This window comes from Triticum aestivum, chromosome 7D (assembly GCF_018294505.1).
Source record: "Triticum aestivum cultivar Chinese Spring chromosome 7D, IWGSC CS RefSeq v2.1, whole genome shotgun sequence".
NCBI lineage: Eukaryota > Viridiplantae > Streptophyta > Magnoliopsida > Poales > Poaceae > Triticum > Triticum aestivum.
Genome location: NC_057814.1, coordinates 589,660,443 through 589,732,531, shown reverse-complemented (window position 1 = coordinate 589,732,531; position 72,089 = coordinate 589,660,443).

Genomic DNA, 72,089 nt, shown 5'->3' with positions numbered 1-72,089 from the left:
ACATATTCAAGTTTCATACAACCAACTCTCACTGAATATATTACAAAAAATTCCCACAGCAATGTGTCGGTTATTTTTTTTAGCGAGCAATGCCATATTGTGCCGGCCCGCAGTGCATACCAGCTTAGGGAAACCTTCTAGAAGGGTGTAGTCGGTTCAGGTCCGGCTATTTCCTTTCTTTTCTTCTTCTACTGTTTCTGACCTAGTTTCTTCATTTTCTTTTTCTTTATTTAAGTGTTTAGGAATTTTTCTAAAATAATTTGGACTTCAAACAAAATTTGTCTGTTCAAAACAGTGTTTGGGAAATTACAGGACTTTTTGTTGTCTTCAAAGATTGCTTGCAATTTTAAAAAATGCTATTGTTTTAAAATTTTATTCAGAAGTTAAAAAATGTTCATATTTTTAAAATTACAAAAAGATCAGAATTTAATATAATGTTTCTGTTTGCAAAATTTGTTCTTAAATTAAAAAATGATCAAAATTAAAAAAACATTTTCAAGATGTGTTCACAAATTATAAAAAATGTTTGAGAATCCTTTTATAATGTTGCGGTCTCAAAAGTATTTGAAACTTCGAGCAAATGTCCATATTTTTCAAAAATTGTTCGGATGTTATTAAGCGTTCACTTTTATTAAAATAATTTTTTCCAGATCGCTAGAGTATATCGCCTAGCTACTATTTCGGGGTTGGTATAGTGCAATATTTTACTACTGTGCATTGCTGCCTAGAATAAGTCGGCCCAGTAGACAGCGCGCGTCACATAGGAACGACCGGTGGATAGCCTGGTTTGACCCTTTTGAGAATACAATTGTTTGGTTCTAGAAGAATATTAAATTCGCAATCTTTTTCCGAATGCATTAAATAAAAATCATGAACAATTTTTAAATGATAATTGTTTTTGATTCTCCTGAACAATTTAACGAATCAACAACATATTTACAATAGCTGGAAAGTTTTTGAATTCTTGAACATTTGTTGAATTTGTGAACAAATTTTCAAATTCACAAAAAAATGAATTCATGGAAAAATCACAAAAGATTTCTTCAGTTTGCAAGTTCGATTTTCTTGAAAAAATCAAATCACAAATATTTAAAAATTAAAAAACATTTTGAATTCATGGATATTTTGTAAAAGTGAAAATATTTAATAATACATGAAAGAAACCATTTACGAGCATTCATGGACATTTTTTATTTTTCATGTAACAAATACTTTTTGACTTACATGAACATTTTTTAAATCACTAAGATTTGTCAAATTCATGATCATTTTTTTAAGTCACATATAATTTTCGATTTCTCAAAGATTTTAAGGTTGAGAACAGTTTTTGAATTTGCAAACAATTTTTAAAGACCATTATTGTATAAATCTATCAAAAATTGAGGTGTTTTTTCTTCTAGCCCGACAGATGCTCGTAATTGGAGCTTCTGGCACTAGTTTGGGAAGCTGTTGCCCACGCCGCTGCTCTCGTGGGCCGGCCCAACAGTCCATCGCTCGCTCGCGTATTCACGTGGTTGCTTCGCTCACCACTCAAAAAAATGTAGTCGCTTCGCTCGCTCAGTCCCCTAAAAAGGGAATTGGCGTGGTCAGTCAACAGTTGACGTGTCCACATTTGACCAGTTGATTGGTCAATCATTGACTTTTTAAAAAAATATAAAAAGATAATAAAAAATGATTTTGTTCTAAAAAAACTCATGAATTCAAAATTGTTTGCGGATTTTGAAAAAAAATCAGATATTAGAAAACATTCCTCGACTTAAAAATATTTCATTGAATTTGAAAAAAGTTCATTAATCATAAAAAGTTTGCAAATGTGAAAAGAGTTGATCAATTTTGAAAAAAAGTTCACAAAGTTGCAAAAAGTTCATTGATTTGATCAAATTGTATCGAATTTGAAAAAGTTTATCAAATTCGTAAAATAAATTGGTTGAATTTGAGAAATGTTCACCAAATTTGAAAAGAAGTTCAAGCAATTTGAAAAAAAAAACATTGTTTTTTTTAAAGTTCACAAATCTGAAAAAAATTCATCTATTTTTAAAAGATGTTCACGAATTTGGAAAAAGTTATGAAGACCTCGGAGGATCATGGAGACATTCGCGGGGCCAAGGGCTATACCATACGATGCTATTATGAATTGCGTGAGATGCTTATCCTTTTTGTTGTTTGCACCATTTGATTGCGCAACAATCAATTATTAGGTTGACCTCTCACAGAAAATATCAAGTTACAAGTGTTTTTGCAAGTCTTGCAACCGTCTACAACACGTAGCAATCCGGAGTGCGTCATGCCCACATGAGTGCAAAAAAATCGTGTTGAAAGGTTAGACCATACAAGCAAAAACACTCGGTGTCTTGAGGTTCCAGGAGAATCACTCTGAGCTCAGAGCACGAAGCATCGAATGATGAACAAGAGTCATATGGAGATATGAACGGCAAAAGTTTGCCTACCGGTTTAAGTTCACGTCATCAGCGATGTTCACATCAATGGCTATGAATAAGATCAGGATCTTGAATCACTTAAAATCATTATGAGAGATATTGGTTTGAGTGGGAGCACAATTATGTTTTAATTTATTTTAATCAATAGTGCAAATTAATTATGAATAATGTATATGCGTAGTTTGCATTATAGTTGTAGAATAATGGCTCATGTTCTAGCTTTCCTGTTGAAATTGATTAACTATTATTTATCTGGTTGAATCTTTACAATTAGTAAACGTAATGAGAGGATCGCCCTCTAAAGTGCCAAGAAGGATTTTCCCCTACTGTATGCTTACAATACTCTCCTACTGATGTCATGGATGACGAGACTCACATCCTTGAATCCAAAAGGCTAGAATTACATTACACTCTGCTTGCCTCCGAGAAACTCGAACTTCAAAATGTTTGGGATAGTTATGTGATATTTTTGGAACGGAAAATTGTTTTCAGAAACAAACAAAGAATAAAGGATATGTGATATGTAAAGAAGTATTTTGTTTGCAAGTTCTAGTGAAGCATTCAACTATGTTTAAGACTGAAATGCGTAAGATCCGGAAGAGCGCCAGTCATGAGTTGATGGTTAGAACTTAAAGAGAAAGAACAAGATCAAAGGATGTAATGAGACTTACATGCCTAGAGAAGTTTGGGGCTCATGCTACTCTTAAAGTTGGATGTTTTTCTCTGAGCAGGGCAAATATTGAAGTAAAACTATAAGAAGTAAAAGGCACAAAGAAAGAAGACTAGAATGTCAAGCTCAGATATGAATGTCACACAAGTTATAAGATGTAGAGAAGTTTGGTCAAGTAAGTGTAATTCTAGAGAATTATGATTAGATTGTTGATCACTAGTTCTTCGAGATTGTGGTTAAATGTTGATCATAAGGATATTGACTCGATTGCATGTTGACGGGACTCCTTGCAAGAAACTACAATGACCTAAATGACCAACAAATAATGTAGTTAAAATATGTGTTGAGAACTTTATAAAAGTTATGATACTTTTCATCTACATATTACCTCTATATTTATTGTCACAATTCATTGAGAGTTTTGTACACTCTAACCCATTGTATAGAAGTTACAAAGCGTTTGTTCATGAGAGAGCAATAGTTGTTTGATATTATGAACAAAAGGCCATAGGATTTATATTATGAATATTGATGAATAAATTGAACATCCATAATACTAATGATAAATATCACAATAATAAAAAAATACCATATATGTGTGGCACTGCATTTAGTCACACTATTAGGGAAAACCTTAGTAGTAGCGCCGGGGGAAGGGGGGGCTACTGCTGTCATGCTGCAGCTAACATTTAATAGTAGCGCGGGCCTGAGCCAACGCTACTACTACTAGTGTTAGTAGTAGCGTGGGGCAGGACCCGCGCTACTGCTAAATAGCAGTAACACTTGTTGTTACTCAGCGCCACTACTATTACTGTATATTTCATTTCTTCATATTTATACTGTATTTATACACCCTTCTACAATATTTTATACAGTAGCAATGATATAAAAACTCATCATCATCGTAGTGATATAACAATCTCACCATTATGATCATCATAAGTTAACCACTACTAGATAAGTGTTATCATCCTAGCACATGACAAGTACTAGCAGGACCTACTCCTCTCTCTTAGGTAAAATAGAATAAAACAGAAAAAACCCGTCCTTCTCCATTATGAAGCATGGAGATCCACCGGTCTCCAATTTGTGGGTTGCGCTCATTCACTAATTTTCTCTATCCTTTGATTTTGAGACCTTCATCAGTTTGAGAAGTCGAGTATGCACATTCGAAAGTCTCTGTCCATGGATGTACGCTAACAATTGTCATCTCACCTTTGACATGCATTAGGGGAGGCACGAAATCATTCAGAAGTTTCTGTTGAAGAACATAATAGTAACATAGTTAGCAATATGGTTTACTTCAAAAGAATGTAGGAAAAAGATGGGCTAGTAACACAATAGTAAAAATTCTTACCATGATATTTGCACGAATGTTACCATCGCTCAACTCCTGGACTACTGGCACATATCCACTATAATTTTGGCCAGCTCCATAAGTGATCTTAAATTTCAGAACATCATTAACAAAGGAGACAAGAGAATTCTTTTCCTCCCAAGTTAGCTCTAAGCCATAACTGTAGAAGATCTCGTCTATTATCATCCGTGTATCTTTGGAAAAAAGGAAATGAGTTGTCAATTATTAAAAATAACAAGTTTAGTAGGGTTGAATAACAACTATTTTTAGATAAGCAATATAGATTATTTCACAAATTTGTTTAGCAAACTCACACGGAGGTATAATTGGAATCATGTCCAGATCCACCCCAAATGTCTTTATCTTGAGGAATGCCAATATCGAAGGTTGTATTCATATCCTCCTATAATCCGCAGGCCTTGCATAATCCCTTTCAATTTAAACATACAAGATGTGTATGAGCTACTTCATTCATGATCCTCAAAAATGAAATCATGTTTCGTTTTAAGGTGAGCTTTCTTCGTGTCCGTCTTGTACATCTCTATGAAAGAGAATTTCGCTAGGACATAAGGTCTTGCATAGCAAGGTATGCACTAGTCAAATTATAAAAAACAAAAATTACATGTTAAAGTAAAAATCTTAAACCATGCTTAATTCAGAAGAAATATGTGCTGCCGACGTTACATACCGTAAAATATTCAAAGCCCTCCTTAAGCGTGAGGAGAAGCATCTACCGTTTTCCAAGTGAGGCATGTCGCACATACCCCCGTCGTCGGTGCAGTCATCGCACTCGGGGATCCTATCATTGTTAGACATTGTCTGTGTTCATAATTTAAAGATTAAAAATCGGCGGCAAATACCAGGAACTCAACACACATATCACTATTCAGCACGGGTTGACTTTCGGTCTGTCGAGTCTCCCTTGAAAAGCTCTCATCTCTGGTGGTGTATACGGTGGGTACTTCCAGTCGATGACGGTCGCTCATCTCTTCTTTCCCAAGTGCATTACCAAAAGGTCTAGCACACGGGTAAGAAGGAGAAGTGACCCCCACGACAACAGTCAGGATTCTCCCACACTGATATTTCGACCGTACATGGTGGTGTATATGGTGGGCACTCCCTCTCTGATATTTCGACCATCGGTGATGGTCGCTTCCCCCCTTCTCTCGCGCATTACCAAGGTATATCACGAGAATAAGAAGAGGGAAACGACCCCCACGACAAAATTAGGGATCATTCCTTTAAAAATAGACTGAAAGTCACACAAAGAGCCCCAACAAAAATTGAAAGTCAACCCTGAGCATCAGTCAGTTAACATTGCATATATCAAGGTGAGATGTGAGGTGAGACTATCAAGTCCCTCTTTAGGAGAGAGAATATTTAGGAGTAGAGGTGTGAGAATTTTCCAGCCCTGCTTTTATAAAGCAATTATCTCATTGGGGAAACCAACATATATCATACGAATGCAGCAAGAAAACAAGCCAAAACATCCCATAATAGCCTGCGATAAACAAAACAACAGGGTTACAGGTGAGCTATGTTCATCTCTTATCAAGGTTGTTTACTGAATGCTTGGTTGATCCAATTGTTTGGCCCCGCATGTCTTCTTCTGGTGCTAAATGCCTTCCGGTGCAAGTCCAGCCTTCGACACCAATTTAAGTCATGAGCAAGCTTGCTCCTCGGTATCGATGAATGCCTCGAGCCCTATTTGGATGTATGTTTACAGTTGCTTTCAGAATGCTTTAGAGGTTCACATTGGACCCTTCCAGCAAGCATACCTGTCCTAAGCGTGCCATTAGGTGGATCTGGATCATCGCCCTCGCCTGCCTCCCCTGCGATCGCTTGTTGCTTCCTCTGAGTGTTGATGCAGAGGACGCCAACTCTGTCCATAAGGGAGAAGTCAATCAAGCTTTAGAAGATAGGTGAAAGAACATGCGGTGCCCCCATGTTTGGTTTTGGTAATTGATGACAATCTCTATGGACTAATGGTTGCCTTCAGCTATATTTGAAGGTTTTGTCCATAGGCTTTTCTTGGAGTACATGTGTTGGTTTCAAGGAGAGTTTGTGTCGACCAAGGTGCTATTCGAGGAATTATCCAAAGATTGGTCATGTGAGTGTTGAGCTTATTGCAAGCATGTCTTGGAGAAGAAGATTGTGTGATCATTCATGTATATCTTCAAGACATCATCCAAATGAAGAGAGTTGGAAAGATTCAAGGTTGATCAAGACTAAGTCAAGAGTGAATCAACTTGATCAACTCACAAAGCGTAGAAGATGTACCGAGAGGGATCAAGCGATCCCATGGTATGGTAAGCATTGTCAATTACGCTTTGTGTACTAACCCATGATCTTCGTGAGAGTTCTTTGTGGGGTTAGGTTGCGGTGTGCAAGTTCAAGTGAAGCATCATGAAGAGATCAAATGCTTGAAGCCTGCCGTCCATTGTGGTGACAATGGACTTGTGAAGATGTGCGGAAGAGTGGCTCACCCATAGTGGAGTATCGGGGAGCAATCAACTAGTCTTCATCGAGCCAACGCAACCAAGAAAGGTGGTCCAACTTGAGGGAGTCAAGATCGTCATCATCTAGCTCAAGTGGACCATGTGCAAGGCAAAGGTTTGCCCTTGATAGGTTTTCTATTTTACCGGTCTCATGATGGTAGTTGGGAGACCGGGTTATAGGATCGATTGCCGTACTATCAAGGGGGGCTCTCGATGAGTAGCTTGATCGTATCATTCATAGAGAGCTCAAACCATTGCATCCTTGCATCATCTTTCTTGGTTCTTGTTTGCTTCTCTTTGTGAGTTTTGGAGCTTTTGGTCATCTTGTTGACAAGCTCGAGTTCATCGAAAACGGAGTTCACTTGCATCTTCTATGATGTTTTCGATGTTGGAGGTTATGTCCATTCTTCTCTATTGGAGGTTTCACTCCTCCATTTGTTTTGATGCTACTCGTCGTCTTGTTTCCAACAAGCTTGAGTTTGCTCAATTCGGAGCTCATATGCAGAAGTTATGGCAGTTTTGGTTTTCCGTGGAGTATACTTGTTTTCGTGGAAGTGGCTTTAGCTTGGCGCCAGTGGTAGTACCGCTGGGCCGGAGCGGCAGTACCGCGTATCGCCACAAGCGGTAGTACCTCTGTCCCACGGCGGTAGTACCGCCCATGGCCCTAAGCGGTAGTACGTCTCCGGTTCCGCGCTGGTACTGCCTCGACTCGAGACGTGGTTTTCTCATGTCGGGTTCAGCGGCAGTAGGAGCGGCAGTAGGAGCGGTAGTACCGCTCATGTGCGGTAGTATCGCGGCTACCACCGCCCCTAGTGCCGCTCAATGGCCCTCCTCTCTGTTCCTTCTCCCTGTGCTCGGGGTAGGCGCTGTGCGCGGTCCCAGCGGTAGTACCGCTGGGCCAAGCGGCAGTACCGCTGCGGCCAACGGTAGTACCGCTGGCTCCAGCGGTAGTGCTGCTCATACGGCTCTGCCTCGCCCTCTGTTTTGCTTCGCTCTCCGTGTTCTACCGCCCGGGCGGTAGTACCGCTCCCCTGAGCAGTAGTACCGCTCGTGCACGGACTGAGCACATAACGGTTGGATTCGGGAGCCCCTATAAAAGGGGGTCTTCTTCCCCATTCAACCTTACCCCTTGAGCTCTTGTTCTGCCCCCATTGTTGACCTTCTTCGAGCTTGCTAACTCTCAAACCCTCCATGGATTCTTGCTAGTTTTTGAGGGAAAAGAGAGAGGAGATCTAGATCCACATTTCCACCAATCACTTTCTCCTCTTTGTGAGGGGATCCCCTTGGATCTAGATCTTGGAGTTCTTGGTGTTCTCCTTCTTGTTCTTCCTCTCATTTTCCTCCCTAGCATTAGTTGCTTCGGTGGGATTTGAGAGAGAAGGACTTGGGCACTCCGTGTGCCCTTGCCATTGCATTTGGTGCATCGGTTTGAGTTCTCCACGGTGATACGTGGAAGTTACAAGTTGAGAAGCTTATTACTCTTGGGTTCTTGGTACCCTTGAGCTTGTTCCTCTTGGGTGCTTGGGCGCCCTAGACGGTTGGTGGTGTTCGGAGCTCAATCATTGTGTTGTAAAGCTTCGGGCAAGCGTCGAGGTCTCCAATTAGGTTGTGGAGATCGCCCCGAGCAATTTGACGGGTTCTGTGACCGCCCCCAAGGGTTGCCATTTGTACGGGTTCGGTGACCGCCCTCAAGGGTCCCTTAGTGGAATCACGGCATCTTGCATTGTGCGAGGGCGTGAGGAGATTACGGTGGCCCTAGTGGCTTCTTGGGGAGCATTGTGCCTCCACACCGCTCCAAACGGAGATTAGCATCCGCAAGGGTGTGAACTTCGGGATACATCGTCGTCTCCGCGTGCCTCGGTTATCTCATACCCGAGCCCTTTACTTATGCACTTTACTTTGTGATAGCCATCTTGTTTCTTGTCATATTTATTGCTATCACCTAAGTAGTTTTTCTTGCTTAGCATAAGTTGTTGGTGCACATAGGTGAGCCTAGTTGTTGTAGGTTTTGTGCTTGACAAATTAACCGCTAGGTTTATTCCGCATTTGTTCAAGCCTCAACCGTAATTATTTTAAAGCGCCTATTCACCCCCCCTCTAGGCGACATCCACGATCTTTCAATAGGCCAATAGAGTTGTACTATCAAGTGGTACCAAAAAGCCCCCAAACTTGGGCAGCTGTTAACCATTTAGATTATCAGCCTAGTATGTTGGGGATATAACTACTGGCGTAACCCGCCCAGGAGGGGCCGGGTTATGTTATGGCGATTCATCATATGAAGCCCAATATCAAGCTTCAAGATGGCGGTTCAGTAAAGGGCCTAAAGCCCATAGGCGACTTAAGGCCCGTAGTGATAAACCGTCGTAATGGCATGACTTGTATTGTAAGGCAAGAATAGTTAAGAGACCGAGCCGGACACTGTTTATGAGCCGGCCGGGACTCTGAGAGCCGCTGGGCGTTAACCTCTGTATATAAAGGGACGACCCATCGGCGATTCAAGAGAGGTAACATCAAATCGGTAGCCAGGCATAGCGGATTCGCTCCCTGGTCATCGAAACCCTAGTAATTCCACCTTAACTGGAGTAGGCTTTTACCTTCACCGTAAGGGGCCGAACCAGTATAACCCTCGTGTCCTTTGTCCCGCTTTAACCCCTTTAAGCTTCCTAGTTGCGATGGCTCCACGACTAAGTCCTTTCACGAGGACATCTGCCGTGACAATTCCACGACAGGTGGCGCCCACCGTGGGGCCAGCGCACGGTGGATTTGAGTTCTTGAAGGGCAGCTTCGAAGGGCTCAAGGGATACGCTGTGGGCCGGATGACCAAGAGTCGTCGCGGCAAGCTCTACATCGACAACGCAGGCTGGGGCCCCGACGCTGACTCAATCGAGTATGGGTACCGGGTCCCCTTTGGCGGAATCCACGTTTTCATTGGCAAGATTGGTGAGCCGGGCCCTGAGCCGGACATCTGCACCGACCTCGTCGAGACGGCTCAGCGTGCGAGACCCGCCCGGACTCTGCCTACCTTGAAGGGTGCTTTCGTGGGATGCATCCACGGAGGACTCTCTGAAGGATCTAGATCTGGCGATGAGACAGCCGTCTGCTCTGATGGTGAATCGTCCACAGGTGAGACGGACTCGTTGTATCAACTTCAAGACGGCAGGCTCGGGGGTTGTTCCGATGGCGACAGTGTTCCGGACCCCTTTGAGCCGCCAAGCCGGGTTGGAATCTTCATGGCCGGCACGCAACCTGTTCAAAAATCCATCGCTGGGGCAGGAGGCCCTGTGCACTCGCCGGCTCAGGTGCTGATGGACCTGACATATAAGATGACTGCCCTATTAACCGCCACGGTTGTCCCAGCGGATCAAGCTCAACATGATGCAGAAGTGGCACAGTTAAAGCTGGATATAGTGCAAGCCAAGGAAGATCTGGCAGCGGAAGGAATCAGGATGGCCGCAGAACGGGTGGCTCTGGACGCCCAGACTCAGCTGATTCAAGCGCAGTCTTTCCAGCTCACAATGGATCAGAATGCATCCAATGAGGTCATGAGAAGGAGGCATCAGAAGGCTCAATCTCGGCTCCCTCCGGTTTATGATCCTCGAAACCTCTTCAACACGCCCGGTGCAGGGCCTAGTAACCCGCCAGAGATGAACCGGATCACGGCACCCGGGGTTGGAACGCTGGTTCAGCCACAAGTGATGGGGCCTCCCCATGTGAATACTGCCCCACCTCGATACATACCAATACCGTCGGGTCATTACTCTAAGCCATTGGAAAACATGATCGCTGCAGTGGCACGACTGGCGGCTCTCCCGGTCGAGGGCGATTCTCCAACGGCGGTCGAAACCCGCAGGGTCAGAGAGCTTCTTCAGACGGCTTTGGCACAACAGGAGGAATATTCATATAGCCGGGACAGGATTCATTCAACCCCTCGTCCAAGCCGGAGCCCGAGTTATAGCAGACACATGGTTTCGGCGGCCGGTTCAAGCAACGTCCGGTGCCGTGACTTGTCAGGTGGGCATGCCACGGCGCATCATGGAGCCTTTAACGCGGTAGATCAAGACAGAGCACGTCAGGAGGCTGAGCAGACGGCTCAGCTGACAGCTTACCAGCGCTTTCCGGTTTACCCGACGGCTTCTATCGAGGCAGGCATAGCTACAAGGACCGGAGGTGTCCCTTGTCTGGTGCCGGCTCTCCGTAACGAACGTCTGCCCAAAGATTTCAAAGGACCTAGGAAGGTACCTAATTACACGGCTGATTTACAGCCCGGAGCAAGGATTGAAAGCTACGAGATGGCTATGGAGTTGCTGGAGGTCAGTGAAGCGGCGATGGCCAAATACTTCACCATGATGTTGGATGGGACTGCCCGCACTTGGTTGAAGGGACTGCCACCTAATTCCATCGGGTCATCGGCAGAGCTGAAAGCCCGGTTCATCCAAAACTTCAAAGATACATGTAAGCAATCTATGTCAATTGTGGATTTGACTAGCTGCAAGCAGCAAGAAGGTGAGTCTACAACCCATTGGGTACGCCGGGTCAAGGAAATAATACATTCGTCTGATAAGATGGATGCCGGCTCTGCAGTCTTAATGTTGGAGCAAAATTGTCGTTTTGCGCCCCTGAAGATGAAGCTCGGGCGGCTCAAGCGCGATTGCAACGATATGGGTACGCTGATGGCGGCTCTGGTCAAGTATGCCGACTCTGATAGTACCAAGGATCCCGCGTCTGATGATGAAAAGACAGGGAAGGGAAAGAAGAATGGCAACGGCAAGGGCCCTCAGCATAACCCGGCGAGTCAAGGAGGTAATAAACGTAAGGCTGATGATAGTATGGAGTTTGTGGCTAACACCAACGCGCAGGGTAACAATCACCGACGTAAGGGGAGACCACCTCCCCGGTCTGGCGGGTCAGGCCCGGCGCTTGAGCAATTGTTAAATGAGCCATGTCCAAGGCATGGCTCTAGGGAGAAGCCGGCCACTCATCTATGGAAAGACTGCGCGATCATGAAAGCTTTCAAGAATTCCAACATGTTCGACGGTAACAATGGGCAGGGCAGCGGCTCAGGTGGCGGCGGCTTTCATGGCCCGGGCGGCGGTTCAAATTCCAATTTTCAGAATTCTCAAGGTAATCAAGGTGGTTTTAACCAGCAATCTGGCCAGGGTAATCAGCAGCAGCAGAAGGGGGGATACCATACCCATCCAAAGCAGCTCAATAGTGGACAGTGTCATGTGTTTACTACCAGTTTGTGCAAGCGAGACCAGAAGCTTCATAAGAGGGCTGTGAACGCTGTTGAGCCGACAGTTCCACGTTACTTGCGATGGTTTGAGCAGCCGATTGCATGGAGTAGGGAAGATCACCCTCCCCGGGTTGATAATCCGGGTCACCTGGCCTTGGTGGTGGCTTCTCAGGTTGGTGGGTATAAATTCACTAAGGTACTCATGGACGGAGGTAGTAGCATCAACATCCTCTATTATGAGACCTTCCGTCGTATGTGATTAACTGATAAAAACCTCAACCAGTCCAATACTGTTTTCCATGGCGTGGTGCCCGGTAAGTCGGTGTATCCAGTTGGTAAGATCAAGCTGGAAGTAGCCTTTGGAGATGAGTACAACTCCAGGGCGGAAAAACTGACTTTTGAGGTGGTCAAGATCAGAAGCCCGTACCATGCTCTATTTGGGCGGCCGGCTTACGCCAAATTCATGGCATGCCCGTGTTACGTATATTTGCAGCTCAAGATGCCGGGTCACAATGGGACCATTACGGTTCATGGCAGCCGAAAGATAGCTTTGGAGTGCGAGGAAGGTGACGCTGCTTACGCCGAATCTGTTTGTGCGACGGAGGAATTAAAGTTTTACAAGGATAATGTTGACCCGGCAGACATGACGTCTTTGAAAAAGACGACCACGAAGCATGAGCCGGTAATGAAATTTAAGTCGGCCGATGAGACTAAGCTTATTGACTTTGTTCCAGGCGACTCATCTAAGCAGTTCAGCATCAGTGCCAATCTGGATCCTAAATAGGAAAGCGCGCTCATCGAGTTCATCCGTGAGAACCGGGACATCTTTGCATGGAAACCTTCTGACATGCCGGGTGTACCGAGAGAACTCGGTGAGCACACTCTTAATATTGATCCAAAATTTAAGCCAGTCAAGCAATTTCTCCGGCGGTTTAACGAGGAGAGGCGGAAAGCCATTGGTGAGGAAGTAGCCCGGCTCTTGGCGGCCGGGTTCATCGTCGAAGTCTTTCATCCAGAATGGCTAGCTAACCCGGTGCTCATGCTCAAGAAGAACGGCACCTGTCATATGTGTGTGGATTATACGGATTTAAACAAGGCTTGTCCGGCTGATCCTTTTGCTCTCCCTCTTATTGATCAAATTATTGATGCTACGGCGGGTTGTGAGCGTTTGAGTTTTTTGGATGCTTACTCTGGTTACCATCAGATCAAAATGGCAGTTAAGGACCAAGATAAGACGGCGTTCATTACTCCTTTTGGAGCCTTCTGTTATGTGTCTAAGCCTTTTGGGCTCAAGAGCGCCCAGGCGACTTACCAGCGGTGCGTACAGAATTGTCTTCATAATCAGATTGGGCGCAACGTTCATGCCTATGTGGATGATATTGTGGTAAAATCCAGAGAGAAGGAGACCTTGATAGACGATGTGAGGGAGACCTTTGGTAATCTCCGGGTCTACAAGATGATGCTTAACCCGGCCAAGTGTTTTTGGTGTTCCTGCAGGCAAGCTCTTGGGTTTTCTGGTTTCTCATAGAGGCATTGAAGCTAACCCGGAGAAGATCAAGGCAATCACCTCTCTGGCTAAGCCGGCGTGTATAAATGACGTCCAGCGTCTGGCGGGTCGGATTGCTGCTTTAAGTCGGTTTATAAGCCAGTTGGGCGAAAAGGCCATACTGCTGTATCAAATGATGAAGAAAACAGATGACTTTGTCTGGAGTGATGCTGCCAATGCCGCCTTTGAGGATTTGAAAAGACAGTTAGCTGAACCGCCAGTTCTTGCTGCTCCTGTTGATAAGGAGCCCTTATTATTGTATGTAGCCGCTAACACACGAGCCGTCAGTGTGGCCATCGTGGTGGAGCGCAAGGAGGCGGGTAAGGAACATCCGGTTCAGCGGCCAGTTTACTACATCAGCGAAGTACTTATTGAGTCCAAGCAACGGTATCCACATTGGCAGAAGCTTGTTTATGGGGTATTCATGGCAAGCCGGAAGCTTAAGCAATATTTCTAGGGCCACCCTATCACTGTGGTTAGTTCTACTCCTTTAGGAGATATCATCCAAAACAGAGAAGCCACAGGAAGAGTCGCGAAGTGGGCCATTGAACTTGGGCCTCATGGTCTAAAGTATGTGCCACGTACTGCTATCAAATCTCAAGCATTGGTAGATTTCATCAACGATTGGACAGAGCTGCAGATGCCTGAAGAGAAACCGGATAACACATACTGGACTATTCACTTCGACGGGTCCAGGCAATTGGAGGGCTCGGGGGCTGGAGTCGTGTTAGCTTCCCCTCGAGGTGACAAATTTCGATATGTGTTATGGTTGATGTTTCCCTGTACTAACAATGCAGCTGAGTACGAGGCCTTGCTCCATGGTCTTCGGATGGCTAAGGATATGAGCTTAAGCCGGGTAAGGTGCTTTGGTGACTCAGATTTGGTGGCTCAACAAGTATCAGGCAAGTGGGACTCTAAGGACCCCCTCATGGCGGCTTATCGCCGTGAAGTTGATGCCATTGCCGGACATTTTCAGGGTTACCAAGTGGAGCACATTGACCGCAGAAAGAACGAGGCGGCTGATGCCTTAAGCCGGCTGGGCTCTCAGCGAAAGCCGGTGCCGCCTAATACTTTCTTGGATATTCTGCATAACCCTTCTGTCAAGTTACCTACAGAGGAAGACTTGGCTGTTCCTGACCCAGAAGCACAGTTGGTGGCGGCTCTTCACGTCATCCCAGATTGGACAGTGCCATACTTGGCTTACATGACCCGGGGAGAATTGCCCGAGGATGAAACTTTGGCCAGACAAATAACCCGGCGGTCTAAGTCAATGATAATTTCCAATGGCGAGTTGCATCATCGCAGTGTCACTGGGGCTTTTCAGCGTTGTGTTTCCCCTAAGGTAGGTCAAGAAATTTTACGTGAGATTCATGAGGGGGATTGTGGCCATCATGCCGGCTCAAAATCCCTTGTGGCCAAAGCTTTTCGTCATGGTTTTTATTGGCTGACGGCTCATGCTGATGCAGAGGACTTAGTCAGTAAATGTGACGGTTGTCAGAAGTTCTCAAGACGTGCTCACGTGCCGGCTGAAGAGTTGAGGACGATTCCAATCACTTGGTCGTTTGCAGTCTGGGGGCTTGATATGGTTGGGCCTTTCAAAAGGTCCAAGGATAAGAAGACCCACCTCTTGCTGGCGGTTGACAAGTTCACAAAGTGGGTTGAGGCAGAGCCAGTTAGTAAGTGTGATGCAGCCACGGCGGTTCAGTTCATGAAAAAGGTGATATTTCGCTTTGGTTTTCCACACAGCATTATAACTGACAATGGTACCAATCTGTCTAAAGGAGCCATGGAAGAATTTTGTCAACGGGAGCAAATTCGGCTTGATGTTTCATCGGTGGCTCACCCCCAATCCAATGGACAAGCTGAGAGAGCCAATCAGGAAATCTTGAAAGGCATCAAGCCCCGGCTTTTGGTCCCTCTACAGCGGACGCCGGGTTGTTGGGTGGAGGAATTACCCTCTGTGATATGGAGCATCAATACTACTCCTAATAGGTCTACGGGTTACACGCCTTTCTTCATGGTTTACGGAGCCGAGGCGGTTCTCCCTAGCGACATCCGTCATGACTCGCCTCGTGTGGCGGCTTATGTTGAGGCGGACAATGAACAAGCGCGTTAGGATGCTCTTGACTTGTTGGACGAACAGCGTGACGTAGCAGCACCTCGCTCGGCGATTTACCAACAAGACATGCGCCGCTATAATAGCCGCCGGGTTAAGTCCAGAACCTTTCAGGAAGGTGACTTGGTACTCCGGCTCATTCAGGATCAAACAGATGCACACAAGTTATCCCCACCTTGGGAAGGGCCCTTTCTGGTCAGCAAGAACTTGCACAACGGGTCATACTACCTCATCGATGTTCGAGAACACAAAGATTCACGTAAGTCGGAGGAGGAGACCCGCCGGCCATGGAATATCGTTCATCTTCGGCCTTATTACACTTGAGCCACCGGCTCTCATAATGTACATATTTTTGTAACCATGTATATATTATGATAAATAATAAGGCAGGACCTCTGTCCTTTTTCCCCCCAAAGGTAAATGTGTCATTGTTATTTTCATTGTGACCTCACATGATCGCTTGGGGGCTGATCCGGCGTATGATCGTATTCGAATCTAGCCGTTAATATTATGATCACATGGGGGCTTCCTGTTCAAACATAGGTCGTATTCGAACCAAAGAGAACATAGCTGTCGATACCCTTTTGATCGGCACACTGCCGAGCTCACTGGGAGCTTCTTGATCATATTTGAATCATAGCTCAACCCCCTTTGGGAACCGACATGGATCATATTCGAATCAGCGTCGTTAAACAACTCTCAAGGTCATTTGGGGGCTTCCTGTTCAAACATAGGTCGTATTCGAACCAAAAAGGACATAGGTGTCGGTACCCTCTTGATCGGCAACGCCAAAGCCACCGGTGGCTATATGATCGTATTCGAATCTTAGCTTAACCCCTTTGGGACGGTTTTCTGGTCGTATTCGAATCAGAAGCCTCCAAATTTTTGAAGTCTCTTTTTGCAAAAAATTTGGATTTTATTTGATGTTCTTTTGATCATGTCTAAAGTGTTCAAGGGTGGTTTCTATTCCACCGGCTTAACCTTGATCAATAAAGTTGATCGCACATAATAAACATCATATTACAGAGTTGGGTTCTCACCCTCATTTTTTGGGTCACATAAACCGACAGTGTAATCGAAGGATCACAGGTATGCTGTTATGATTGTCTCAAACATATAATGGAGAACCGGTTTTTTATGATTTTGATTCATACTCCGGGTTATATGTAAGATATATGACCCTCCATGTGGTAAGCCGCCAAGGGACTTGTGATTTGTTTTATATGCAGGACAATTTCAAGCAGCTCTTTAAACGTAAGGAAAGCAGAGGATCAAGCATAACCCGGGGGAATATAAGAGGGCGGCTTAAGAAGTGTTGAGCGCCACACAAGTGCGCGATGGCACGACAAAATTAAGCGTTTTTCTACCCTATTACATGACTCCCCGAGTCCAAATAATGAAGCATTGTTTTCATCAAGACGTAAACATGAGCCGCTTGAAGGATTAAAGGTGTTTTGGGCCTGAGGCTTCCGATTCATCCCTTTCCGCTCCTCCGGCTGTTTCCCTGTCCTGGAAGGTTGATGATTTCCAGTCAATGCCACTCAAGGCTTCAAATTCAGCTTCATCATCAATTAACCCGGCTGGATCAACTTCAGGGGCGAAGGTATGCTTACGAGTTGGAGGGATCAGGCTGATTGCTTCATAATGTGGTGTTGGAATTCTCTGATTCTCGGCATCATAACCCGGTTGGTATTTGGTAAGATCCGTGTCATTACCGATCAGAGTGGCCACAGGGCGTATGTCCTTCACGCAAGCGGCGAAATCCTTCTGGTTAAATGGGGTGTCGTCCTCCTTCAAACTGGGATACCCAAGCGCGATGTCGGCCGGGTCTAGCTCCGGTAGCCACGCCTTGGCCCGGCTTAAAGCGGTTGTGGCTCCGGCTCTTGCAGAAGCTCGTCTCAATTCCTGGAATCATTGAGGTGAAGGAAATATGCCCTAGAGGCAATAATAAAGTATTATATATTTCCTTATATCATGATGAATGTTTATTATTCATGCTAGAATTGTATTAACCGGAAACATAATACATGTGTGAATATATAGACAAACAGAGTGTCACTAGTATGCCTCTACTTGACTAGCTCGTTAATCAAAGATGGTTATGTTTCCTAGCCATAGACATAAGTTGTCATTTGATTAACGAGATCACCTCATTAGGAGAATGACGTGATTGACTTGACCCATTCCGTTAGCTTAGCACTCGATCGTTTAGTATGTTGCTATTGCTTTCTTCATGACTTATACATGTTCCTATGACTATGAGATTATGCAACTCCCGTTTACCGGAGGAACACTTTGTGTGCTACCAAACGTCACAACGTAAATGGGTGATTATAAAGGTGCTCTACAGGTGTCTCCAAAGGTACTTGTTGGGTTGGCGTATTTCGAGATTAGGATTTGTCACTCCAATTGTCGGAGAGGTATCTCTGGGCCCACTCGGTAATGCACATCACTATAAGCCTTGCAAGCATTGTGACTAATGAGTTAGTTGCGGCATGATGTGTTATGGAACGAGTAAAGAGACTTGCCGGTAACGAGATTGAACTAGGTATCGAGATACCGACGATCAGGGCAAGTAACATACCGGTGACAAGGGGAACAACATATGTTGTTATGCGGTCTGACCGATAAAGATCTTCGTAGAATATGTGGGAGCCAATATGGGCATCCAGGTCCCGCTATTGGTTATTGACCGGAGACGTGTCTCGGTCATGTCTACATAGTTCTCGAACCCGTAGGGTCCGCACGCTTAACGTTACGATGACAGTTTTATTGAGTTTTGATGTACCGAAGGAGTTCGGAGTCCCGGATGAGATCGGGATATGACGAGGAGTCTCGAAATGGTCGAGACGTAAAGATCGATATATTGGACGACTATATTCGGACTTCGGAAAGGTTCCGAGTGATTCGGGTATTTTTCGGAGTACCGGAGAGTTACGGGAATTCGTATTGGGCCTTAATAGGCCATACGGGAAAGGAGAGAAATGCCTCAAAAGGTGGCCGCGCCCCTCCCCATGGTCTGGTCCGAATTGGACTAGGGAAGGGGGGCGCCCCCTTCCTTCTTTCTCCTTCTCCCTTCCCTTCTACTATTCCAACAAGGAAAGGAGGAGTCCTAATCCCGGTGGGAGTAGGACTCCCCCTCCTGGCGCGCCTCTCCTCCCTAGGCCGGCTACCTCCCCCTTGCTCCTTTATATACGGGGGCAGGGGGGCACCCCAGAGACACAACAATTGATCCTTGAGATCTCTTAGCCGTGTGCGGTGCCCTCCTCCACCATATTACACCTCGATAGTACCGTTGGGGAGCTTAGGCGAAGCCCTGCGTCGGTGGAACATCATCATCGTCACCACGCCGTCGTGCTGACGAAACTCTCCCTCAACACTCGGCTGGATCGGAGTTTGAGGGACGTCATCGAGCTGAACGTGTGTAGAACTCGGAGGTGCCGTGCGTTCGGTACTTGATCGGTCGGATCGTGAAGACGTACGACTACATCAACCGCGTTGTGATAACGCTTCCGCTGTCGGTCTACGAGGGTACGTGGACAACACTCTCCCCTCTCGTTGCTATGCATCACCATGATCTTGCGTGTGCGTAGGAATTTTTTTGAAATTACTACGTTCCCCAACAGTGGCATCCGAGCCTGGTTTTATGCGTTGATGCTATGCACGAGTAGAACACAAGTGAGTTGTGGGCGATATAAGTCATACTGCTTACCAGCATGTCATACTTTGGTTCAGCGGTATTGTGAGATGAAGCGGCCCGGACCGACATTACGCGTATGCTTACGCGAGACTGGTTTCACCGTTGCGAGCACTCGTTGCTTAAAGGTGACCGGCGGGTGTCTGTCTCTCTCACTTTAGTTGAACCGAGTGTGGCTACGCCCGTTCCTTGCGAAGGTTAAAACAGCACCAACTTGACAAACTATCATTGTGGTTTTGATGCGTAGGTAAGAACGGTTCTTGCTAAGCCCGTAGCAGCCACGTAAAATATGCAACAACAAAGTAGAGGACGTCTAACTTGTTTTTGCAGGGCATGTTGTGATGTGATATGGTCAAGACATGATGTGATATAATGTGTTGTATGAGATGATCATGTTTTGTAACCGAGTTATCGGCAACTGGCAGGAGCCATATGGTTGTCGCTTTATTGTATGAAATGCAATCGCCATGTAATAGTTTTACTTTATCACTAAGCGGTAGCGATAGTAGTAAAAGCAATAAGTTGGCGAGACGACAACGATGCTACGATGGAGATCAAGGTGTCGCGCCGGTGACGATGGTGATCATGACGGTGCTTCGAAGATGGAGATCACAAGCACGGTGCTTTGGAGATGGACATCACAAGCACAAGATGATGGCCATATCATATCACTTATATTGATTGCATGTGATGTTAATCCTTTATGCATCTTATCTTGCTTTGTTTTATGGTAGCATTATAAGATGATCCTTCACTAAATTATCAAAGTATAACTGTTCTCCCTGAGTATGCATCGTTGCGAAAGTTCTTCGTGCTGAGACACCACGTGATGATCGGGTGTGATAGGCTCTACGTTCAAATACAACGGGTGCAAAACAGTTGCACACGCGGAATACTCAGGTTAAACTTGACGAGCCTAGCATATAACAGATATGGCCTCGGAACACGGAGACCGAAAGGTCGAGCGTGAATCATATAGTAGATATGATCAACATAGTGATGTTCACCATTGAAACTACTCCATCTCACGTGATGATCGGACATGGTTTAGTTGATATGGATCACGTGATCACTTAGAGGATTAGAGGGATGTCTATCTAAGTGGGAGTTCTTAAGTAATATGATTAATTGAACTTAAATTTATCATGAACTTAGTCCTGATAGTATTTTGCAAATTATGTTGTAGATCAATAGCTCGCGTTGTTGCTTCCCTGTTTATTTTTGATATGTTCCTAGAGAAAAATTATGTTGAAAGATGTTCCAGGAGTTGAAGTTAATATTTCAAGCAAATACCCGAGTTGAGAGATATGAAGTCTCCAACAAGTTCTATAGCTAAAAGATGGAGGAGAATCGCTCAACTAGTGAGCATGTGCTCAGATTGTCTGGGTACTACAATCGCTTGAATCAAGTGGGAGTTAATCTTCCAGATAAAATAGTGATTGACAGAATTCTCTAGTCACCATCACCAAGTTAGTAGAACTTCGTGATGAACTATAGTATGCAAGGGATGACGAAAGTAATTCCCAAGCTCTTCGTGATGCTGAAATCGACGAAGGTAGAAATCAAGAAAAACATCAAGTTGATGGTTAACAAGACCACTAGTTTCAAGAAAAGGGCAAAGGGATAGAAGGGGAACTTCAAGAAGAACGGCAAGCAAGTTGCTGCTCAAGTGAAGAAGCCTAAGTCTGCTCCTAAGCCTGAGACTAAGTGCTTCTACTGCAAAGGGACTGGTCACTGGAAGCGGAACTACCCCAACTATTTGGTGGATAAGAAGGATGGCAAAGTGAACAAAGGTATATTGGATATACATGTTATTGATGTGTACTTTAGTAGTGTTTATAGCAACCCCTCGGTATTCGATACTGGTCAGTTGCTAAGAGTAGTAACTCAAAACGGGAGTTGCAGAATAAACAGAGACTAGTAAAAGGAGAGGTGACGATGTGTGTTGGAAGTAGTTCCAAGATTGATATGATCATCATCGCACACTCCCTATACTTTCGGGATTAGTGTTGAAACTAAATAAGTGTTATTTGGTGTTTGCGTTGAGCATGAATATGATTTGATCATGTTTATTGCAATACGGTTATTCATTTAACTTAGAGAACAATTGTTGTTCTGTTTACATGAATAAAAACCTTCTATGGTCATACACACCAACGAAAATGGTTTGTTGGATCTCGATCGTAGTGATACATATAATCATAATATTGAAGCCAAAAGATGCAAAGTTAATAATGATAGTGCAAACTATTTGTGGCACTGTCGTTTAGGTCATATTGGTGTAAAGCGCATGAAGAAACTCCATACTGATGGGATTTTGGAATCACTTGATTATGAATCACTTGATGCTTGCGAACCGTGCCTCATGGGCAAGATGACTAAAACGCCGTTCTCCGGAACTATGGAGAGAGCAACAGATTTGTTGGAAATCATACATACGGATGTATGTGGTCCGATGAATATTGAGGCTCGTAGCAGGTATCATTATTTTCTGACCTTCATAGATGATTTGAGCAGATATGGGTATATCTACTTAATGAAACAGAAGTCTGAAACATTTGAAAAGTTCATATAATTTCAGAGTGAAGCAAAAATCATCGTAACAAGAAAATAAAGTTTCTACGATTTGATCGTGGAGAAGAGTATTTTAGTTACGAGTTTGGCCTTCAGTTAAAACAATGTGAAATAGTTTCACTACTCACGCCACCTGGAACACCACAGCATAATGGTGTGTCCGAACGTCATAACCGTACTTTATTGGATATAGTGCAATCTATGATGTCTCTTACCAATTTACCACTATCGTTTTGGGTTATGCATTAGAGACAGCTACATTCACATTAAATAGGGCACCATCAAAGTCCGTTGAGACGACGCCTTATGAACTGTGGTTTGGCAAGAAACCAAAGTTGTCGTTTCTTAAAGTTTGGGGTTGCGATGGTTATGTGAAAAAGTTTCATCCTGATAAGCTCAAACCCAAATCAGAGAAATGTGTCTTCATAGGATACCCAAAGGAGACAGTTGGGTACACCTTCTATCACAGATCCGAAGGCAAGACATTCGTTGCTTAGTATGGATCCTTTCTAGAGAAGGAGTTTCTCTCGAAAGAAGTGAGTGGGAGGAAAGTAGAACTTGATGAGGTAACTGTACCTGCTCCCTTATTGGAAAGTAGTTCATCATAGAAATCTGTTCCTGTGACTCCTACACCAATTTGTGAGGAAGTTAATGATGATGATCATGTAACTTCAGATCAAGTTACTACCAAACCTCGTAGGTAAACCAGAGTGAGATCCACACCAGAGTGGTACGGTAATCCTGTTCTCGAGGTCATGTTATTTGACCATGACGAACCTACGAACTATGAGGAAGCGATGATGAGCCCAGATTCCGGGAAATGGCTTGAGGCCATGAAATCTGAGATGAGATCCATGTATGAAGAACAAAGTATGGACTTTGGTTGACTTGCCTGATGATCAGCAAGCCATTGAGATTAAATGGATCTTCAAGAGGAAGACGGACGCTGGTAGTAGTGTCACTATCTACAAAGCTAGAATTGTCGCAAGAAGTTTTCGACAAGTTCAAGATGTTGACTACGATGAGAGTTTCTCACTCGTATCTATGCTTAAGTCTGTCCGAATCATGTTAGCAATTGCCGCATTTTATGAAATCTGGCAAAGGGATAAACAAAACTGCATTCCTTAATGGATTTATTAAAGAAGAGTTGTATATGATGCAACCAGAAGGTTTTGTCAATCCTAAAGGTGCTAAAAAAATATGCAAGCTCCAGCTATCCATCAATGGACTGGTGCAAGCATCTCGGAGTTGGAATATACGCTTTGATAAGTTGATCAAAGCATATAGTTGTATACAGACTTGCGGTGAAAATTTACAAGAAAGTGAGTGGGAGCACTACAGCATTTCCGATAAGTATATGTGAATGACATATTGTTAATTAGAAATAATGTAGAATTATTCTGCAAAGCATAAAGGAGTGTTTGAAAGGAGTTTTTCAAAGATAGACCTCGGTGAAGCTGCTTACATATTGAGCATCAAGATCTATAGAGATAGATGAAGACGCTTAATAAGTTTTTCAATGAGTACATACCTTAACAAGATTTTGAAGTAGTTCAAAATAGAACAGTCAAAGAAAGAGTTCTTGCCTGTTGTAAGGGCATATTTATCCCTAAGTTGTTTTGGTGATTGATGACAATGCTTTTGCGGACTAATCGTGTGCGTTGAGTGATTTTCAGAGATTCATTCTTTTGGCACGAGACGATTTCCTCCCCTCGGAGCTTAAAGCGAAGACGGTGTAGTCCTTTCGGATTAGTTTGGTGGACTAGTTTCATAGGGATCACCGTACTATCAAGAGGGGGTCCGTTTTGGAAAGGCTAGGGTGGAATCATCACGTACACTTCCTTTGCCGGCCCCTCCCTCCGAGCCTTTCCGTTTCGATGATGGGCTTGGTTCTCCTTTCTTTGTGCCCTCTCTGGTCCCAGCGGTAGTATCGTGGGACAGAGCGGTAGTACCGCTTGGGTGCTACAAGCGGTAGTACCGCTCTGGAGCGGTAGTACCGCCCAGAGCAGTAGTACCGCTAGTAGCCCCATGTGTGTACTATCTCTAGTCCCAGCGGTAGTACCGCGGGACGGAGCGGTAGTACCGCTTGGGTGCCACAAGTGGTAGTACCGCTCTGGGCGCGGTAGTACCGCTCCAGAGCACTAGTACCGCTAGTGGCCCCAAGCCGTAGTACCGCGGTGGTCTCGTGCTAGTACCGCCTCGATTCGAGGGCTCCTTTTTCGTGTCGGGTTTTACGGTACTGGCCGCGGCTGTGGGGGGCCGTAGTACCGTTCCTGTGCGGTAGTACCGCCCTCCCTCCGCGGTAGTACCGCTGTGGGCCAAGCGGTAGTACCGCGCTTTGGGGCGGTAGGACCGCTTATAGTGGCAAGCGGTAGTACCGCTGGCACAGCGGTACTACCGCTCTCTTCGGGGCAGAAGGGGGGTAACGGTTGGTTTGTTCCCCCCACTATATAAAGGGGTCTTCTTCCCCAAAGTTGACCCACCTCTTCCCCCAAAAGCTCCATTGTTGCTCCAAGCTCCATTTTCGCCCGATCTCTCTCCCTAGCCAATCAAACTTGTTGATTTGCTCGGGATTGGTTGAGAAGGCCACGATCTACACTTCCACCAAGAGAAATTTGATCCCCCCCACTTATCCCTAGCGGATCTTGTTACTCTTGGGTGTTTGAGCACCCTAGACGGTTGAGGTCACCGCGGAGCCATAGTCCATTGTGGTGAAGCTTTGTGGTGTCGTTGGGAGCCTCCAATTAAGTTGTGGAGATTGCCCCAACCTTGTTTGTAAAGGTTCGGTCGCCGCCTTCAAGGGCACCAATAGTGGAATCACGGCATCTCGCATTGTGTGAGGGTGTGAGGAGAATACGGTGGCCCTTGTGGCTTCTTGGGGAGCATTGTGCCTCCACACCGCTCCAACGGAGACGTACTTCCCCTCAAAAGGAAGGAACTTCGGTAACACATCCTCGTCTCCACCGGCTCCACTCTTGGTTATCTCGTTCCTTTACTTTCGCTAGTTTACTTGTGTTATATCTCTTACTTGCTTGCGTGCTTGTTGTCGTTGCATCATATAGGTTGCTCACTTAGTTGCATATCTCACTACTAGAAAAAGGGCTATAGATGGGATTGACACTAATGGCGCACCAGACAAGCGGTGCGCCATTAGTATATACTAATGGCGCACCACCTTCTGATACGCCATTAGAGTTGAAACTACTAATGGTGCACCTGGCCCAGGGTGCGCCATTAGTATCAAAAATTTTTTTTAACTAGTGCGCCTGTCCAAACATACTAATGGCGCATCCAGACACAGTGCGCCATTACTAGTTGTAACTAGTAATGGCGCACCTGCCGGAAAGTGCGCCACTAATGTTGTTTTTTCTATTATATTTTTTGTTCCCTTTTTTGCAAAACTACTAATGGCGCACTTTTCCACCATGCGCCATTACTAGTTTAAACTAGTAATGGCGCACTGTGGAACAGTGCGCCATTAGTATGTTTTTTTTTGCAAAACTACTAATGGCGCACCACCAGAAGGTGCGCCATTAGTAACCTGGATTACTAATGGCGCATTTAGAGTTGGTGCGCCATTAGTAAGTGGGCAGCAACAAGATATTTTGGACAGCCTCTCCTACCCACACTCACTTTCTCCCCACTTCATTCTCTCCACCTCCTCCTTGTCTCAGGTGCCTCCTCTTTTTCACCTCATTTCCATCATAGATTCATTCAATTTAAGTGGTTAAATTACCTTGTTTTGATAGGTAAGTAAGGGGGGAAGCTATATTTATGTTGTTCTCCCTACAACAATGTGCACATGCACTTTTTATGGCCTAGCTAGATCTATGTATGTTCGTGGTGTTGCATATGTTTGTGGTGTTGCATATGTTTGTGGTGTTGCATATGTGTTTGTGTTTGGAGGTGTACCGGTATTAGAAATGCGATAGTTGCCAATATTTTGCCGGAATGTTGATTCATTTCCGTTTCGGCGAGAATTTTGGCATTAAGCATTCTTTTTGGTCCTATTTTTAGGGAAAGTCATGCCAAATTTTTTCTTGGTTCTAAAATATCATTTTCCTCTACCCCGCAGGCGACCATGGTCCGCATGATGACCGAAGGCATCATGAATAGGTTTTTGAGGTCCGCGAAGGCCGAGATGCTTCAAAAGAACGAGACGGAGATAAGATGTCCGTGTCGAAGATGCAAGCTGAAGAGCCTTATTGCGGACCCGGAATCCGGGCAGGTGCGGGACCACCTGCTCTTGCGTGGTTTCATGGATGGCTATCGGTGGCAAGGTGATGAAGATGACTACGAAGTCGTCCATGGGGGCCGGGCAAGAAATGAGGAAGGGCAGCAAGACAACCACCGCGGCTCGGGCGGGCGAGAAGACGAAGAATCCCCAGGAGATGATCACGACGGTGATGCTGTACACAGTCATCATGTAGAAGATGCAGGACATGATGATGAGGAAGATGCCGGAGGAGACGACGGGCATGATCATGAAGATGATGATGCCGGCGGATTAGACGACGCTGGACCATCGATGGGCTGGGTGCAGGACCCTCATATTCAAGAGCTGCTTCTCAAGCAGACGGATAACGCAAGAGCTGCCGCCCGAGAGAAAGCCAAGATGGATCAACTTGAGTTAGACGCGGTTACTCCAATGTATGAAGGATGCAGGCCCGAGGATACCCGCCTGAAAGTAACGCTCATGGCTCTGGAGATGAAGGTAAAACACAAAATGTCCGACGCATGCTTCGACGAGAACATGTCATTCTGGCACGAACGTCTTCCCAAGGGGAACAAGTGCCCGACCAGTTTGGAGGAGGCGAAGAAAATCGTGTGTCCTCTGGATTTACCGCACGTGAAATACCATGTGTGCATGAACAATTGCATCATTTATCGGGACGAGCACGCGGAGTCTACCATATGTCCGGTGTGCGGCGTCACCCGATACAAGAAGAGGAAGAAAGCTCCTCGAAAAGTGGTGTGGTACTTTCCGATCACTCCTCGTTTGCAGCGGTATTTCGCGGACCCTAAGGTAGGAAAGCTCCTACGTTGGCACGCGGATAGGGAGGAGAAGAAGCGAGAAGATGACGCAAATGATCCGGAGATAGATAAAAAAGACAAGATGCTGAGTCACCCTAAGGATGCGAGCCAATGGCAAGCGTTGAACTTCGAAGACCTAGAATTTGGGAACGATCCAAGGAACATCGTGCTGGGCGCGAGCACCGATGGAGTCAATCCGTTTGGCAGCCAGAGAAGCACACATAGCACCTGGCCTGTGTTTGTGTGGATGTACAACCTTCCCCCTGGTTGTGCATGAAGAGGAAGTACATTCACATGAGTATGCTAATTGAAGGACCGAAACAACCAGGGAACGACATCAATCTGTATCTGGGGCTGCTGAAAGAGGAGCTTGACACGCTGTGGAAAACGCCAGCCAATACATGGGACGCCGCAGAGAAAGAATATTTCCCTATGAGAGCTGCGCTGCTCACGACGGTGCACGACTATCTTGGTTACGGATATGTCGCGGGGCAGGTGGTCCACGGATTTTCTGCATGCGTCAGGTGCATGGATGACACAACGTATCGCCGGCTAGATAGAGATCCCGGGTCTTCGAAAACCGTGTTCATGGGACATCGAAGGTGGCTTCGCGACGATGACCCGTGGAGAAAACGCAAGGATCTATTCGATGGTGAAACCGAACCCCGAGGACGCCCGCGTACGAGGAGCGGCGAGGAAATAGACGAGCTATTGAAAAATTGGAAAGACTGCCCACTGCCGGGAAAGAAGCAAAAGGCGCCAGAGCCAGGAAAGAAGCGAAAGGCGCCAGAGCCGCTGCTGAAGGTATGGAAAACGAGGTCTGTTTTCTGGGACTTGCCGTACTGGAAGATCCACCGTGTGCCTCACAGCCTTGATGTCATGCATATCACGAAGAACATGTGCGAGAGTCTGCTTGGTACCCTGCTCAACATGCCAGAGAGGACCAAAGATGGGCCGAAAGCAAGGGCAGACTTGAAATCAATGGGCATCAGGCAGGAGCTTCACGCTATATATGATGATGATGAGGCGAAGCAGGACACGGAAAGTCGTCGCAAAGGCAAAAAGGCCAAGAAGACCGGAAATGACTACCCTCCCGCGTGCTTCACTCTAAGTCAGGAGGAGATCGAGCAGTTTTTCACCTGCCTCGTAGGAGTAAAACTTCCTTACGGTTACGCGGGGAAGATAAGCAGATACCTAGACCTAGCGAAGCTGAAGTTCAGCGGGATGAAGTCTCACGACTGTCACGTGCTGATGATGCAGATACTTCCAGTTGCAATCCGTGGGATCATGGACGCGCACGTCCGTGAAACGCTATTTGGCCTATGCAACTTTTTCGACGTCATCTCTCGGAAGTCTATTGGCGTGAGGCAACTCAGAAGGCTACAGGAAGAGATCGTGGTGATACTATGCGAGCTTGAGATGTACTTCCCGCCCGCATTCTTCGACGTTATGGTGCATCTGCTGGTCCATATCGTGGACGATATCATCCAACTCGGGCCGACGTTCCTGCACAGCATGATGCCGTTCGAAAGGATGAATGGTGTCATCAAAGGATACGTTCGCAACATGTCACGTCCAGAGGGAAGCATAGCCAGGGGCTTTCTGACCGAAGAGTGCATCTCCTACTGCACGAATTATCTAGGCATCGAGAACCCCGTTGGTCTGCTCGTCAACAGGCACCTCGGCAGGCTCGCTGGATGGGGTCACCGTGAGGGTCGCCGCGAAATGCATGTCGACTTCGAGGGTCGACTCGCCGACTTTGAAAGAGCAAACCTAGTCGCGCTACAACACATAGACGTGGTCGATCCTTGGGTGGTAGAGCACAAAACCTTTATTAAGAAGACGTACAATGACCGAGGCCAATAGAGGACGGACGGAGATATACTCAAAGAGCACAACTCATGTTTCACGCGTTGGTTCAAGCAGAAGCTTCTGTCATACCCTTTACATGAGGATTCTTCCGCGGAAGAACAACTCATATTAGCCTTGTCACAGGGCGCCGAGCACAACCTGATGACCTATGAGGCGTACGATATCAACGGCTACACATTCTACACCGAGGCCAAGGACATGAAGAGCGATGGTTATCAGAACTCCGGGGTAACGATGGAATCCTACACCGGTAACGACAAGGACAGATACTACGGAAGGATCGAGGAGATCTGGGAGCTGAGCTACGCTGGAGAGAAGGTCCCGATGTTCCGTGTCAGATGGGCCAAGAGCGTCCTAAAAGAAGACCGGTATTTCACCACCATGGTTATACCCGAAGCCAAGTCCAAGACCGCAGGCGCAAACGTCATCGCGAAAAATGAGCCATGGGTACTGGCTTCCCAAGTGGACCAATGCTTCTTCATTACCGACCCGTCAAAGCCCAGTCGTGTTGTCCTGAGGAGAGGCAAAAGGAAGATCATCGGAATGGATGGAGTAGCCAATGAGCAAGACTTCGACAAGTACGGCGACCCGAGAATCGAACATGACGACGATGATGAAGTAGCAGCATACACCACAAGAAGAAGCAGGACCACCCTACCTAAAGGACGTCCGTTCCACAGAAGAACTCCATTTGCGAAAAAGAAGGGCAAGAAGATTGTGAACAGATAGCTAGCTAAGATCGATTGTATTTAAATCGTAGCCTTCATTTCTCGATTGTATTTCATGGGCACTTTTTGAACTATCATGAATATTTTTAAATTTCATGGACACTCGATCTTGATCCCCCTCCATCTCGATCGCTATCCCACCTCGCCAGATCCGGTCCCCCTCGCCGCCGAGCACCCCCCGGTCCACCGGCCCCCCGCACCCCGCGCACCCTCCCCCGCTCCACCGGCATTACTGTTTGATGATATTTTTAAAAAAATTATTACTGTCTTATAAAAAATATATTACTGTTATGATTTAAACAAGTTTGAACATATTTAAACACAAATAAATATCAAACAGCATTTTAAATGCATAAAAAAAATTGTGGAGCCTGGGAATCGAACCCAGGACCTCCTGGTGTGAGAACTGGCTGCTGACCAATCGAGCTAGTAGAGGGAACTTGGTGTGGATCAGGTCAGGTGGAAGATAACCTGTTGGCTCGAGCAGAAATCAAAAAAAAATACTAATGGCGCACCAGGGTGAGGTGCGCCATTAGTATGGATGTACTTATGGCGCACCGAGGGGTGGTGCGCCATTAGTATTGTGCCCTCGCCCTCGATCCCCTTCCCCTCTCCTATCCCCGGCCCAAACCTATCCCCTCTCTCTCCCTCGCCCTCGCCCTCGATCCCCTTCCCCTCTCCTCTCCCGACGCTGCTGCCCCGCCGCCTCGACGCCGCCCCGTCGTCCTCGTCTCCGCCCCGACGCCCCGACGCCGCCCTCTCCTCTCCCGCCGCCGCCGCCCCGCCGCCCCGTCGTCCTCGTCTCCTCGGCGCCGCTCTCCTCGTCTCCTCGGAGCACCACCACCACCCGGACCTCGTCGCCTCCCGGACCTCGTCGCACCACCACAACCCGGACCTCGTCGCCCCACCTCGTCGCCCCGTCCACACCACCGCCCCCGTGAGCTCCACCACCACCCAGACTTGTCTATTGCTTCATGTTCATTATGACAATTGCTAATTCTTGTTTGATTTAGTAGCGTCTCATTTCTTGTGCTCATGGGAAAACTAAGAAAGCTCGGGAACATAATTGTGTTTCTTGTCTTGTTTGTTTCGGTTGCCTTTTAAAGAGAATGGGGTTAGCAAGAGAAATCAGCTTGTACACTATGAGTAGCTTATGCATGAGTCCTGATGGAATCACTATAAACACCAGGTCATTATAATTGTTTTCGAGGAGTAGTTTTGATGGTCAAGATCAGCATAAAGGAATACAACTTTATATCTGGTTTACCTTGGATTGTTTTACCTTGAGAAAATGCATTCCACTCAAAGACAGCCCATTTTGTACACTTTTTCGTTTGATAGATCTAAGGAGGCAGAAAAGTTCTCTTTTAGTCATCTTTATTGCAGTCAATGTCTCCACCACTCTGATATCCTCAGTATCATGGTTGTGCTCTGAATCTCCAAGCAAATCATATTGGTTGTGATGATTGACTGAAACATAAGAAGTTTTCAGGTGGTTGCATTGTTTCTTGCTACCAACACCCGTAGTTTCTTTCTTTGTTTAGTTGGAAGTTTGTTATACTAATAGAGTGTGCATAGGGAGTAAACGAATTCCTGCAAAACGAATTTTGTATGAGTTTTTTAGATCTGAATTCATTTATGTTCATGTGCGTCTGTCTGGCTGTGTATCCCAACTTGTGTTGATGCTCTGAAGTAGGTTTTCACTAAGAGAATTCAAAACTAAGACATGTTCTTAAACTGAAGCAGTATTTGTATCACAGAAAAAGTTCTGAAGCTGTTGAACCTTACCTTATGTATCACAAAAAAAGGCAAGGAACATCATGAACAACTCTCCATGACTTAATTTTCCTATATGCATTGGCCTGTACAGCAGGTTCACTTTTCCTATATGCATTGGCCAGTACAGCAGGTTCACTTTTTAAAACAAATTAGAGCAGACCTCATACACCCAAGAAAACCTGAAAAAAATGAAGTTCAACCCCTCACTTTTCCTATATGCATTGGCCTGTACAGTTGGATTTGTTTCTGATTTTAGTGTTTTCAGTCTATTTTTCTATTTCTGCTTTAACATAACGGAATAACTAATGGTGGCTGCCTAATGATGACAGACTAAGTTTCTGATTTATTTTGTTATAGAAGTGTAGATTCATTGGTAGCAATTGTTTTCAGTGTCTCATGTTGCTTGTAGTGTTTTGTCCAAAATGTTGAATGATACTGCTTGGAGATGCATATATTGTTTCACCTCTTCACATGCCAATGTATTTTCCATGTTGTGATGGAGGCCTTTTTTTGCCTTGTCCACCCGAGAGGCCCTTGAGTTTACCGGAATGTCGATTAACTTCCGTTCCGGCAAATTCGGGTACTCCATATGTCCTATTTTCAGCAAAGGTCATGCTGAAATTTTCCGTGAATTTTAGCATGACTTTGCTAAAAATAGGACATATGGGGTACTTGTGACTAATGCATGGGCCGGGGTATCTTAGTAGTTAATTAAGTAGGATCAAGTGCCCCGGCGTACTTGTGACTAATGCATGGCTTTTAGGGTGCCTCGGTGTCGATAAAAACCGAAATGATGAAAGCTTAGGCTTTTAGGGTGCCTCGGCGTCGAAAAACCCTCAATGATAAAAGCTTAGCTTTTAGGATGCCTCGGTGTCGAGAAACCCTAAATGATGAGACCATGATCTTGTTCCTTGACAATAACCAACTTTTTGACCAAACTTTGTTCCTATTTAGAGAGAAACATGGCCAACAACGATGAGGCCGGGGGTTCGGGCGTCAAGGCATTCTGGAAGCTGTCCCAGGAGATGGAGGAACAACCTCACTTGTATGAGGACGCCGCCTTCCCCACCGATCCTGAGACCACTGATGGTACCGCCGAGGATGACCCCACTGATGCCACCACTGATGGTGCCGCCGAGGATGCCACCACTGATGATGGCGGCGCACGCACAGATGGCAGCCAACCGAAGAGGCAACGGAAGGACCGGCGCCCGACCGTGCTCCGCACCCTCAAGGAGGAAGTTACTGAAGTGGACTCCGACGGGAATCCAACGGCGCCCGAACGAATAGTCAAGGGGTACTCGCTTCAGCTCGGGTGCATTCTCCGGAGCACCGTCTCGATCAACACCGAGAACCTGAGGCATCCTGACCAAGGGAATTTGCGCAACCTCCTCTTCACGAAGCTGCACGAACGATACAAGTTCCCCGCTGAATTTGAAAACACAAGCCTCAAAGGGAATAAAGTGAACAATGCTGCCCTCACGAAGATGAGCAAGGCCCTGTCTACTTGGAAAAGCAATGTGAAGAGAATGATCGAGAAAGGTGAGAGTTATGAGAAGATCAAGGAGAAAAATCCTTCGATCACCGAAGATGACTACAACAACTTCAATATCAATTGCTCGAGCACCGCAAACTCCGAATCAAGTAAGTGGGGGAAAGAAATGCGGGAGCTGAACTTAGGGGAACACACACTCGGTCCCGGCGGTTACAGAGTGGCGGAGCCTATATGGGACAAGGAGGAGGCGGACCGTGCCGAGCAAGGCCTACCGCCCCTCTTCGATAAATACGGTGACAAGCAGACCAGGAACTTTGTCAGGGCCCGGTACAAGAAGGACCCGAAAACAAAGGAGCTTACCACGGATCCGAAGACCAGGGCGCTTGAGCTTGTTCTGGTAAGGAATACACCCCCGCGTAATTAGCTCCATATGGTTGCATTCTAATTAATGAAGCCAAATTTCTAAATGGTTCACATTCCTTCCGCAGGCGACTGAAAGCAGTAGCGCGGGGTCGACTAAGAGCAACCCTTGGGACACCACTGTAAATAGGGCGTTGAATGTAATGAAGAACAAGGATAAGCTCAGTAAGCCGACGTCAGCTGGTCGTGTGGCCGGCAAAGGCTTGTCGACAAAATGGTCGTCATACTATAACACTGGTGGGCGAAAGGAGAAAAAGACCAGCTCGGAAAGCCAGGCGCGCGAGGTTCAAGAACTCAGGGCACAGGTGGCGCGGATTCCGGAGATTGTCCAAGAGCAAGTGCAACAACAACTCGGAGTGACGATCACCGCCATTGTGCCTACCTTGATCCAGGGGATTAGTGCGTGGATTGCGGGCGGCCAACAGGGGCCGCCCCCGATTCCTAGCTTCACGGCCAGCAACTCGCAGAACGCGATGGCGGGGCCATTGGTGTCTCCGGCGGAGGCGGCATTGGTGTCTCCGACGCCGGCATGGGAGCTTAATGCACCCGGGTGTACGCCGGCCGGCACCTCTGCAGCAAGCGGCCCCTCCGTCAACTGCACGCCCGCCGTTGGCAGTGCCTCGACATTAGCCGAGCTCGACGCCATCATCACGGTAACTAATTAAGCCTCTCTCGGCCGAGGACTTCATCTCCTTGCCTTTGACTGGGCATCCCTAACGCCCTACATGTTTTCGCAGGGCGCCGCCGACGTTCCGTGCACTCTCCTGCACTTCATGAACAACGAGTTGGTCGATGTCGCCAAGGGCAAAATCGTTCAACCGGGCAACCCCTTGTTCCATGGTACCCAGATGCCACCCAACTTGTTTAGGGTTCAACTGGTTCGGGTGCTGCCAGGCTGCGACGAGTTGTTACCTCCGATTCGACCCATCGGGGCCGACGATGATGACGTGATGACCCTCAGCGCGTGCCTGAGCTGGCCCCTGCTTTGGCCGAAGAGCCAGATTCGTTTGGGGGCGGGGGACACCACCCCAAAGACAACATCGCCAGTCGTGCCGGCGCCAAGTCGGCCCCATGGCAAGACCGCCGCAACGGTGCCGGACATCCCTATGCCACTGGATCCAAACATGCATATGGCACAGGATCAGAACGACGACGACGACGATACATTAGCCAACGTCGATCAGTATTTTGCCGATCATGGGTACGGTGGCGACTTCATGGGGCCTCCTTCTCAAGAACCCAACCCAACAAAAGACGTGCGCGATCTAGCTGGTACCGCGGAGAAGCCAAGTTGCAACAGGCGTCGTCTGCAGTTCAGCTCTCAGGAGACGCCTCCAGCTGCCGACTTCACCGAGCCTCAGATAGGCGAGGTGCGAAATATGATCAGCCCCAACACACTCAAGAAGGCGGTCTGTGAGCAGAACTCGGTCCGATTACAGGAGAAGAAGAAGGCACACAAAAGAAAGACTAACAAGGGTGCGAGCCAGCCGACACCGAGTACGATCCGTGCTCAGGACGGGCCACCTTCAACTGAGGATATCTCGAGGAGGGTGCATGTGGCGGGTAGGCCGATGCTACCGAGAAATATGCTCGATGCTGCAACCGGTGCTATGCGGAGTCTGCATGACAGTGTTCTTTCTTTGGAGAAGCGGCGTCTCAGAGAGAAGGATGTGGCATACCCGGTTTTCGCGGCCAAGGTGCCAGAGGGCAAGGGCTTTGTGGATAACTCCATCGGGGGTACGATCGTCCTGTGGTTTGATGACATCCACGCTATGTTGAACCTTCATCCGCTGCACTACACCTTCGTTCGGCTATTTTCGCTGAGTATGGAGATGCGGATCATTCGCGACAAGACCCCGGACATCGTGATAGTCGACCCCTTCTACATGCGTGCCAAGATCTTGGGCAGCGTTGGGGACCGGCAAGTCGCCAGTTCTTACCTCGAAGGCGTCATTCTGGCAAACCTAGATAAGGATAACTTCCTCGTGCCTTACTTTCCCAAGTAAGTCCTCCCCTCAACCGCCCCGTAACATATGAATTCTTAGATTTCGATAGTCGGCGGCTTCATCCACGCTCTGGTCCCTTGAGTCGAGTCGAAAGCAGTGATGCTGTGTCTAGTTCTGAAACATCGATTGGCTCATGTTGTAATTAAACTTTAATGAACTTGTAGTATGTCTCTTTGGTTTCGAGAGTCGTTCAACTTAGATGTAATCGATGCTATTAATGTCTTTCTTTTCTCTTCCGATCGTTCTGTTGCATACTTATATATTGCTTATGTATTGTCTGTGAATTGGTACTAACGTTTCGTTTGGCTACTGCATAGCGATGCCGTGGTATGTCGTGTACAAGGGTAAGGTTCCCGGAGTCTACGACGACTGGGAGGAGTGTCGGAGACAGGTTCACCGATTCAGCGGTAACAGTTACAAAGGGTACGCCACTAGGGCCGAGGCCGAATCTAGATACGCCCACTATCTAGCGGGAGAGGGGAGGGAGCGTTGGAGGAACCGGATGAAGACGAGTTTCATCGTGATGATGCTCATCGTGATGACCGCAGCTCTCTTCTATGTGATGGTAGTTTAGATGATCGATATCGACTTGTAATGTGAAGACAAACTCGCGGTCTCGAGACTTGTAATATAATGTTCTATCTTTGTTCGGTCTTTTCAATTCGGAGACTAATATGATGAATTGTATTCGGAGACTAAAATGATGAATTGTATTCAGAGACTAATCTTCTATTGTATTCGACGAATCTGTTGTTGATGTGTGCTGTCTATATTTTGTCCAATTATACATTTTGTAACCTGTGCAAAAAACAGAAAATAAAAAAATAAAAAAACCTAATATTCATACTAATGGCGCATCACATCATAGTGCGCCATTAGTATGCCAAAGGATACTAATGGCGCATCACTAAACAGTGCGCCATTAGTATGCCGAAGTTACTAATGGCGCATCCTGTTGTTGTGCGCCATTAGTATGCCAAAGCACCTGGGTATAGATGGCCCCCTGGGAGGCATACTAATGGCGCACCCCAGATGCGCCATTAGTATACCAGATACTAATGGCGCACCAGTGGTGCGCCATTAGTAAAATATACTAATGGCGTGGCACTAATGGCGCACCACTAATGCGCCATTAATGGCCAAATTAGGTGCGCCATTAGTAGGCCTTTTCCTAGTAGTGTCTAGACAACCTATTTTGATGCTAAGTTTTAATTTGGTAAAGAAAAGCTAAAAATTGTTAGTTGCCTATTCACCCCCCCTCTAGTCAACTATATCGATCCTTTCAATTGGTATCAGAGCCTCGTCTCTTTATTAAGGACTTTACCGTCCAAAGAGTATGGTTGACGTCGTAGACGGTGCGGAGGAGCACTCCGGTGAGAATCCATTCTCGTCTACGGGAGATGGGGGAACCGCGGTCTCTCGTGAGGAATTCAATGTGGCGTTGGACACATTGAAAACCTCCATGACGACCAAGGTCGAAAGCATGTTGAATAAATTCTTAGAAGGGCTTAAACTTACCACCGCACCGTTGATAGTGGGTGATCCCGCTAACAAGGTGACGGATGCTACCTCCGACAAGGGGGAAGCTTCGAGCGAGAAGGCTCCTTGTTCTAGTGATAAAAATGGGACCGGCATCTTTGCCCATGTGGAACCTCCACCCGTCTATGGTGGACCGCTCCCTTCCACTCATTTGAATCATGCCGGCCCGGCCCCTAAGATTGAGAAGAATGTAGATTTTGATTCTTGGGTCTATCATTTTAAGCGTCATTTAAATCATGTGAACACTAACCTTTGGAGAATCATTGAAGAAGGCTTTTATCCGCATGACCGAAGTAACTTCACTCCTAGAGAAGTTGTGGATCATCAATTCAATGAGAATGCTCTCTTCATCATCCAAGAAGCAATCCCACCCGAAGATCTTCCTCATCTCCGGCCTTACACCGTGGCCAAAGATGCTTGGCTCCAAGTTGTTTCCCTCTATCGGGGAAGCGCAAGCATTCAACGCTCCAACTATGAAGTGGTGCAAGATGAAGCCGACGAGTTTGCAACGAAAGAAGATGAAGAACCTCGTGAGCTTTTTCGGAGAGTAACCAAACTCGCGGTCTCTCTCCGAGATCATGGAAGTAAGGACACGGATGACAATTGGATCAAGCGCAAATTCCTCAAGGCAATGATGCCCTACCACAAAGCCATGTCCTCCATAATTCGTCAAAGGCCGGACTTCCACACCTTGTCATCAAGTGAAGTGTTGGATGAGTTTGTTGCTATGAGCATCTTGGACAAGACCGCCGACAATGCGGTTCTTCGCTCTCAAAGAGTAAAGAAGCCCAACCTTGCTCTAAAGGCCAAGGTTGGTATGGAGGAAGAGGAAGAAGAGGAGGGCAACCTCGAAGATACGAAGTATGCCTATCATGAACACATGGCTCTTGCTTCAAGGCAATTTTGGAGCAAGAAGAACACGAGGCCAAACTTCAACAAAAGCAACTCAAGTGGCTCAAAGGGCAAGCAACGGATGAGGACTTGCTTCAATTGTGGCAATGTGAGCCACTTTGTTGCGGAGTGCCCTTACGAGAAGAGGGAAGACAATGGTGGCCAGCTCATTAGAAAAGACAAGGCCAAGTCGTTCCCCAACAAGAGCAACTTCACCAAGAAGACTCCTCCCAAGGCGTTGGTGGTTCAAGAAGAGTACAATGAGGATGATGACGATGATGAAGATAGTGAGTCGGTTGCCATGGCCTCCGTTGCCATTGCGAAGACTCCACGGGTGTCTCTCTTCGACTCACCCAATGAGAACATCACCGCCAAGTGCCTCATGGCTAAAGCCACCAATAAGGTAACCTCCAACATCAAAACTACCATCATTAATCATCCTTCTTCGACGGATAGCATTGATGAACATGAGGGGACAAATGTGGAGGAAAATGAGTTTGAGATCTTTATGGGTAAACTCAAGGGTAAATCCAAGAAGCACTTTGTTGCTCTCTTGGAACAACTTGGTGAAGCTAATGACATGATCGAGGCTCACGAAGATACCATCTCTAAGATGGAGGGGCATAGTCGTGACTATGCCGATGAGATTTCGGATCTTTCCAATGCTCTTGACGAAGAGCGTGGTCTTCGTTTGGCTCTTGAGGAGTCATACAACGATGATCATGCTAAGTTAAAGAAAGATCTTGATCATGCTCTTGTTGTGTCTCGTGTGCTAAACTCCGAGAAGGCAAAACTTGGGGTTGATCTTGCTAGACTCAAAGAGGAGTTTGGCATTCTCGACAAGGCTCACAAAGTCTTGAAGGGTGTTCATGCTAGCCTCAAGGAGTCTCATGATCAACTCCAAGTGAAGCTAACAAAGGAGAAATCCACCTTTCCTCATATGGTGTTAATTGATAATGCAAATGCTACTAACCCGTGTTGTGAGCATGTGCATCTTGTTGAGGAGAATGCTAAGTTGAAGGAGCAACTTGAGAAAGGCCTTATGTCATGCATACAAGGTGAGAAGAACCTCAACGACCTCTTGAGCAATCAAAAGGAAGTTGTGGCCAAGGAGGGGATTGGGTTCGCACCCAATCCCAAGAACAAGAAGAAGAATGACAAGACCAAGCGACCTCCTCCTCTCAAGCAAACTTTTGTGAAGGAGGGAGAGGGTGCTTCCAAGGAGAAGAAGAACAATGCGAAGGGTGGCGGTGTCAAGAAGAGCAATGCCACTCCTTCCAACAAAGCCGGCGACTTTAATCCTTCTTATGTGTTATGTCGTGCTAGTGATGGGCATGTTTATGCCAAATTCGTTGGTTCTCCTCATGAGTACATTGAATGGTCTATTTGGGTTCCTAAGACCCTTGTTGCTAACATCAAAGGACCCATTACAAAATGGGTACCTAAAACCAAGCATTGATCTCTTGTAGGTGTTTGCTTCCGGTGGGGGATCATGGTTGCTCGATAGTGGAGCTACAAATCATATGACCGGAAGCAAGGACTTGGTGGTGGACGTGCACAAGATTCCATCTATGCCCACCAATGTCGAGTGGGGTGATGCCTCGTCTTCTAAGGTATTGGGACTCGGCAAAGTTGTCATTTCTCATGATCTCACGATCGAGAAGGTCATGCTAGTTGAGTCCCTTGCATACAATTTACTTTCCGTTCGTCAACTTGCTATCATGGGCTTTGCCACCTTCTTTGATATTGATACCGTGGCCCTCTTGTGGAGCAAGACTCTTAAAGTAGCCTTTGTTGGGCATGTCGAGAACGGTCTCTATGTGATTAACTTTTCGGAGCAACCCACTAAGACCGCGACATGCCTAATGGCTAAAGTTGACGTGGGGTGGCTTTGGCATCGCCGTTTAGCCCATGTCAATATGAGATCTTTGCAAAGTCTTCTCAAGGGGGACCATGTCCGTGGACTAGCGAACGTTAGTTTTGCCAGATCGTGCTTGCAGTGCTTGTATCGAAGGAAAGCTTCATGAGAAGGCTCACCCTCCCACGACTCTTATTTACTCAAAGAGGCCGTTGGAGCTCCTTCATTTGGATCTCTTTGGGCCTCCATCCTTTGATAGTCTTGGGGGTAGAAAGTACTGCTTGGTAATTGTGGATGATTATTCTAGATACACGTGGGTGTATTTCTTCAAGAGGAAGAGTGAGACCCAACAAACAGTCATTGACTTCGCAAATGAAGCCCAACGTCAACACAATGCAAAGATCTTGACAATAAGAAGTGACAACGGCACCGAGTTCAAGAACTACACCTTGGATGAGTTTCTCAGTGATGAGGGGATCAAGCATCAATATTCCGCACCTTACACCCCTCAACAAAATGGTGTTGCGGAGAGGAAGAATCGGACGTTGATGGATGCGGCAAGGACCATGATGGCGGAGTTCAAGTCTCCATACAACTTTTGGGCCGAAGCCATCAACACCGCGTGTCATGCTTCAAATCGGCTCTATCTTCGCAAAGGCTTGAACAAGACTCCATATGAGATCCTCACCGGTAACAAGCCCAACCTCAAGTACTTTCGGGTGTTCGGGTGTAAGTGTTTCATTCTCAAGAAAGGTGTTCGTTTGTCTAAATTTGAGACTAGAGCTCATGAGGGCATATTTGTTGGTTATGCTACAAACTCCCATGCTTACCGTGTTCTCAATAAGTCCACGGGACTTATTGAGGAGACGTGTAACGTGGAGTTTGATGAAAATAACGACTCCCAAGTGGAGCAAAGTGGTACTTGTGATGTAGGTGATGAAATTCCTCCCCAAGCCATAAGAAGAATGGGTATTGGATATATCCTACCCATTGAGGAACCCCTTGTGGCCGAAGGAGAAGGACAATGCTCCACTCAAGTGGAGCCATCACCAACCCAAGACCCACACGCTTCCGAAGAACAAAGTGAAGGCCCTCAACCTCATGAACAAGATCAAGGGCAAGATCAACCTCAAGATGCTGGTGATCCACCAAATGATGCCCAAGGTCAAGTTCTTCCCCTCGAGCTAGTTCAAGATCAAGAACAAGCTCAAGACGACGCTCAAGATGATCAAGTAACCCCTCCTCACTTCACTTCCGAGGAGGAATTGGAGCGTCGTGCCGCTAAGATCGCTTCCAAGCTCACCACCAAAGGTCATCTCATGGAGAATGTGGTTGGAATCCTAAGAAAGGGGGTAAGCACTCGTAGACAATTAGCAAACTATTGTGAACATCATGCGTTTGTTTCTTGTGTCGAACCCCAAAAGGTTTATGAAGCGCTTGAGGACCCGGATTGGCTCAACGCCATGCATGAAGAACTCAACAACTTCGAACATAACCAAGTGTGGAAGTTAGTGCCAAGGCCAACCGGGAATCATAATGTCATTGGAACCAAGTGGATATTCAAGAACAAGCAAGACGCTCATGGAATCATTGTTCGCAACAAGGCTCGTTTGGTGGCACAAGGCTACTCCCAAGTCGAGGGTATCGACTACGGTGAAACCTTTGCCCCCGTTGCTCGCCTTGAATCTGTTCGTTTGTTGATTGCTTATGCTTCTCATCATAATTTCACTTTGCAACAAATGGATGTGAAGAGTGCTTTTCTTAATGGTCCCATAAATGAGTTGGTATATGTCAAACAACCCCCCGGGTTCGAAGATCCCTATTTCCCCGATCATGTGTATCAACTCCACAAGGCACTCTATGGCCTTAAACAAGCCCCACGTGCGTGGTATGAGCATCTTACGGAGTTGTTACAAGATCGTGGATTCGAAATCGGGAAAATTGACCCCACTCTTTTTACTAAGAAGGTCAAAGGGGAGTTGTTTGTGTGCCAACTATATGTTGATGATATTATTTTTGGTTCCCCTAACAAAGCTTTCAATGAAGAATTTGCCGCTCTCATGACCTCAAAGTTCAAGATGTCTATGATGGGAGAGTTGAAGTTCTTTCTCGGATTCGAAATCAAACAAAGAAGAGAAGGAACCTTCATCAACCAAGCCAAATACACTCAAGACATGCTAAAGAGATTCAAGCTAAGTGATGTCAAGCCGGCTTCCACTCCAATGCCCACCAAGTGCCAACTTGACATTGATCCCAATGGTAAAGCGGTGGATCAAAAGGTATATCGCTCTATGATTGGATCCTTGCTTTACCTTTGTGCATCTAGACCGGATATCATGTTGAGTGTGGGAATATGTGCACGGTTTCAAGCCGCACCTAAGGAAAGCCACTTTGTGGCGGTCAAGCGAATCTTTCGATATTTGGCTCATACCCCAAACTTTGGCCTATGGTACCCAAGAGGAGCAAACTTCAAGCTTGTAGGTTATTCGGACTCCGATTGGGCGGGAGACAAAGTGGATAGGAAGTCCACCTCCGGAGGGTGCCAATTTCTTGGTTGCTCTTTGGTAAGTTGGTCTTCTAAAAAGCAAAGTTGTGTGTCTCTCTCGTCCACCGAAGCGGAGTATGTGGCGGACGGAAGTTGTTGTGCACAACTCTTATGGATGAGGCAAACTTTAAAGGATTACGGTGTCATTTGTGACAAAGTGCCTCTTTGGTGTGACAATGAAAGTGCTATCAAGATTTCTCTCAACCCGGTGCAACACTTCAAGACAAAGCATATTGAGATTCGGTATCACTTCATCCGGGATCATATTAGGCGAGGGGAGATCGAGCTCAACTATGTCAACACTCATGATAACCTTGCAGATATTTTCACGAAGCCATTGGATGAAGCAAGATTTCGCGAGTTAAGGCATGAGCTAAATATCATTGATTCGAGCAATGTGGTATGAACCTTTCCACACCCCTCACATTCACTGTGCTTTCTTGTGTAGGTGTAGGCATGGACGTAGGGGGAGTGCTGTTCTCTCAATGAACTTTCCCTCCCCCCACAATGCATAAACTGATCTCACTCTTTCACATTAGCCATTTTTGATGGTACTTGTGCTTCAAAGACGAGCTTTGGTCATGGGCCCAAGGATAATTCTTCGCGGTGCCATACCAAGTGACTCAAACATAGGTGGCCTCGGCCACCGCCCTCTCGTATAGAGGCGTGTGATTCTTGTTCTCTTGCTAGTGCTCTTGTTGGTCTTCTTGCCGTTGTTTCCCGTCTTTCGTTTTGCACCATATGTGCTGAGTCTGGTTTGAGTTGCGCTGGGCGGTACTACCGTTGTGCAGGAGCGGTACTACTGCTCCATAGAGCGGTACTACCGCTTATACGGCTAAGCGGTACTACCGCCCCTCACCACGGTACTACCGCTGAGGGGCGGGGCCAGGGGGTTAAGTCGTGGGCAGGGGTGGTTTCCTCCACCCCATACCCATTTGCTTCGTCCCCTGGTTCCTCTTCCTCTCTCTAGCGCCATCTCGCCACGGGAAGGCTCCGGCGGCCCTCCGTCTCCGGACCGTTCCTCTCCATTTCCTTCGGTGGAGTCGATCCCCACCTCGTCCTCTTGCCATGGATGCCGGTATTGGCCCCGTTCCTCTTCTCTTATTGTCTAGTTTTCAGATCTCGCGTTTTAGGGGCAATAGTAGTTGCATCTCTAGATTTTTGGCCAAATCTAGGCTTGAGTAGGTTGGAGAAGGCAACTAGACTCTTTGGATTTATGTTTGGTAGGTTTATTTTTGAATTTGGCATCCCCGGTAGTGCCGGATCTGACCACGGCAGTAGGGATCCGCCGTGCCCCATCTCGGGCGGTACTACCGCCCATATGGAACGGTACTACCGCTGGAGCGGTACTACCGCTCCACGGAGCGGTACTACCGCTTATGTGGTTAAGCAGTACTACCGCTGAGCGGGCACGGTACTACCGCTGGATGCCCAGTTCCATTGTTTCCTACCACATGTTGATCCATCTTTGTTGTGTTTATTTGGTTTTGATCGTTCTTTCTGGTTGTTTCTTGTGTCCATGTGTTTGGTTCCAGGTGATGAACACCCTGAGCAGCAAGTCCGCCGTGTCAACCCCGGGCGTTCAACGTCGAAGCGGTACCGCTCATCTGAGACTGCAGGTGGTTCTTCCAGTGCTCCACAGCCGGCAGGGGTGCTTCCTCAAGTGCTAATCCTCCTCGGAAGAAAAAGATTGCCAGCCGACCGAAGCCAAGTGGCAAGAAAGTGACTGAGATGTCTAGCAAGGAATTCTGGGACAGGCGTCGGCGCAACCCTTATGAGGAAGAACAAGAACCCAATCTTGTCAACCGCCCGTTCTAGAACCGGTTTCAGTATGCCACATACTTTGATGTGATCAAGGCTAAGAAGAATCTCTTTGTCAATGTTCATTCCATCAACACGGATGCTATGGAGAAGGACCTTGAGTACTTTGGTGATGCCCTACAGATGTGCTCTCAGTTGAACATTCTCAGGATCATGTAGTTCAACAAGGACTTTGATGCAGATTTGCTGGCACAGTTCTTTGCCACTGTTCACCTAGGGACTGACGCAGACAGGACTCTGACTTGGATGACAAATGGAAAGGTGCTAGCTGTCAAGTGGCAGGCCTTCATGGGGCTGCTTGAGGTGGAAGATCAAGGGCTCGAGACTCCAGTTGGTTTTCGTCCTCACCAAAATGTCACCTCCACTCACAAGCAAGCCCTCTGGCCCTACTGTACTCGGAAGGTCCACCCTGTGACCAGGAAGGAAACATATGAGTTGTCTACCTATCTGGACATCCTTCACCGCATCTTCCGCGAGACTCTCTTCCCTCGTATTGGGAATCTGGACATGGTACACTCTTACCTGGTGGACATGCTTCTCTTCTGCCAGCGTGAGAAGGACGCAAACACGGGCGAGTCTCTGGACATCTCTCATGTCATGTGGTCTGAGCTTCTGGCGGCTGTTTCTGAGCGCAAGTGCCCAATTTATGGCCCGTTCATCATGTTGCTTATTGAGAGGGCCTTATCCTGAGGAGCAGCTGGAAACTGGAGAGTTGGTCTCTCATGAGATCAAGCGTCTGAGGAAGAAGGATAATTGGGGTAGATCTGGAGCTCCATCTTCTGCTCCTGCCATGGAGACCGAGGACGAGGCTGATGCCGGTGATGATGATGAGGAGTATGTGCCTCCTGGGACAGATCCTTCTGCAGCAGAGCCATCTTGGGCAAAGAAGCTCAAACGCAAGATGAAGAAGCTGTTCTGCCTAGAGTCTCATGGTCAGTACATGACTCATGTGGCTGAGAAGAAGGCAAGAGGACGTCACAAGGAGCTGATGCGTCAGATGGGTGCGACAGGCACCAGCGGCTCAGAGGGTCAGATTACTGAGGAGGAGGAGTGGATCCAGCAGCACTGTCTGTGGACCGACTCAGATGCCGAGCAGTTTCCGGGCGAGGACGGCAGTGCAGATGATCACGCAGAGTCCTGATGTTCGAGATCCTCAGCATGCTCTCACCTAGAGCCGTAGGCTAGCTCTTTGCCCCTTTTTGGTGTCTCGATGCCAAAGGGGGAGAGAGTTTAGGGATTTGCGTGTTGCGAGTGTGTCTTTGCCTTTGGGCTTTCGTTATGTGCTACTTTGTGCATTGCTTGGAACTTGTGCTTTGCTTGGTTTTGTGTTCAGTAAACTTTAGTTCACGTCATATGGTGTGAGACATATGCTACCCTATCATTATCATATCTTTATCTTTGTCTCTAGTCATTTGATATCTCATGAGTTATATGCTTCATTGTGTTATATATCCTGCTATCTTTTTTCTCGATTAGGTTGTTGGTCTCTAAAATACAGGGGGAGTGTTGATCCTAGTATGTGTGTCGTGCTGCTCAAAGTACCAATCTTGATGGCACACATCTAGGGGGAGCCCGTCTATATTTTAGAGACTTGGGGTTTGCTTATGTCCTTTGTTTTTCCCAGTTGTGCAAATCCCGTATTGTCATCAATCCACCAAAAAGGGGGAGATTGTAAGGGCATATTTATCCCTAAGTTGTTTTGGTGATTGATGACAATGCTTTTGCGGACTAATCGTGTGCGTTGAGTGTTTTTCAGAGATTCATTCTTTTGGCACGAGACGATTTCCTCCCCTTGGAGCTTAAAGCGAAGACGGTGTAGTCCTTTCGGATTAGTTTGGTGGACTAGTTTCATTGGGATCACCGTACTATCAAGAGGGGGTCCGTTTTGGAAAGGCTAGGGTGGAATCATCACGTACACTTCCTTTGCCCCTCCCTCTGAGCCTTTCCGTTTCGATGATGGGCTTGGTTCTCCTTCCTTTGTGCCCTCTCTGGTCCCAGCGGTAGTACCGCTTGGGTGCTACAAGCGGTAGTACCCCTCTGGAGCGGTAGTACCGCCCAGAGCAGTGGTACCGCTAGTAGCCCCATGTGTGTACTATCTCTAGTCCCAGCGGTAGTACCGCGGGACGGAGCGGTAGTACCGCTTGGGTGCCACAAGCGGTAGTACCGCTCTGGGCGCGGTAGTACCGCTCCAGAGCAATAGTACCGCTAGTGGCCCCAAGCCGTAGTACCGCGGTGGTCTCGTGCTAGTACCGCCTCGATTCAAGGGCTCCTTTTTCGTGTCGGGTTTTACGGTACTGGCCGCGGCTGTGGGGGGCCGTAGTACCGCTCCTGTGCGGTAGTACCGCCCTCCCTCCGCGGTAGTACCGATGTGGGCCAAGCGGTAGTACCGCGCTTTGGGGCGGTAGGACCGCTTATAGTGGCAAGCGGTAGTACCGCTGGCACAGCGGTACTACCGCTCTCTTCGGGGCAGAAGGGGGGTAACGGTTGGTTTGTTCCCCCCACTATATAAAGGGGTCTTCTTCCCCAAAGTTGACCCACCTCTTCCCCCAAAAGCTCCATTGTTGCTCCAAGCTCCATTTTCGCCCGATCTCTCTCCCTAGCCAATCAAACTTGTTGATTTGCTCGGGATTGGTTGAGAAGGCCACGATCTACACTTCCACCAAGAGAAATTTGATTCCCCCCACTTATCCCTAGCGGATCTTGTTACTCTTGGGTGTTTGAGCACCCTAGACGGTTGAGGTCACCACGGAGCCATAGTCCATTGTGGTGAAGCTTTGTGGTGTCGTTGGGAGCCTCCAATTAAGTTGTGGAGATTGCCCCAACCTTGTTTGTAAAGGTTCGGTCGCCGCCTTCAAGGGCACCAATAGTGGAATCACGGCATCTCGCATTGTGTGAGGGCGTGAGGAGAATACGGTGGCCCTTGTGGCTTCTTGGGGAGCATTGTGCCTCCACACCGCTCCAACGGAGACGTACTTCCCCTCAAAAGGAAGGAACTTCGGTAACACATCCTCATCTCCACCGGCTCCACTCTTGGTTATCTCGTTCCTTTACTTTCGCTAGTTTACTTGTGTTATATCTCTTACTTGCTTGCGTGCTTGTTGTCGTTGCATCATATAGGTTGCTCACTTAGTTGCATATCTAGACAACCTATTTTGATGCTAAGTTTTAATTTGGTAAAGAAAAGCTAAAAATTGTTAGTTGCCTATTCACCCCCCCCCTCTAGTCAACTATATCGATCCTTTCACCTATGTTACAAGGTGTGAAATTGAGTAAAGACTCAAAGCCCGACCACGGCAGAAGATAGAAAGAGAATGAAAGTCATTCCCTATGCCTTGGCCATAGGTTCTATAAAGTATGCCATGCTGTGTACCAGATCTATTGTATACCCTACACTGATTTTCGCAAGGGAGTACAATAGTGATCTAGGAGTAGATCACTGGACAGCGGTCAAAATTATCCTTAGTGGAATAAGGAAATGTTTCTCGATTATGGAAGTGACAAAAGATTCGTCGTAAAGGGTTACGTCGATGCAAGTTTTGACACTAAATCTAGATGACTCTAAGTCTCGGTCTAGATACATATTGAAAGTGGGAGCAATTAGCTAGAGTAGCTCCGTGCAGAGCATTGTAGACATAGAAATTTGCAAAATACTTACGGATCTGAATGTGACAGACCCGTTGACTAAAATTATCTCACAATCAAAACATGATCACACCTTAGTACTCTTTGGGTGTTAATCACATAGCGATGTGAACTAGATTATTGACTCTAGTAAACCCTTTGAGTGTTGGTCACATAGAGATGTGAACTATGGGTGTTAATCACATGGTGATGTGAATTATTGATGTTAAATCACATGGCGATGTGAACTAGATTATTGACTCTAGTGCAAGTGGGAGACTGAAGGAAATATGCCCTAGAGGCAATAATAAAGTATTATATATTTCCTTATATCATGATAAATGTTTATTATTCATGCTAGAATTGTATTAACCGGAAACATAATACATGTGTGAATATATAGACAAACAGAGTGTCACTAGTATGCCTCTACTTGAGTAGCTCGTTAATCAAAGATGGTTATGTTTCCTAGCCATAGACATAAGTTGTCATTTTATTAACGAGATCACCTCATTAGGAGAATGACGTGATTGACTTGACCCATTCCGTTAGCTTAGCACTCGATCGTTTAGTATGTTGCTATTGCTTTCTTCATGACTTATACATGTTCCTATGACTATGAGATTATGCAACTCCCGTTTACCGGAGGAACACTTTGTGTGCTACCAAACGTCACAACGTAAATGGGTGATTATAAAGGTGCTCTACAGGTGTCTCCAAAGGTACTTGTTGGGTTGGCGTATTTCGAGATTAGGATTTGTCACTCCAATTGTCGGAGAGGTATCTCTAGGCCCACTCGGTAATGCACATCACTATAAGCCTTGCAAGCATTGTGACTAATGAGTTAGTTGTTCCCTTTGTCACCGGTGTGAGACTTGCCGGTAACGAGATTGAACTAGGTATCGAGATACCGACGATCAAATCTCCGGCAAGTAACATACCGGTGACAAAGGGAACAACGTATGTTGTTATGCGGTCTGACCGATAAAGATCTTCATAGAATATGTGGGAGCCAATATGGGCATCCAGGTCCCGCTATTGGTTATTGACCGGAGACGTGTCTCGGTCATGTCTACATAGTTCTCGAACCCGTAGGGTCCGCACGCTTAACGTTACGATGACAGTTTTATTGAGTTTTGATGTACCGAAGGAGTTCGGAGTCCCGGATGAGATCGGGGATATGACGAGGAGTCTCGAAATGGTCGAGACGTAAAGATCGATATATTGGACGACTATATTCGGACTTCGGAAAGGTTCCGAGTGATTCGGGTATTTTTCGGAGTACCGGAGAGTTACGGGAATTCATATTGGGCCTTAATGGGCCATACGGGAAAGGAGAGAAAGGCCTCAAAAGGTGGCCGCGCCCCTCCCCATGGTCTGGTCCGAATTGGACTAGGGAAGGGGGGCGCCCCCTTCCTTCTTTCTCCTTCTCCCTTCCCTTCTCCTATTCCAACAAGGAAAGGAGGAGTCCTACTCCCGGTGGGAGTAGGACTCCCCCTCCTGGCGCGCCTCTCCTCCCTAGGCCGGCTGCCTCCCCCTTGCTCCTTTATATACGGGGGCAGGGGGGCACCCCAGAGACACAACAATTGATCCTTGAGATCTCTTAGCCGTGTGCGGTGCCCCCCTCCACCATATTACACCTCGATAGTACCGTTGCGGAGCTTAGGCGAAGCCCTGCGTCGGTGGAACATCATCATCGTCACCACGCCGTCGTGCTGACGAAACTCTCCCTCAACACTCGGCTGGATCGGAGTTCGAGGGACGTCATCGAGCTGAACGTGTGTAGAACTCGGAGGTGCCGTGCGTTCGGTACTTGATCGGTCGGATCGTGAAGACGTACGACTACATCAACCGCGTTGTGATAACGCTTCCGCTGTCGGTCTACGAGGGTACGTGGACAACACTCTCCCCTCTCGTTGCTATGCATCACCATGATCTTGCGTGTGCGTAGGAATTTTTTTGAAATTACTACGTTCCCCAACATGAGGTAGCACGGCAAGCCGCCTTAGCACATCCGCCAGATGAGTGGGAACTTCATTTGACAGAGCCACGATGGCTAAGGCACGTTGTGACCCGGTGTAGAGTTGTTCCACCAGGGTATAAACGGCCTTCAGCTTTGTCAGCATGCTTTGGTTGAGATTGGAACTCCCGGGGCCTGCATTACAAGGTCAGGTGAGCTGATGACAATTGAGATGCTTGTTGAAAAAGATTTAAGCTAGCTAACACTTACAGAGTAACTTACCAAAGATTGCTGAGACCATCTGAGATACATGGCGTTTTAAGCCGGATAACTCGGCGGTTGTTTCTGCAAGAGTAGCCTCCGCTTGTTCAGCCCGGTGGAGCAAATCAACCTTTTCATCAGCCCAGGCTTTTCTCTCGGCTTCAAACTTCTTTTTCACTTTTTCTTGTTCGGATACACGAAATTCAAACTTGGAATTGGCCTTTTGGGTCTCACTCTCTTGAGTTTTCAGGCGAGTCTTCAGTTCAGAGATCTCCGATTCAAATTGATTGATGGCGGCCTGTATAAATTCCGGGTTACAGCTAGGGTTATCATAATGCAACATTAAGTCCCAAGCACTTTGCAAGCAAAGATACTTGGCACTTGGGGGCTAATGTATGCTGAAGAACTCTATTTACAGTGGTGGTTCATGGAAAGAAGTCCCAAGCACTTTGCAGGCAAAAGTACTTGGCACTTGGGGGCTAATGCATATTGCTGTTCAAGTACTTGGTTAAAACACGGTGAGGACCGGTTCAAATATGCTGTCTAAACCGGCCCTTGGGCGCTACCGGATAAGCCGGTTTTCTTGCAGTAATTACTAAGCTGGTGTTAAGTCTACAACATATTTCATCATAAGTAATAGACTTGGGGGTTGGCATAGTAAGGATAACTAAGGAATAAGCAACGAGAGTTATACCTCAGATTTTTGGTATATTTGTTTCACCATATCAATTTCCAGATCCCGGCTGTTGTGCACTTGGTTTACATAACCACAGACAATGTCTCCAATACTCAGATGAGCATAATCAGTGATGTCCAGCTTGGCTTTGCGGCGTTCCAGAAGTTCTTCCTTGGCGGAGCACTTAGCCAGCACGGTAGGTCTCCCCGGTTCAACAAAGTCAGTCCGGGTGATTTCAACGTCCGGATCATCCGCCTTGGCCGGGCTAGGGATCTCCGGGTTCTCAGAACCTTCCATAACTTGTTCGACAGACGGATCAGTGGCGGGAGATGGAGCATCATGGGCTGGTGCGGCCGGCGGCTCATGAGCGGAAGCATCAGGAGCAGCCGTTCTGAGTTCCGGTTCAGCTAAGATCGGTTCTTCGGCCGGCTTACTTCTCTTCGCCCTCTTGCTGGGCTTTACTTGTACACTGAAAATTAAAGGGTTAGTACAAAAACATGAGTAAGATAAGCACAAGATAAACAGATTATCATTACCCTGGAGCGGTTTTGAAAGCCGGCATGCTGGACTGCATTGATTCGCCGGAGGAAGGTGAAGTTCCCTGGTAGTTTGAGTCAGAAGAATTGAGTGGTTGACGAGTGAAACCCACCAAAGGGTACAAAGAATATAAATCGGAGATAACCTCAGTCCGGCGTTTCCTTGTTACATCGGGTAAGCCGGAGGAGAGGTCCGCATCTTTATCGGTCCGGGTCTGCCTCCGACTCCCGTGAATCTGTCGCTTCAAAAGAAATTGAGGATCTTGATAAGCTAAAGGATGTGAAAATCTTACTTTCCGGGTTACCCTTCGGACTTTCTGTCTCGGCAAAGGCTCGGAGTCGGAGGAAATTATAGTTACCTCTTCAATTACTGCATGACTCGCTCCTGTGTCCTCCTGCTGATAATCAGTGTCAATAAGATGGTTAAAAAAGGAGCCTAAAGAGTCAAGAGCCTCTGACTCGGAGGTATCGTCCAGATGAAGCATATCCGAGGCGCTAGGTTTGTTCCCCTTCTTACGGGCAGCGGCTTTCTTAGTTTTTCTGGCTTTCTTTGCAGCCTTATGGTCATACTTGACCTTCCAGAATTTATCATCAGTCTGTAAAATATAGCCAGAGTTTTTGAGTAAAGACGAAATTGTCAAAGTGGAAAGTAAGATGCTCAAGTTAATGGTTTACCGCTGGAGCTGGGTTAGCCTTGCAGAAAGGGCTTAAGCCCGCTTTCCCGCAATCTGACAGGCTCTCGTTCAGAATAGACTTGGTCATATCATCGATAACATCCTCAGGTAAGTCGTCGGGGCTGTGCCGTAGAGGATCAGTCTTCTGGCCCGTGTAATCACACATCAAGCCGGGGCGGCGGCTCTAAGGAATCACCCGCCAGGCAATCCAAACCCAGACCAAGTCAATGTCGTTTAGGCCGTTCCCGAGAAGAGCTTTGATCTTGTTTATGGTGGGGGCAAGTGTTTGACGTTCAGCCGGAGATAATTTGTCTGGTAAGGGGTGAATTGACTCCAGGCGCAGGGCGCGAAAGCCGGGCAGAGGGTTCTCATTAGCCGGAGAAGTGTCTTGACAGTAGAACCATGTCTGTTTCCAATCTTTAGGGTGACTTGGCGGCTCGGCATAAGGGAAGAGACAGTCTCTCCGTCGCTGGATTGAGATTCCGTCAAGTTCCAAGCTGGGCCCATGGGCACATTCGTTTTGACGGTTCAGATAAAATAGCTCTCTAAAGAGTGGTAAGCTGGGTTCTTCTCCAAGGTACACCTCACAGAACACTTGGAAATTGCAGATGTTTGACACGGAATTGGGTCCGATGTCTTGAGGTCACAGGTCAAAAAAGTGCAAGACGTCTCTGAAAATTTTTGAGCCGGGTGGAGCAAAACCCCGGTTCATGTGATCAGTAAAAATGACAACTTCCCCATCCTTGGGTTGAGGCTTTTCTTCTGACGGATCAGGAGCACGATAGGACATGACCTCTTTCTTCGGCAGATAACCGGTCTTCACAAAATCGTTTAAGATGCTATCAGTGACGGTGGATCTAACCCTATTGCATGTGACGGGTGCTTTGGGAGCCTTGGGTGGCATTATAAAGATGGAAGCCTATGACAAAGTAAAAATTTCCGGCTCAAATTTAAGCCAGAGAAAATATTTCAATTCATATTCAAGATGGCGGCTTATGAAGGGGCCTACTGATATATGGCTAATTGTGTAAGATTGTTTAAGCCGCCATGGGCATCATAAGCAATTAAGTTATTTAAATCCACTATGAGTGATCAGGATTATTCATTGAGCATTGCCTCTTTAAGCCGGCGATAAGAGCCGCCATGGCTAACGGATACAGTTTTTGCCTAAGTATCGCACAAACAGGTTTCACAGGTTGCAGCTGTTATTTTGGATCAAACAGTCATTCAGAAAAGAAAATATTCTAGACCTAACAATTGGTACAGATGAGTTCGTGAGCTCTAATGAGGTCTTTTTACAAGCAAAAGGGGTCTGCTAGTATTGAAAATGGACGCAAAACAACTACCGCATGAGTTCTATACTACTTTTGGATCAAAGGAGACCGCGGTGGAAGAACTATGAAGAAACCGTGATGAACTACGAAGAACACGGAAGAACGCAGAAACCCTAATGCAGATCTGACATTCGAGAAGAGGAATACTTACTAGAGCTGCTGAACAGCGGAGGTGCGTCGCAGTTCTCTGGTCAAAACAGGTTGATGCAACGGCCTTGGCTGGTGCAAACGCGAAGGTCGACGGCGGCGGCGGAGTTCGAGCTCTGAGGCGTCGAGAGGAGGAAGACGATAGAAAGGGGGAGAATGAGAAAAAGACATGGTCGTGCTTATTTATAAGGGAAGACTGGTAAGTGGGCGCGAAAAATGAGGAGGCCGAAAACATGATTATCCAACGACAGAGACGCCTCGATTTTCGGGACGGTTATTAAGATAAGGATCCGTTGAGATACGTTGGGCAAAACGTGCATTAATGGCAGATGACGTCATGGCGGGTCACCAAAAATCCAGAAGATGACGTCACGGCGGGTTATAACTTTTGCACAGACAGAAGCCAGAAGGTTTTTTCTTAAAGTATTGAAGATTGACATGAACCAGTTCAAATCAATCTGGGGCCTAATGTTGGGGATATAACTACTGGCGTAACCCGCCCAGAAGGGGCCGGGTTACGTTATGGCGATTCATCATATGAAGCCCAATATCAAGCTTGAAGATGGCGGTTCAGTAAAGGGCCTAAAGCCCATAGGCGACTTAAGGCCCGTAGTGATAAACCGCCGTAATGGCATGACTTGTATTGTAAGGCAAGAATAGTTAAGAGACCGAGCCGGACACTGTTTATGAGCCAGCCGGGACTCTGAGAGCCGCTGGGCGTTAACCTCTGTATATAAAGGGACGACCCAGCGGCGGTTCAAGAGAGGTAACATCAAATCGGTAGCCAGGCATAGCGGATTCGCTCCCTGGTCATCGAAACCCTAGTAATTCCACCTTAACTGGAGTAGGCTTTTACCTTCACCGTAAGGGGCCGAACCAGTATAACCCTCGTGTCATTTGTCCCGCTTTAACCCCTTTAAGCTTCCTAGTTGCGGTGGGTCCACGACTAAGTCCTTTCACGAGGACATCTGCCGTGACAATTCCACGACACAGTATCTAGTATTTACAACCTTTCAGGGGATATATCAAATGCAAAGAACAACAATATGTCAAGTGCAATGAAGTGTAAATGCCAAATATTCTACAAAATAAAACAAAAGCTTACTTGTCTGATTATTCCTTCTTGCTGGTTCTTGGAGAGGAGAACTCAGAGCCATACCATGGTTTTAAAGAAGGGTAATGAAGACCAATCCAAGGAAATTCTATGGAAGACTGAAGCCATATTGAATCTTGGAATAGAGAGGGCAGAGGGGATTTGTAAAGCAATAGTGGTCCTGAATAGAGAAAACATTGCAGATATTCAATAGGTTACAGTAGAACTGAATATATCCATAAGTAGATGGAGATGAAGTGATTCACAGAAAAACGTAGTACATCGATCACTTCTATTTCCAAATTTTGCAACTTGTTAAAATGTGCAATTTGACTTGCTGGGACGAAATGCCATTGTTCTTCATGTAGACAGAAAGGGCACAATAGAAATATGATGCCATTAAGGAACAAAAGTGTAGCACCATAAATATCTGAAAAAACACAGATGAAATGTTTTGTTCAAAATAGATAGTTCAGTATATCGCAGAGAAATCATGAGAACTGTTTCAACTAAATGTAAGAAGCCTGAGCATTATTTCTGATTGTTTATCCATTCGTACAAAAAAAATCTCAAGTACTGAATGAGGTGTGCCTGTAGCTTTAGCTGTATTAGAAAGCAATAAATCCGTCGAGAAATACCTGCAGGTTTATCAGGCAAGCGCAGTTGAGGGCAGCCCAAGATGGGCTCATGACAGCGGCATAATACATGTCGCTCAGGCGGTACAACAAGGCGGAATTGACACACCACAAAAAAACCAGCAATAAACTGTAAATTATGGACCATATACTGACATTAAGATTTCTATGTTCTTTCAATATTGAAGAAGTACATTGGAGAAATCATTACATTTCTATGTTCCTTCAATATTGAAGAAGCACACAGGGGAGATCATTACAAAACTAAATCAAAACACCATAAAGAGGACCGTCATGGCTTCAATTTCATGAAGTAGAAAGCCACTAAATTAAATATCCAGAATGTATCATACCAACAATCCTAATGACTGCTTGGATCATGATTTATACGAGACCTGCAACCGAATTCAGGGAAGAATGAAGCTGTAAAATAAATGTGGTAAATAAATTTCCACTAATTGGTTCACCACAACAAATACATTCACCATGAGGTGCAGACATTGGCAACAGATGAACCTTCCACACACCAGACGGCCATAAATATTAATCCAAAAATTTCACATAGTTAGATATCTGCTATTTAGAACCTCCAGATGGGTATATCAAATGAACAGCCCAGTGGTAGTAAACATGAAGTATATGTCCGGTTATATACCTTGTTGCTGATTCTTGGAGAGAAGAAGCACAACATGATTATTAAAAACATCAGTATCAACTCTAGTACTGAATAATGTGCTCTTCCAAAGAAAGGGTGTACTAACATTTGGACATTTGGTACAGGTTATAGTCAATTTCACAGATAGCAACATCAACATCAACAAAAGATTATTATACATTAATAGAGAACAAGGGTCACAACATGATCGCATCACCACACCAAACCATCTAAGATGACACTGGATCGGTAATAATACGGATGGACACTACATCGAAGTATATAGAAATACAAATATCCTCTCATATTGGCGCAACTAGTTGAACACTCAACCTCTGAGTACGACGAAACCATCTTTATCCTTGGGATACGAGGAGTAATCTTTGTACTCCATCACTTGTACGCCATCAGGCGTGTACTCTGCCCAGAGCCTCTCGTGTTTCTCTTCCATCATAGCCATGAAGGCGTCGAATTCTTCGGCGGAGAGGAGCTCACCGTCGTCCTTATTTATAATATCAGAGGCCAATTCCTCATGCTCCTGCTTCTGCTTCGAGATCTTGTGTGCCTCGGGGAAGCCGGCGACCGCCTCCATCTTCTCGGCAGCCCCATCTCCCTCGGAACTGCAGCCCTTGCTCGGATGGCCACGACCGGCGGCCCGGGCCTTCCTTTTGGTGGTGCGCTGGCCCTTCTCGCAGGAGACCGCGTCCTCCGCCTTGGTACACGGATTTAGCGAAAACCCTCTGGTGGCCATCGTTCCTCTCAGATCTGATCACCGGAGGTTGGCGGGAGGGGGATTTGATGGTTTCTTGATTGGGAAATCGAGGGATTTGTTGAGTGGCGGTGCCCAGTAGATTTGCTCCGGTCCGGATACAGATTCCCTATTCGTGTCGAATTTCGCTGCATTGGCCTAATGTCAGGCTCAAACACAAAGTCGGAAGTTGTGGATTATTCCTGCTGTGCAGTGCAATACGCCATATAATTCCTCAAAGTAAGCTAACTGCTTGGATCGGAATCGTTTAGTACTACTTGTCTCCCTCTATCTTTTTTTCCCTTTTTATACAAATGTAAAACTTCACGGAAAGTAGATAGCATCTTAAACATAATAAAAATAACATCGAGATTTCGAGACCACCGAACGACCACTACTACTGCCAGAACGAGCCACCGACGTGTCGATGTCGCCACTCCCCTACCGAAGCCGGCTAGGGGTTGGGAGTCATTTCTTAAAGACAAGGCACACATGTGTTATCTCCGGAAATTTCCTGGTACCGTTTGATAATGTCTTTTCGCTCTTGATTGTAGCCAATCCTCCAAACCTTATGAGGGGGCCAGTGTATGGACCATGTGCAGGGAGTAGCTCACGGAGGATGGCCCACATAGTTTTCAAAGTTTTGTTAAACATTCCCTTGTGCTGGTGCAAATTCGGTGACAAGTGTGTCAACGAGTGGCCATGCTCATCGTCTTAGAAATGATCATGATTGGATGCATTGTGACCATGTGAAAAACCGCAGACACCATCAGCGAAGGAAAAAAAGATAAGCGGCAACACAGGTGTCTTGTCGTGTTGAAACAGATGATATGTTTTTATTAGGGTCTTGAGCCGTGTGATATTTTTTTTTCTTTCGTTGCAAACGCACAGGCATGTTTGCTAGTTATTCTAAAAGACCCCTGCATAGTCCGTCAAGCTGAAGCACAAAGAACTCCACCAAGTCCATCTCGTACGCAAGAGGCGTCCAACTTAGTTTATCACTGCATAGGGGCCACAAGCAATCCATGACCTTTTCCATTACCTTCTTCTCGAGATCGAGGACGAAGATGGCGCTGCTCCTGTACAGCACGAGCAGGGATCCCATGTTGAAGTCAAACCACTTCTCCAAGGTCTGACTTAGCGGGTGATACTTTGGGTACGACACCGCCGTTGGAATTCTGATCACAGTGGGGAGCCACGCCGCAGTGGTGTCGTCGCCACCTTCTCCGCCTTGCTGCGTCCAAACAGTCACATGCACGAGATACACGCAAGTGACCGAAAGCTTGCCGTCTCTGCTCAGAGGAGTGGTGAGGCTCCGGCACGGACAGGGAGCTTCGTCACGGCGACGCGCACCGTGCCCACCTCCGCGCTGAGTTTGTACAGCTGGTAGTGAACTCGGTCAATGCGCAGCCAGTGCGCCGCGGCCTAGTGAACGACCGCGGATGTAGCGACCAGACCTCAGACGGTCAAGTCTCTATGCTTAAGTGTCATCCCTGGATCGGTATGCTAACACACACAGTACTCGAGGATTTATAACAGAGGTAAATCACATGTATAAAGTAACGTAAAATATTATTAACTCAATCCAAATAGCGTAAGTAACAAGGCTGTGGATTCCCATCAACACCAACGGCAAAGTTGAGTGTAGAAATCGTAACTCTAACGTATCACTTATTCGTCGTAAGATTCCTGCAACATGAGACGTTGCAGCCACAGAGGGTCAGTACATTGAATGTACTGGCAAATTCACACCATAGGATAATGATGAATAATAGCTATCACTATATGCATATATGGCTGGTGGAAAAGCTCTATGGTTATAATGTTTTTGCGAAAAGCCAATTTTCCCTACTGCAAAGGAATACATTTTATTTAACTACAAAGTTGGTTGAAAATATTGAGAATGGTAAACCCCATCTCAATCCCAATTAAAAGGTAATTAATAACCCAACAAAATTAATTTAGAGTGATGAGATCAACATGATAATCCAAGAACCAGATACTCAAGATGTTCATAACCGGGGACACGGCTAATCATGATTAGTTTGTATACTCTGCAGAGGTTTGCACACTTTTCCCCATTGGTTCCATTCCATCCTTGTATGGCTTGATGTATCTCTCGCCATTTTGCAGCACCTTGTGTGATCTTTTGTAGGGTGTATGGAACCATATACTCTCCTTCAATACCGTGCTCCTTCATGCGATCTTCCATGTTCCGTATCCAGTGTGCTACCTCCGGTTGTGTCATGAATCTCGGAAATACTCGTCCATCTCCATTCGTCATCTTTTGGGATCCAAGGGTTTTGGGGTGAGATAAGAGAGATCGAGAGGGATGCACACAATACAAACAAAAGTTTTGAAAAGGTAGATTTTATTTGTGGCTGTCGGGAAAAACATCAAACAAATGACAGCTGACAAACGTCGCATCTAACGTAGGTATAACAGGGGTTTGGTCTTCTAAAGGTCAATAAATCTTCAAAATCGCCAAACTCTTCAAGTCTTATTCATGTCTTCGATGGATTCTTCTGATCGTGCTTGACCTTCTCAAGTTCTTTTGCCAGATCATCTCTGTTGTCGCAAAGTCTATCGTGACGTCCTTTAATATTTCTGGAGTTGCGTTCCAAACTTCTAGGTTTCATCAACCTCGACATGAACCATGATCCTACTGTCCTTCAGTTCCTGACGAATCTTTGATGTCTCAAAGTTTTGCTCCTCTAGCTTGTCTACTTTCAGCTTCTGGGTCCTGAGTTCTTCACGAAACGCTTCCTTATCAAATACTGCTTCCTGCAGGTCCATCTTAACTTCTTTATGTAACACTCCAGATCCTGGCGATACACTAGCTAAGGTTAAAACTTCGTCTTGCTGATAGGTGCTCCATCAGCCTTCTTGTCATCCAATCCTTCCAAAGAAATGCATGCTTAACTTAGCACGGCGGCAATAGCATAAGTGGGCGTTAAAATCATGGATAGCCGTGTTTCTGCTCTTCCCATTTCCATGAGCTATCATTTCATAGTTGATATCTCCTGCCTAAGGGTTTCTTGACAAAAACTTTGAGTTCTAATGCTCCATGCTCCGGTCTTTCTCCGATACACCTTGATCTCGGGTAGTGACAGCTTCCATAGTCTGCCAAGTTCCATAAGGGGTGCCTTCCTAGGTCATACAAATCTGGAAAATTCTACAGGGCATTCAAATTCCCCTAGTCTTCGGAGTCTCCAACCGTTGTAGTTTCAATTATCATAATGTATGGTAAAATCCTCTTCATTCCAAAGTGGTCTTAGTTGTCCGATATCTTGTACTTCTTGAAGTGGTCCCATCAGTCAAGTCTTCGTGGTAAAAAGGGGAAAAGGGGTATAGTCTCACTTAAAAGGGAATTTTTGAATAAGCTCAGAAGAGAAGAGAGGTAAAAGATCCCTTTGAAAAATGAAGTTGTAGAGAAAAATCTTTCCAATGGGCTTGCCAATTTCTAGGGTCACGTCCTACAGTCAACATGTGCTTTGATACCATCTTGTAGTGACCCGACCTCAGACGGTCAAGTCTCTATGCTTAAGTGTCGTCCCTGGATCGGTATGCTGACACACACTGTACTCGCGGATTTATAACAGAGGTAAATTACATGTATAAAGTAACGTAAAATATTATTACCTCAATCCAAATAGCGGAAGTAACAAGGTTGTGGATTCCCATCAACAGCAACGACAAAATTGAGTGTAGAAATCGTAACTCTAACGTATCACTTACTCGTCGTAAGATTCCTGCAACATGAGACGTTGCAGTCACAGAGGGTCAGTACATTGAATGTACTGGCAAATTCACACTATAGGATAATGATGAATAATAGCTATCACTACATGCATATATGGCTGGTGGAAAAGCTCTATGGTTATAATGTTTTTGCCAAAAGCCAATTTTCCCTACTGCAAAGCAATACATTTTATTTAACTACAAAGTTGGTTGAAAACATTGAGAATGGTAAACCCCATCTCAATCCCAATTAAAAGGTAATTAATAACCCAACAAAATTAATTTAGAGTGATGAGATCAACATGATAATCCAAAAACCAGATACTCAAGATGTCCATAACTGGGGACACGGCTAATCATGATTAGTTTGTACACTCTGCAGAGGTTTGCGCATTTTCCCCCACAAGACTCGATCTCCTCCGTTGGATTTCTCGCACTACATAATGTTTGAGAAACGGATGATCGAGACACAGTCTTTCCGAGGAGGTCGCCTTAACCGATAGATAGGCCTGTACACCTACAATCCCCTACATCTGCTAGCCCATCATGGAAAGGTTTCCCACAACTTACTCAACTACGCCAGAGCGCATAATGGCATGTGGCTGCACACGAAAGTTTCTAGCATGAATAATCTTATTATGATCTCTTTGAGCCTGGGTGGCAGTCCATAGGAGAATCAAACGGTACCCCGGGATTTCCAAAAATACAGGCAACACTAGATTCCCCAGGTGCCTCAATACACCCAGATGTGTATTAAAGTTGCCACATTAAGTTAACCATTAATTAACAATACTCACATCTGTCATGAATACACTCAAACCCAAACCACGTCTACGAGCATCGCATAGCAATATAAGCAACGTAGAAGTAACTCCCAAGGTTTGAATGCAGGGCAATAGGTTCCTACCTCATCAACTACTTTCCAATACCCACATGTTATGAATCCTACTCATGCAATGTTTGAGGGTGAAACTAATGCATAAAAACTAGGTATGAAAGGGATATGATCAAAGTGTGAACTTGCCTTGTATAGTTGATGAAGATGATTCGCACTCATAACTCCCGATAGTTCTACTCCTCACACTCCGGTCAATCTAGCGTAAGCAAGCAATAGTAACCAGACATAAGCAATCACTCAAAGATTGAAAAGGACGAACAAAACAATTCGGAAAGCTTCAAAACCAAGCAAATAACTCTTGCAACATAAAACACTTTCTAACAGTACCAAAATTATATGAATTTGGCCTTATCAGAAAGTTTAGGTCAAGAGCTTCGATTTGCAAAAAGAATCAACTGAATCGGAGTTATAAAACTTGAGTTATGAACAAAAGAAGTTTGAATAAGAATCTGAATAAAATTTCGAAATTTGAAAATGTCAAAAAGTTGACGTGACAGGTTAACTGGATAGGTGAAAATAAGACGAAACTATATGCGCTGGTTTCATCTAATTTGGATGGACGAGTAAAAAGTTATGGCTATTTGAAAAATCAGGGTCAAGCTGTTTTACAGAAAAAAATAGCTACGGCTAAAAGAATTCTAGGTCTAACGCATAAATAAAGAGAACCAATAAATATATCTTTATAAGGTATAGAAAAGAGGACTTCGGAGTGAGGAGACAACTTCCAAAAGTCCCGCCGGAGAGGAGAAAATATTTTTCTTTAGTGAATCTAGTCAAACCAACATATTGATTTAACCCGAATCGGATGATTTTTAAAGGCTCTATAGGTCTATATTTATTGATGAAAAATAGGCTTAGAGGTTAAAAGTTAGGCAATGTGGGACTAAACGTAGATGAAACAAAAAGAAACAGAGAAAAAAGTGGCGCCTCGCATGGGCCTAAAGGCCTTCGGCCGGCCCCGCGCGCATACGCTACGGCTGCAGATTTTTTTATTCAGTCAACAAAAAAAAATCGTTTGTGAAAAAAAATCTGGGGAAAGAATATGGCCGGTTGGGACTGGCCCATATAGGAAAAAAATTGATGAACGCTCGCTGTTACTATGATGCGCATGTGGGCGGCAGTTAGTGATGGGCCACATGTCCAGTTTGTTTTTATTTTTAGATAAAACGGAAAGATAAGCAGAAAAAGAAAAGTAAAACATATTTTCTCCATAGGCATATTATATATCGACATTTCCAGAAAAAGATTTCCTACAACGTGATCATTTTTCTGTCTTCAAGTAAAATCCACACAAATTTAAATAAAACAAAGAGTGCTACTTTTGCAATAAAACCCAATAAAATTAATTTTAAAAAATACCAAAATGATTTCAAATTTATTTATCTCCAATTTTCAGTTGTAGGGAATCATGTTACCCTAATTTCCATATATTTTATTTTGGAGAAAAATTATTTGAATAAAACCAAATAACCCCAAATTGAAAATAATTCCAATGGGACTTTAAATTTAATTATTTTAAAACTTCCAACTCATATTTCATATGTTTTGAAGAAGTCATTTTATCTTCTCTCATGAAAATCATTGAGTCGCTTAAAGTTTCTGAATTTGAAAATAGTTCCAAATGAAATTCAAATATTTTTAAATACCCTTTTCATTTAATTAAATGGAAGAAGTCATATAATCTTCGCTCAAGGGTCTTGTGATGAAAAGAATTTGAATTCATGAAGATCATAAATGCAAAAATGAAAGTTTGGGAAAGTCCTTTTATTCCCTCTCATTTAACTTTCAAAAAGTTTCGAATTTTCACTCAATTTCACACAATCAATCAAACAATCAATCATAACTATCTATTTAATATAACATTCCAAAATTTAGAATTTTGGGATGTTACAGCGGATCTCTCACCCACAAGGGAGAACCGGGGGCTGTCTAGGCACAAGGTGGGCGCGCTCCAGCTGCGCGTGGCGACAGAGTAGGAGTTGAGATACACCCGAGGATTTTTTTTACGGTGGTGAGGAGCAGCTGCGAGAACGCGAAGCGCCGGCGATGATGGCGGCCACTTCCCATCGAGGTCGCCGCTATCGGCAGCTGTGATGATGGCATAGCCGTGCACGTAGACGGAGCACTCGAGAGGCGGAATAACATGGCGTTCGCCGGTGATGGGGTTGCAGAGGCCGAGGTGCTGCCTGGTCGTGTCGAAAGTGCAGGGGATGAGTTCCATCAGGACGATGCCGCGGCGCGCTGCCATGGGCCGTACGTACCTCGAGGAGGAACGTAGGAAGCTGGCTAGGCTAGTTGGGATGATGCATGGATCGGTTGTTGCTGCTCCGAACCCCAGAGATTTCCAACTAGTACGTACTACTCATGTAAATAAAGCCAAGAACTCGATGGAAAGCACGATCGATTCCGATTCAAACACAGGCCGAAAGTTGTGCAAGATGAAGGCCAATGCAAATGCATGCATCCATCCATGCGTTGGTCCCGTGTGAACGCGCGCGCGTGCGCTGGGCTGGACTGGGTGACGTCATCCATCCATCCATCGGGTGCACGTACGTGAAGCAAATCCGAACTCGTGCGTCGCGTGGCGTCGCGTCTCGTTTTTTTTCCTTCCTTCATCAATCGTTTGTTCCAGCGTTTCTGCTCCGGTGCTCCCCCCTAACTCAATTTCCTAGGGGTATTCTTGACCCTCGCCATCTATTTTTTCTCCGGCCTGCCGCTGCCCATCTTGAAGCCCCGTAGCCCATATCCAAGCCCCGTATAACCCGTATGACCCATACGTATGTATACGGTGACATCCCGAAAAAAAAGGATGACACGACCCCACGACGGCCGATCCATCAATCACGCAGCTCAATCAATCACGCAGCTCCTCCATCATTCTGGTGAGTTTCTGTAGGAATATCGGCGGCGGCGATCTTATCGCCGGCGATCTCGTCCGAGAGCGCGCGCGGCACCGTCGTCAACCTCCAGCGCTCGCAGGTACCGCATCCCGTTTCCCCACGTTTGTCTCGCTCGCGGCAGCATCAAACGAACTGCCGCTGTTTTCGTCGTAGTGGTTAACCTAGCGGGGCGGGCAACCTAGCTTTCTGGCGGTCCAGGCCATCGCAGATCTTGTTCTGGTAGTGCTGCTCGTCATGATATACACAGTGATCACGCGGGCTAAAGTGGGTTTCTTCTTTCTAGGGTTAACCTAGCGTCGGTTGCCGTCGGTTGTGTGCACGACGGCTCCGTTATTTGATGCGGCGGCTTACCTAGGTATCCGGCGATCCAAAATAATCACGACTGGTGCCGTGGGCTAGGAATCCGGCGGTGCATGTTATCACGGGTAGCGCTGCTTCTCGTGATCCAAAGTGATCACGTACTGGATTCGTGGGACGTACCTTAACGCCGCTTGGTGTGGAGAGGGGGGAGGATCCATGGCCGATCAGAGGTCGTTGGCGTCGGTTGTGTGCACGATCTGAACGCCCTCGGTTGGGGCGCTCTCCGGTTGGTGTAGTTTATTTAACATCCGTGATCGTGCGCTAGGTGTTGTATATGTCAGCATTGATAATGTTTGCACATGTGATGATACATATTAATTGTTGTAGGAAATGGCGGACGATGAGTTAACTGATATGATGTATGGCATGGAGTTTGGAGAACCGATGAAAGACTGGATAGAAGATTGGTCAGATGATGAAAATTCAGATCGTGAAGATAGGTCAGAGAATGGGAACGTATTGGAAGATCTTAATGTGAGTGGCATTATCATGTTGTAATTTTTTGGTGGCATCCGACAATATTATATTTTGAAAATTTATAGATGGATGAACATGATGATGGTCAGGAAAACAATGAGCATGATGATGGTGAGGAAAACAACTCGGAGATCTCGAATGAAGATTACATTAGTCAGGTATGGAAGTGGAATTTTTTGTTGGCATGCATGCAAATTGAATTAATCCTGGAATATTATATGATAAGTACTTATGTATTTGTGTTATATTTTTCAGCTCATTTCCGAATGTCATAATGCGTACGACTATTACGGTGAATTCCGACGCGGAGACAGGCCTTGATGTCGAATCATTAGCTGCATCTGATTCTGGGGAGTCGCAATCGTCGGTCATCATGAGTGAGGTATGTATGTAATCAATGTTGTATGGAAGTAATGTTATACCATAGAAAACTGTTTTCATGGCTATGTTATGATTGTGTAGGTGACAGAAGTTGAGGGTAAAAAGAATGTCCAAGATACTGCTAGTGCAGATGATAAGAGGGATATGTTCATGCAGATAATACAAATGACTTTTACGTCTCACGAGGCTGCGTATGATTTCTACAACAGCTATGCTAGAGATAATGGTTTCAGCATTAGAAAGAATAGGGTCAGGTATAGCAAAACCGAGTCACGTCATATGCGTTATAGGCGGTTTGTTTGTTCCAGACAAGGAAAACGTGACAGCAGGTTGCTAACCGAGGAAGGACACAGCCGTAGGCTCAGACCCGAGACACGCTGCCACTTCGAAGCGCACCTGACCGTGAAGCTTGACCAAAAGCGTGGGGTTTGGTATGTTGATAGTTTTGAGGACAAGCATAGCCATATCTTGGCAGGACCGGACGAGGTACCTTTTCTTTGGTCCCACAGAAAAATCAAAGAGTACCAGAAGCATGAGATAATGTCCATGGGAGCTGCAGGGATTAGAATTCACGACATGATGGATTGCTTCATCAGCAAACATGTATGGTACGGCGGTGTTGGTTTTACCAGGCGTGAAATATACAACCTTTGCGCCAGGGAGAAGAGGAAGCTGCTTTCAAAAGGTGATGCTGCCACAGTCATAGGCATCATGGTCAGTAGGAAACAGAGGGATCCTAGCTTCTTTTTCGAGTACAAGCTAGACAAGGAAGGACATATGAATAGGATGTTCTGGTGTGACTCCCAGTCTCGTCATGACTATGAGGACTTCGGCGACGTGCTTGTATTTGACAGCACGTACAAGATGAACCGGTATGGTATGCCATTCATACCCTTTGTTGGTCTTAACAATCACCGGAAGACCACTGTTTTTTCTTGTGCCATAGTTTCGGACGAGACCGAAGAGACATATGTGTGGCTGCTGGAGACTTTTTTGAGGTCCATGTGTCAAAAGATGCCTATGAGTGTTATCACGGATGCCGACGCTGCGATGATCAAGGCAATTCGCCAAGTCTTCCCAGACGTGTGGCACCGTATATGTACGTGGCATATAGAAAAAAATATGAAGATTCACCTCAGTCACAAGTCCTTGAAGGAGTTCCGAACTCTTCTGTACTACAGCACGTCCACGGCCACGTTTGAGGAGAGATGGCACGCGTTTTCCAAAAGATGGCAGTCGGAAAAAACAGTAACATGGTTGAGACGGATGTATAAGAAGAGGAGACTGTGGGCCGCGGCTTATCTGACAGAGGGTTTTTGGCTTGGCATGAAAAGCAACCAGAGGAGTGAAAGTCTAAACTCATGCCTTCACCTCCACCTAGACGGTGAAATGACCCTGGTGGATATGATTTTGCACTATGAGAACGCCGTTGTACGTATCCGTGAGAATGAGGCACGAGATGATTGCACGGCCTCACAGAGTTTACCGGTGCCAGTTACTAGCTCGAGGGAACTTGAGATAGCTGCTTCTCACGTCTTCACTCCAGCAAACTTCTATATGTTGCAAGCTGATCTTAGGAAAATTGGTGGCATGGAGATTGTAGAAATAAAGCTCGGAGATGGATCACAGCAGTACATCGTGGCCTGGAAGAATAACCGGAAGAGCCGTTTTTGGGTGGAGTACACTCCAGTAAATTCCGCAGAAACTATAAGGTGCAGCTGCAGAAGAATGATTCGAAAGGGTCTACCTTGCAAGCACATATTCCATGTACTGAAGTACTTGAATATATCTGAAATACCAAAGTGTTTAGTTCTTGTGCGGTTCACGAAAGACACAAGGTTGGGACTGCCCGCCAGGCGCACAAGCGATTTGTTGGGATTTGGATGGACTGGAGCAGCTGAAAGAATGAAATATAGCCAGGTCAGTGTGTTGGCTTCAGAAGCTATGCATGCAGCATGCAAACACCCAACTTTGTGGGATCAGTTACAGGAGAGTTTGAAGGCCGTGATAGCTAAGAGCCATGAGTATGATCAGCTAAAGGAAAATTTGAGTAAGAAAACGGCTGATCTTAGTACTTGTGCAATTGAATATGTAGATGATGGTGAAGGCAACATAGTTGAAGTTCATGATCCTATTAAAGTACCAACGAAAGGTGCAACTAAGGCAGATGAGAACCGCCCTATGTCGAAAAATGGTAGGCCACTTTTGTACGACGAGATCAGAATTAGGTGCGGCGCATGCAAATTGCTAGGGCACACTAAACGCAGCAAGAAATGCAAACTAAATAAGAAGTAAGTTTTTGTATGCATTGTAGGTTATAATTGTTTTTAACTTGTCATTCATTAACTTTTCCTGTTATCGTGTGCAGAAGCGTGGTGGGCGAAGAAGAGTAGAACAGTTGCTAAAGTTATGTTAGGATGAATCCAGTGATCTAATAGTGAGGTGTTTACAATGTATTACTGCATACATGATACATGATATATACTATTGCAAGAGGCCAGTACCTTGAGATAGTGCTTGTAGCATATATGGACTAAACAGGAGGCGGTCACTAGGGACTTTAATCATGGAAAATGGATAGCATTTTAGCCATTGTAATGATGGCATCTTTTGTGTTGTCCATTGTAGTTATATTATATTAGAAAACTAGACGATACCCGGCATGTTGTTGCGGGAATGCTCCCTTTGCAATATATTCATAGAGAAATGGTTACGTGTAACATGTATATGTTGTTGCGGGAATATTTTGTTTGCATGTTGTGGTGGACCTTTCTCCATACATGTTGAATGACGAGGTGGCAAACTTGCATGTTAAGAGAAATAGGTTAGTGGTGGCTAGTTGTTTAGATATAGAAGATGTAATTATGTGTGATAATAATTAAAAAAAATTCACTCCTTTGGTTCACCACCATTTAGATATAGAAGATACCAGCTCACTTTGGTCTATAGTATAGACTTCATACCAAAAACCCACCATTTTCCCCTCATAAAGAAAAGAAAAACCCACCATTTTATGGCTTGTAGTGTAGCTCGGGCCGCTTGTCGCAATGACGTGGAGGGGGGGTGACGGATGCCGTAAGACGGCGCGACACATGGCCGCTCCCATTGCTGAGCCCATTTAACAATTTTTATTTTGATTACAGCCCGTTTAAATGGGCCGCGCTGGCCACCTGGTCGGGGCGGTTCTTCCCACGCGATCTCCACGCGCGTTCTATCTATCCACTGCAACCGCCGCCGCCACCGATCCACGTCTTGCCGCCGGTCACATTACGCCATGGTTTCGTGGAGCGACGAGTCGAGCTCTTCTTCGGATGGCGAATCCGTGACTAGCCTGCAGGTACGCTCCTACTATATAATCTCCAAATAGTGCTAGGCTTAGGGTTAGAGATCTTCATTTCCGATATTTAACGCAAGGCGTTGATTTGTGCATTATCTCTGTTGTTTCGTTTAGCTTCCTACGACTATCCCTTGCTATGAATGGAGTGGCATTGCTCACGATCTGTCTTCTCGTTGTCTGCATCGAGAACCTTGCGTCAGGCTAGTTGCTTTTGATTCCTTGGACACTGGCAGGCGTTTTCTTGTCTATGGTCAGAAGGTATGTTGTTCCGTACTGTAAATATATGTTTAAATTACCTCGTGCTCGATTTACTTCGCGGTAATCCATTGTTCTGCCCAAAATTGCATACATTTCAATTAATTTGTGCATTTACAAAGTCCGTATTTATGTTGTTTTTTACGGTCTAATATTTGTTTTAGCACATAATAGCATATACTTGTAGTTAATTGATCCATATATATATATATGTATATCATTGCATGCTACATTTTGTGTTTATATGATTGAGACCATATTTTTAGTGCATTGCATGTAATTGTATTGCATTTGTGCATATATGATTGAGACCATATTTTTCATACTGTAGGAAGAAGTGAAATGTAACTATGTGGAATGGGTAGACCCGGAGTGGTCAGTGGCTACGAAGTTCTGCCTGAGAGAACTGTGGAGCATGTATGACGCGAAGCTGAGACAGAATATTCAGAATGCTGAAGAAAAATGCATGTTAATTGGAGAAAAGAGGAGGACGGAGGAAGAGCTGAGATTTTTCAAAATGGACTTTGCTAAACTAGTGGCTGATAAGGAGGATGCTCTCACGCAGTTGGGCAATGCAAGATTGTCACTTAGCGATCTCAAAGAGGAGCTGGAGAAGAATAAGATGGCAGATCATGGTTGTGCCAATCTACATCAGGTCCTGAGGGTAAAGGCTGAGAAAGACCGGGACCGGGTGGTACTAGAGAGAGACCAAGTGATGAGAGAGAGGGACCAGCTGAAGCAAGAGAAGAAAAAACTTGAGTATATTATTGCAGATTTTCTCAAACAGAAACATGGGTACGTTGATAAGATCAAGAAGCTGAAAGAGCTTTGTGATGAATTTTAAGTATGTTTTGTGGTTTATTGTTGAACAGAATGATCAAGTCCTATCTGCATTGTGGCCAGTTCATTTGTGTAAGGTCTAAGTATATTATATTAACCAATAAATTATATCACTTTCGAAATAGTTCTTGGCTAAGCACTGAAATTATTTTGCTTCCACCGGAGCTCTAAATCATACTGATCAAGGGGGCGAAATAGTAGTCGATCATGTGATTGATGGTGCTACTGATCCTGATCTTCATGATGCAGAAAAGGAAAAGGCTAACAAAAATGCAGCAAAAAAACTGTGCAACGAGATTTGAAGAAACACATAACGCCAAGGGAGTCTGGCACAAGACACGAGGAAGATCCACCTGTGGACGCCGATCCCGAGAGATCTAGCGGCAATCATGCGCACGGGATCCCAGGCGGATCTGCCTACTCCACCAACCGCAGGATCCACGGGTGGCCCGTCTGCGTCCGACACGCGGGCTGTCTCCACCGAGCGGTCGGGCGGGACCGGACCTGGCGCGTCCCCCCGCGCCAACTGGCGCTCGTCGACTGGGTCGCCCGGGCTGGGACCGGATCTGTCGTTGTCTCGGGCGCGGGATCCCACACCGGATGGCACGACAGCCGAGGTTGATTCTCAGGCAAACAAAAAGGAATTTATCAACTTTTTTTGTTATTGTTGAATAATGCCAAATCAAATAAAAAAAATATGCAATAGTAAAAAGGAAATGAATTACTCTTCCATGGAAGAAAAGAATGAACACAGCAGCAAAAAAATTAAGGTAGAACAAATGAAGGGAAGCAAAAATTTATTGGTACGAAACGTATAGTCTGACTGCATTACACATACACAAGTATGTGTGAGCGACCAAAAATCCACACAAAATCCATGGTATCGTGCTTATTACATGAATGATAGAAAATCAAAGTTGTCCATGCCGGGAAACGTGCTTCCGGACTTAAAACAAACGACTGAAACTAGAATCTTGAATCATGTATGATGTCTTCACGCCTTGCTTTTCTTTGCGATGTCACGGATTTTGTTCTTCACACATTCGAGCGTGTTGGTAGGTGAGAGAACCAACTCGGCGATGAGACGCCTTCTCCTTGCATTAACCGTGCCCTGCAATTTTTAGAACAAGGTTTAATGAATAGAAGTTGGTATTATACGACAATTGTAAAAGTGTACGAGCAGAGAGGACAAATTACCTGGGTAAAATCGGCGGTCCATCGATCCCCATCCCAATGCTCCATAACTTCAATCACAAAAAGGCCACAAGAGTTCCTAATATATATGCAAACATTAGTCACTGTGCACACGAACATGTCTTTCGTAAGTAGAAAATGATGAACCATAACTCACCCGTCCTCTTGTGGTGGCATGTCGATCTGAGGTATGATAGGCCACTTAGTGACGTCTGGATATTTGCCAGGTGTAATACGGTTTGCCTCTTCCATATCAATTGCTATTGCTAGTCGCTATTTGAAAGAAAGTAGTAGTGAGAAACCATATGACATTTCATATGAGGAATGCTCAATGTCGGGGAGAGTACCAGTGCTTTCACAGTGTCGAGAGAGAACTCGAGAGGATAGAGCGAATCAAAAACTCGGAATTCTTTCTTGCGGTTGTGCATCACCACGGTGATCCAGTGTGTATTGCCGACGTTCAACGCGATAAATGACTGAAATGTGGAACACCTTTGTAATCAGATGCAATTATGCTTGTTGAAATGAGTGTTAATGAACTAGTAAGAACATATCATACCTTATCACGGACGGTATACTCGTCCAGAACCCTACGTACTGCTCCAGCTCTGCTCAGCGCACTATCCATGTTGTATTTCGACGATTTAGGGTTGTCTCGTGCCTTAGCACGATCAACAAGGTATTTGGACCTCCAGGCTGGCCAGAGGTGCCGATCATGACCAACGCGCAGAGCCAAATGTGTCTGATAAGCATCGATAACCTGTGTAAAATAATATAACATTTTATTTTCATAGGTGACACCTAGATTATGCACTTAAATAGCAGGACATGGTAATAGATCTTACGTCATCCGCCAGCCATGTATGCTCAAGTACCGGTCGTATTCTCTCCACAGTCACAGAGGTGCCACGTTCATTGTAGTAAACTCTTTTTGTCATATTCTTCTCAGACCGAGCAGCTGCCTCCACAAACGCAACAGCAGCATCGATGAGTTCCTGTGCCAAATCGTCCTTAACAGAGCCTTCCATGTCATTGTCACTAAATAGAGCTGCATGATAAATTACGAACGTCACGAACGGTGAGTACATGAAATGGTAGTAAATTAAGCACTAAGATAGCTACTAACGGTACCTCTAGTTGCGGTAGTGTTGCCGGATGGCTTAGTACTGCGAGCGCTTCGCTTGCCGGGCTTGTCAAGTTTAAAGGGGGATTCAAATTTCTTGGGAACAGTCCGTCGGCGCTTCCCGGA